At 38.3% G+C, this 72,089-nt stretch overlaps 4 protein-coding genes across 5 annotated transcripts; 2 read left to right on the top strand and 2 right to left on the bottom strand.

Moving 5' to 3' along the window:
- Nucleotides 1-24,342: 24,342 nt before the first annotated feature.
- LOC145464052 (uncharacterized) lies at nt 24,343-34,596 on the top strand. The gene is made up of 2 exons (XM_081447869.1): nt 24,343-24,594; nt 31,251-34,596. The coding sequence occupies exon 2, from the start codon at nt 31,273-31,275 to the stop codon at nt 33,235-33,237; it is 1,965 nt and encodes a 654-aa protein (XP_081303995.1). The 5' UTR covers nt 24,343-24,594; nt 31,251-31,272; the 3' UTR covers nt 33,238-34,596.
- A 3,526-nt stretch (nt 34,597-38,122) lies between these two features.
- LOC145462557 (uncharacterized) lies at nt 38,123-48,730 on the bottom strand. Of its 2 annotated transcripts, none has more exons than XM_081446109.1 (2): nt 48,713-48,730; nt 38,123-40,243 (listed from the first exon to the last, which is right to left on the bottom strand). In XM_081446109.1, exon 2 carries the CDS (start codon nt 39,762-39,764, stop codon nt 38,460-38,462), a length of 1,305 nt encoding a protein of 434 aa, XP_081302235.1. In that variant the 5' UTR covers nt 39,765-40,243; nt 48,713-48,730; the 3' UTR covers nt 38,123-38,459. The 2 variants fall into 2 exon arrangements, with proteins under 2 accessions (XP_081302235.1, XP_081302234.1); XM_081446108.1 differs by lacking the exon at nt 48,713-48,730 and adding an exon at nt 41,440-41,569.
- Nucleotides 48,731-51,652: 2,922 nt separating this feature from the next.
- Nucleotides 51,653-61,848, top strand: LOC145462547 (uncharacterized). Its single transcript, XM_081446087.1, has 2 exons — nt 51,653-55,880; nt 59,031-61,848. Exon 2 carries the CDS (start codon nt 59,053-59,055, stop codon nt 61,015-61,017), a length of 1,965 nt encoding a protein of 654 aa, XP_081302213.1. The 5' UTR covers nt 51,653-55,880; nt 59,031-59,052; the 3' UTR covers nt 61,018-61,848.
- Nucleotides 61,849-63,707: 1,859 nt separating this feature from the next.
- LOC145462543 (uncharacterized) lies at nt 63,708-68,994 on the bottom strand. Its single transcript, XM_081446080.1, has 2 exons — nt 68,931-68,994; nt 63,708-66,571 (listed from the first exon to the last, which is right to left on the bottom strand). Exon 2 carries the CDS (start codon nt 66,533-66,535, stop codon nt 64,511-64,513), a length of 2,025 nt encoding a protein of 674 aa, XP_081302206.1. The 5' UTR covers nt 66,536-66,571; nt 68,931-68,994; the 3' UTR covers nt 63,708-64,510.
- Between the last annotated feature and the right edge of the window lie 3,095 nt (nt 68,995-72,089).

The raw sequence follows: 72,089 nt of genomic DNA, 5'->3' as shown, positions 1-72,089 counted from the left end.
TTTCGTTAGTGTTCTTGAAAATTTAATTATGCAATAATATTTCTAAATCCTCCTCGAAACATTAAAAAAAAAAACTAGCAAATGTTGTCATTATGTGGACGACCTCTACCACTGCACTCTACTGGCTGATAGTATATGAGTAGCTCGAATTTCTCGTTCTCCCAAATTTTCAGTCGAGTTTCTATTAAACAATTAGATTATGAGGTCGAGATTTCTATCGCGTGATAGTTGACGAGGGCGCATAGAAATCGAGAGCGAATAATCTAATTGTTTTAGTATAAATCTACTAGTCGTTCAAAACTTTATCTAAATTCTCTTCACAGACACTTCGAAAACGCCAAGAGGCGGCCTTCATTTTGTTAACAAGGGGACACTGCTACGCTACTCACTATCTATCAGAGAATAGTCAGTGAGTAGCATAGCCAATCAGAGAATGGCATTCGTGATAGAACGCTAGTAGATTTATACTAACACGCGATAGAAACACAGAAAAAATTTCTATTTCCAAACTGATGAGATCCGACATGCCCCCACCACTGCAGAACCTCTGTTTTCATTTGTTCATTATAAATGCTGCCTCTGTTGTTTCTTTTAGCTGGTGTTCATTTTTGTCTGTTTGTTTTCTTTGCTTTTTGTTGTTGTTTTTGTTGTTGTTGTCTCTTGTGGCTGTTGGCATTGTCAACTCTTGTTTATTACTTACTACTAAAGAAGTGCTTCGCTCAAAGAGGCAGTGAGCAACTCGTGACATTTCTCGACAGCACTTTGTACAGAATCGCGTTGGAAATCTTTGTAAATACTACAAAAATCCATTCTGCTGGGCGCTCGGCGCAATAAAAGCATTCAAAATTGCAGTCATTTCTTTCCAAACTGGCTGTGGAGTAGAAGACTGAGTTGCAGAATCTTGAGCTTCTTCCCGGTCGGAGCTGAGCTTCTCAAATTTCTTCTTAAGCTTTGCGAGATATTTTTCAACAGCATCGTAGCTCGTAGCATTCCAGGCAAAATCCGGCGACAGGTACTCCCCGAGCTTTTGACATTCGGAGCACGATGGCCCATGCCCAGGATGAGACGCAAACTTCTCAAAAAGTGACTTTGCTTGGGAAATTAGGCCGTCATTGCTTTTAAAGGTAGAGAAATACTCTCTTAGATCACTCTGAAATTTGGCATTTTCCTGAAGCTTGCTTTTGGTCGAAGGCTCATCTGTTTTCACCTCTGTATTACAAGATTCCATTTCTTCAAACCTTTGCCTCGTCGGAGGTGGTTCCCTCGAGCAAGGAAGGGCAGTGAATATCTTCCGAACCTGACTCCAATTAGAAGGCAAAGCGCTGGTCATGTGCGCGAGAAGGGACTTTGATTTATGGAGCATGAGATTTGCATCCCAGCAAACGAAGTACTTGTTGGCAACAACTTGCTCCTCTGTTGGTAACGGTAAAACGAGGCAGTCTTTGAGGTTGTCATACTCTCCTTTATCGCGGACAAGTTTGAGTACTCGAATACCTGAAGATGTGTAACACGGTAGTGGAATCACAAGGACCTGAACTGCTTTTTCAAACTCTTCTCGTTCTTGAGGATTCAAACAGTCCAAGTTAGGAATAAAAACGCACTCATCTGACTTAAGGGCGTCGTCGTTATCGTCGTAAGGATCCACAATTCCAAAAACCTCTCTTGATTTAGTAACAAGAACTCTGAGGTTAGTGCCATCATGGTCTTGCATCTCTTTGACTTCGTCGCTTTTTATCTTGCAGATCTTTTCCCGTGCCTCAGGCGTCATCCCGTTTTTTATTTTACTTAAAAGTTCTGTTCTTCCATTTAGTCGAAGAAAGTGCTTGGCATGGGTCAAATCGGCTTTTCCAAGGTTTTCCAGCAGTTGATGGTAAAAGCTCTGCAGTGCCAGTAGATAATCACGCTTTACACCCCGTTCGTCCAAAAACATCACAGAGAAAACGTCCAAGTATCCCATCTTGTAAGGTTTGGTGTAGTCAGCAATACCCATTGTTAGGGAGTTACGACAGTTGTCTGCTGCCTCTGGAATTCTTAACAGTGCCTTAATTCCACTCGAAGGAGTAATCTCTTCACTAGCCGCAGACGTTATCTCATCGCAACGCACTAATTTGCCAGAAAATGCTGGGCAGATGACTTGAATGACGCTGGGTGCGTTAGCTAGACTGCATGCTGTCTTGATCGTTTCAGCAAGTTCGGGCGACATCAACCCACTTGGCACATTGGAGCTAGCGCTGCGCTCGCATTCGAACTCGTTTTTCTTTAACTCCAAGCTTCTTTCGAATGGTTCAAACATGTGCTGAATCTTAGCTGCTCTGTCAGCAAATGAGATGTCATTGCTTAAGATGCCAGACTTTCCGCGCCTGTCGCTAACTTGCGTGTCAGTTTCCTTGATCAAAAAGCATGTTTTGGCCCTCAATTGCGACGCAGAAAACCCCAGAAAGCAATATAGCGAACCGTCGTGTTCGATGCCCCTGCTTAATAAGCTATTTATTTCATCTTCAGAATAAGATGAAAACTCAACTATGAGAAGTTTGTCCCACACGTTTCGTTTTCCTCCGGCTTCGGAAAGCAGCTGATTGATCATTAAACAACTTTTCACCTCTCTCGGTTGTGTTGGAGGATTCGGAATGCCTTTTCGAAGAAAGACGTGCTTGACGTAAAGTTTGTCATCGGATGGACATTTCAGTGACTTGTTACACGACACAAGGAAAGGTCCGGCCATGTTGATCTGGTCAGCTTAACCACTTCAGGTAAAATCTAATGAAAGAGCATCAAATGTAACCATCATGACCATTGCTCGAAAAATTATCGCCATATCTTGGTTTGAAAACCTTACCTATAACAGTCTTAATTAAGTTATCAATATCAACTTTCCGTGCTGATTGTCATTAATTTTCATCCATCTCTACCCCAAACAAACACCAGCTAATTTTACATGCCAGAAGTCAGTGAAAAGTCTTATTTTAATTCCTTTTTTTGCAATGTGCAGAACCTTGAACAATTTTTGTTGTCTTATGTAGCTTGAGGATAGTTCCGCTTGAAGCGGCTTTGATATTGCAATGGTAATGGGACTCGAAAATGGTCTACACGTTGTATTCAAGTTCATTTTCGAGTCTCCATACCCTCAGTTTTAAAACGAGACTGGTGCAAACCCATTGGAATTGATAAACCAAATCATTTACGTAAATATGCAAATAAAACAAAGGTTTTTGCACCAAGCCTTATTTTCAAATACAGTAAAATTGCCTGTTCGCAAATTCCTCGTCTTGACTGGATGACTTCTCAAGAATCGCTCATTCGATTTTTTTCTCATCTGTCGAAGAAATGCTAGTTTCAACTTTAAAGTTTATTGTGCCGTTGGGTGCTAGAAGAGAACTTATAGTTGCATCTTGTTAATCCTAACAAAAATACATTTATTGATGCAGACTGATCGTTGTAAAAGCATTTAGAATTTGCTTGAGTTCCGCACTTGACAACTGATACAGGTCACTGTCATTTTCTTAGGAAATGAAATTAGTGTCACATCGTGTCAGCGAGGTATGTGCAGTGCTTTGAATTTAAAGAGAAATCACTAGCATGGATCTAATGTCTGTAGAAAAGAACACAATAGACCACTGATTCCATGGCCTTGATCCAAAGCCAAGAACATTACACCGAAACTAAATATACTTTAAATGACGTCAATGTTGGCATGGCAATTAAACCGCAGCCAATCAAATTGAGGAACTTATCGGTCGGCTATAGTTAGGTAAAACAACTGCTCATCAAAGAAGCAAACAAACACAATGATTGACAGTTGCCGTCGGAAAACTCGTAAGACTATTACGTATTCTTGTTTCAAAGAGGGCTTTAGGGGAATGGAACAAACTCTCGTCTCCTTCCAAAACGATTGTAGTGAAGTCAAGCTTAATCAGAAAAAGATTGTGAAAAGAACTGTTCTTCGAGAAACTTCTTGTAAAACTACGAAATAAAGAAAGGGTGCAACAACGTCCATTCAGTCAATTATATTGTAACTAAAGAGCTAACTTCAGCTACTTCGAACAGAATTGAGTCGGGGACTCGGCGAGTAACTAATTGTCTAAGCGAGAGCTCTTCAGAGATCAAAAATTTTAACTAAGGTAGGGGTAGGCAGAGGGAGCATTCACGAGACTCTGCGAGACTGTCTGCCATCTGGCCATTACGACAGATACCATCGGAATCCCGTTTACAACACCTCAACCTGATTACACGAAGCTCATTCTCCCGCTTATTATTCTTTCCCTCTCCTCTCAATTTACGTCTCTCTACATGACGTCTACAATTATTTCAATCTGCAAGAATTTTTAACTTCTAAATAAACATACATGACATGTTCGACTCATATAAATCAGAGAAAGCGTTCTAGAGAGGTGGCGGGAATCGATTAATTATGTCTGACGATCAATGTGGAGCCAGGAGCGTTCTAATACGTTTAAATGCTGTTGCAGTTTTGAATTCATCGAGTTGACTTTCGACGTAGTTACGCAGGCATTTTGCTTTATTGGAATTTTGGAATTGTGTACCATTAGCAATTTTCAACAGTTCATTTTGGGTAATCAGGAAATGGCAATGGAAAGAGTACTTATCACTGACGAATCACTGACTCTTTGATACCTAGTGATAGAACAGACCAGGCCATGAAGAATAAAAAGAGGGCCCTGATCGGATCGAGACGATCACTTTTAAGTTTGCCGAAACGACTCCAATACCGACACAAGGAAGATGGCGTTGCGGTACATTTAAGTTTCCTCTGGCTTCTAAGGAATATAGAGTTATAATATTGGCAATGATATTTACCTGAAGGCTGACAGCGTTGTCTTTTAGGTATATCGTCCTTTCCAATTATACGAGGGAAACAGCTAGCTTTGGGTTAAAGCAGACAGAAAACTGCCAACAATGCACTTTATTGTGCGGCGTTCAGGAGAGTGCACTAGATTCTGTCACCTTATTTGGATATTTGTAGTTCTGAACTGAAACTGAAATGTGGGGAATCCCCGTATAAAAATAGATTAGAAAGACTGGAAATATGCGAACGAAAATAAAACTCTTTCAATATAGTCGTTCTTTTCACACCTTTCTCCAATACTGCTCTGTCCTTTAGATTGTTGTTAATGCTGTTAGGACAATAGTATGGAAACGTTCTTTCGATAAAGCTATTGATTCTTGCGATTAACACTTCTTTTGAAGCGGAACAAGCAGGAAGTAGGAGTCTTGGTTCCTAGAAAACACTAGCAAGTTTCTAGGAAATTGAGCCTATTGACATTGCATAACATTATAGGATCAGGTTATGTTGTGACACGCTCCCTGTTCTCCTGTTCACTTTGCAATTTGAACAAATGTGCAATATATCATGATTTAACTGTGAAATTGCCAGACTATGGCAATCTTCTGGAATTCCGGAAAAAAGAAGCGCTTTCACTATTTTCTTGTATTCAGAAGAAAAGCAACAAACATCTGACAGTTGCAAGTCCGAGTGATGAGGGGAGAGGGGAGGAGCATGTCACAGTCAAAACAAAGCCTAATAAGATTGCTTCTAAAGAAACTGTTTACTCCGCACTTTCGATTTCCGAAAAGTTCGCTTGAACATCGAAAGCTTTAATTTAGAGAAGACTCAGGCGCCTGTATACCGGTGAAGCTATACGATTTTATGCCCATATGTCAAGCCCAGCGAGGGGTTTTGGATATATTTCCGTTTTATGACCTCGTAAATGAAGTTAGTTTGGGCATCATAACAAAGCCGCACTCAACACACGGGGCTTCCCCAGTCTCTTATACTTTCGTTTATCGTCCCCATCTGTGTTGCCGACCTGGTTGAAGAAGAAAAACGATTCCATCACTTAAGGAAAGATTAATACAGTAAACTGTTTGCTCTTCGAGAAATTAACCGGCAGGTTCTCAATCGATTAATTGTGCATTTGGTATAATAAGCCTTCCTTCCATATTTTTATTACCATATTTTTTTCACATTTGGCTGCGTTTACAAATGAATGTAAAAATTCATTCATTCCCACGTTTCGTTTTAGTTTTAGTCGTCAAAGGCTGCAGCCTGGTAGCCGAAAGCTCAATTTTTAGAAAAACTGTTAAACAGCCAACGATTTTAGTTTTTGGTCGTGGAATGCGCGAAGCGTAATCAAGACTATCGTTAGGGCTCAGAAAATCACTCTCTCAGAAGTAAACAAATCGATGTATAAATGCCGCAACGTAAGACACTCTTTTTTTTCATATAAGCATTTATCTTATTAGAATATCGAGGCTGAGTAAACCGAATTTTAGAATAAACCCGAGTTTGAGATTTTGAAAAGAATATAATTCTTTGTGTTAAAAATTTGTAAATACCATACAATTATTTGTTATTAAGTGATACAATTCAAATAAAATTCTTCCTTTGTTCTCTAAACGACAAAACTAGCCAAAAAAAAAACACTAGGCGTTTGTTCGATCATTATAACATTTCTGCAAGAACAATTGTGTGTCCTGATCTAAGAATATTTACAAAAATATTTTCAGCCAAAAATCGGCAGAGAACTAAGAATATTCAGCCTAGGCCGGAAAAACAATATTCTTGTGTAAAGAGTGAACGTTGAAATATACTTCGCCTTTTCTTCGTTTGATACCACTGTCTTGTCTTTTGAATTAAGTCATCTATTTCACCACTGAAAATCATACACTTGATTTTTTATATTGATTACAGTTGAACATAAGGTGATTTAACACACCTTCCTAAGAACTAGTGCTATCGTCATCAAAATACACTCTTTTTATACTCTCTAAACAGTACTCAATCCGATACTCAAAGATTGATTGGATTAATCAAACGTTGAATATTTAATCAGGTCTTATTTTGCATTTTAAACTTTTCATTTGAAGAGCGAATTACTGAAACAAGTAATGAAGTGAAATTTGCAATAAGAAATTCATAAATTCATCGTTGAGAGGAGCATGCTGGTTATGTATCTTAGTTGCACATTTCATTTTATAAATATTATTTTCTCTTCCTTTTAGAAGTAAATTATGGCCATGTTTTAAATTTTATTTATTTACTTAGTTAGTTATTTATTTATCTCCACAATTATAACAATTACAATTCTTTTTTCAACAATTAAGTTACAGAAGAATGAATAAAGTTTGGTTCACAGAAGTTAACAATGACACCATATTGAATTAATTAAGACAAAAGATTTTGTCAATTCTTATCTAAATACTTATTTAACTTAAGATTTAGCGTTGTCTACTTTAATTATCAGTTAAAAAATTGCTTCTTGAAAAATCTTCCATTTTTCTTTAAACAAATTCGTTTTATTCGATTTGAAATATATGTGTTTTTCAGTTTCATATTGAATTACCAAAATTCTTATGCATGAAGTGGCTCAAGGAAGGTAATGTTTCTCTACATCGAAAAGTGCACAAGAAAGATTTTCCTAAAATTACTATATAATTAAATAGATCCATCCCCTCCTCTTCAAAAAAAAAAATGTGGCAATTTTTTTATTTTAAATCAACACCTTTGCTCTGGTCAGTGTTTTCCTTCAATCAAGGTCGATACATATAAGTTATAGTTGTGTTAACAGAGATACGCTTGTAAGATGATAGGCATCGTTGATTAAAGTCTACTAAAACGCTGCGAAATTTTAACTCTGTAACATAGTTTATTAAGAAGAAATCTTTTTTTAAGAAGATAATTATTATATATGGATGGTCATTCTCGTGTGGAATAGTTGTGTTGACCAAAAAAAGTCTTAGATTTAGCAGTAAAGGTTGTTCCTTATTATAATCATGCGACAATGTGTTTATAAATTGGTGTGCAAAGGGAATTTGTAGGTGCATGTATCAGAAGAAGAGTACATTCTCAGGGGATGTTGGTGCATGTATTCTCACGATGTGGGAATGTTATTTTTTAATAAAACTATCCTTCGTGTAGAGAAATATCCGACAGGGGAATCACGTGTGACAACCGTGAAATATCCGATAGGGGAATCCCATGTGGCACTTTACGAAACCGGAAAATGTAACGAAAAGCAACAATGACTTTGTGCAGATGAGAAGTACAATGCTCAACTTGATCGACTATTTTGCTTTCCTGCGGTGCGTCGTCATTCGTGGCAAATCAGGAAGACACTGGAAAAGTTGAAAATTTACATGGACATGTCAATTTTAATTTACAGCATGTAAATATTGATTTACATTCTTTGTAAATTACAATTTACATGTTAGGGTTTTGTAAAATAAATTTACAGGAAATTTACAGCTTTTAGTACAGCATGTAAATGTTCTGTAAATAGTGATTTACATTGTTTTTGTCGACAATGATCATTTGAAGAACATGTAAAAACCTGTAAAATATTTTACGCACTTTTACAGTATCTGCCTTTGTAAAAAACATGTAAATTGCTTTGCTAAACCATGTAAGAAACGTGTAAATAATTCAAGCGAATGCTGTAAAAAGTCTGGAAATGTTATGTTTGTAACCCTGTAAAAACCATGTAAATGAAAAAAGGGGGCCTGTAAGAAACATGTAAAAACCATGTAAATGAAAAAAGGGGCCTGTAAGAAACATGTAAAAACCATGTAAATGAAAAAAGGGGGCCTGTAAGAAACATTTAAAAACCATGTAAATGAAAAAAGGGGGCCTGTAAGAAACATTTAAAAACCATGTAAATGAAAAAAAGGGGCCTGTAAGAAACATGTAAAAACCATGTAAATGAAAAAAGGGGGCCTGTAAGAAACATGTAAAAACCATGTCAATGAAAAAAGGGGGCCTGTAAGAAACATATAAAAACCATGTCAATGAAAAAAAGGGGGCCTGTAAGAAACATGTAAAAACCATGTAAATGGAAAACCTAGAAGTTGCACGGGTGCAGTGGGGGGCTGTAAATAGCCTGCTAAAAACATGTAAATTAAAAAGAGGGACCTTACAAAGGCTGTGAAAACAATCTGAATGAGATAAAGGGGGCTTTTCGAAAAACTGTTAAGACCACGTTAATGTAAAATGGAGACTCTTAGAACAAAAAGATCTAAATTTAAGAGTAGGCCTGCCTAAACCCTGCAAAAACCATGTAACGGAAAAGTGGGCTTATTTAATATAACTCTGGTGTAACGGTTCAACCAACGGAGACCGTTGAAATGATGTAAATTCCAAGTTACCGACAGGTTCGCTATCCTCTTGGAAACGGTTGGTTGGATTTTGCAAAGAAATAAATGAAAAGTTACCCCGGCCAGGTTAAACTTGGGGGGACGGGGGGGGGGGGGGGAGAGAGAGGAAGAGTTGTCTCGGGTAACCGAGAACATATAAATGGGACCTTTTAAAGGCGCGTAAAGTTAAAATGTAACACCGCCCTAAAGCTCCGTAAACCTACCGTGAAGCCTCCATTAAGGTGCCTTTTACGTTGAAGCATTTGAACTTCTCTAAAATCCAAGTGTGTGCTATAGTTTGCTTTAAATTGAAGTTGGGTTAGAATGTATGCACCAAACTAAATCGCTGCATTGATCGACACCGCACTAAGCTGTCTTCTTGTGAACTTTCCGCGCATCCACAACGACAAAATAAAACTAGAATTGTTACTGCACATGCAGGCGTCCCAAGCTTACGTCTCTAGAAAAGAGAAAAATTAATTCTCGGACACGTACGTATTCATTCATGAAGGACCATGAAAGCGTCACGTGTTGTGTGAACTCAAGACGGAAAGAGCCCCGGTGACCGAGTTTGAACTGACGCGAGTTAGGTTAGGCAGGGAACCATAAGGGACACAGCCGGCCCAACGACCGTTTTCTCTCGAATGCTTTGAAACGCTGTTTTAGGCTATCTGGTGTACTTTCAAAGCTCTGTAGGTTAATTTTAGGTTGCGCAAAAACAATTTATCTGTTCGGTTATTCTAGAGGAGCTTGTGTATCTCGTACTTATTAGGGCTTTTTTGTCCATTTCCCGAAAACGTTAGGACTTATCGCCTTTACGGAAATGATAGCTGACTTTTTTTCGGTACCCAAAATGACATTTTGTTTTTTTGTTTTGTTTTGTGTTTTTTTTTTTTTTTTTTGGTGATTTCTACCGTTCTGTGCTTTCATTGCCGTCACTGTTATCCCAGTCCCTTTGTAAGAGCATACCAGCCTTGTGAGTGCCCGATCCCCAACAAACACGAATCAGCGGTCTTCATGTTAGGTACCAGGTCCTCTCGGTTCTCCCGCCATGTTTGGCAGTTCGTTGGAACCTGCATCGAACTCGAGCTCTGTTTTAGGGTCCAAAATCCACTCTACTATGGCAAGCCGTTTGTAGCAAAATTTAATCCTTGCAACATATGTTTAATCCTTTAAATAACGGTTTTATTTAAAGATAGAAAAAGGCATTCAATCCAATGGTAAATAAAATTTTTGGTTCAATTCAATCTTTTAATTTTCACGATTCAATCCAATACCTAAAATATTGATTCAATCCAATACCTAAAATATTGATTCAATCCAATACCTAAAATATTGATTCAATCCAATACCTAAAATATTTATTCAATCCAATACCTGGAATATTGATTCAATCCAATACCTGGAATATTGATGCAATCCAATACCTGAAATATTGATTCAATCCAATGCCTCAAATATTGATGCAATCTTCCTGGGCCGAGCGCGGCCAAAAGGAACGAGAGTAACTGAGCACTAGAGAGCACTAAAAACATGGCGGGCGAAGGAGAACTAGATTTAGAAGTTGAGTTTCCTAAGTTTCTTGCAGATATCTTGGATAAAACGGAAATAATTTTTGAGAATTTTGACTCAGAAGTTGCAGAAGTGCACGCCGAAGTTCTTGATCAAACCATTAGTCTGCTTAGGTAAATGAGACATTGCTACAACCGAGACACAAGGGACACGGAAAATTTAGATTCCATTACTGCCGCTTTTGTAGATGTAAGTTAACCACTTTTTATGTGACAAACATATTTGTTTATTAAAAACTGTGTGTGCTAGCTTTTTGTGGCAAATAACATAAACTGTGGCAAATTTTGCTACCACATTGGTCTTTGGTATTGTGCATATTTCTGCTGTCCAATCATTACTGGCACACCAAACTTTGAAATGTAAACAAAATTTTTGCTGTGCCGTGTGCACAGTCAAACATGTTTCTCACAAAAACTGCTTGTGTAAACCTGGCCTTAAGTTATTTTTGAAATAAGAACCTTTACATTTCACAAGACAGCAATCATTGAACATTGGAATGTGTTTTAAGTTTTTCAATGTTGTTGTCTCATGTTTTGCATTATTTAACCCACATGTGGTACTTCTTTCCTAAAAACGATGTTTTTCTTGATATTCTATGACAAACATGGCACCAATTTGTTGTGAGTATTATTGGGTACCCAAGGCTCAAGGCTAACACTACTGCCAACTAGCCAAACATTTCAGTTTTGAATAGTAGATTTTGCACTTTCACTAGCCATTGTGACAATCATGATGGAATGGAGTATTGGTCTACTGGATGAAAACAAAATTGAGAATTATCCTGACAAAGTAAAACTGAAGAGAATAGAAACTAATGAAAACAGGGAAACTATGAGTGGATTTCATGGAAATAATTGCCTTAATAAGCATATGATAAATATTTAACTATTAAAGGGAGATAAAAGAAAATGGTAACACTGATAAAAGTACATCAGAGATTGAACATAAGCATATTCAAGAAAAGCAGGATTCGTGTTTGTGGGAGTGAAATTTTCTTAGTGATTATTGTTAACACTTTAGATGCAACAAGAAATGTCCAAGATTGACCACTCTTATAAAAAAGTCAGTGAAGCTGTGTATGAAAAAGGCTGGCTGGTGCAAAGTTAGTTTTGGCTAGTGACATGAGTCCTGTTAGTAGCCATTACGCCAGTGCACCAAGAGGTTAGTCTTGTGTCCTGGGTACTTTTGAAAATAAGATAACAAATTAACCTTGCAACATTTTAACTCAGTTAAATGACCTTGCTCTCCATGAGTTCTCGTAGCTCAGTGGATAGAGCGCCCGCCCGGTGTTTGGGAGGTCATGGGTTCGATTCCTGTCGGGGACTCAGAATTTTTCTTTGTCCCACGCTCGTGTCATGTTGATTAATTCACCTTCACATTTCATTACCGAGCTTAAAATTCACCATCATTATTAACTTATCATTTTAACATCTGTTTTGATAAGCACCTGAAAAATCTACAAGGCAGAGTAGTGCACATGGCAGTTATCAAATGCTCTGATTTCTCTTCAGTTTAGTTGTGTTGCTAGAACAGTTAGGCATTCTGTAATTCAAGCAGTTTCTGAGTTTTGTATATCAATGAAAACGAAGATAAGAAAATAATTTACTTGATACAGGGTGAGATTTTCTGTTGTAAATTGAGTTGCAAAAATACTTTAAGGGCCATAATCTCCTTTACCCAGCCCACACACATGTAGTATTATGCAATTGTCAGTTACCCAAGTTTAACTGTCACTAGTTCTAGAGCCTCTTGGAAGATGTCTACTCCCATTTGACTTGATTATCTTAAGGGATCTAGCCTTTCCAATACAAATGACTGCACTGAATCATGTTGTCCCAGGTCAATTTCTTCAACTAGAACATTGTTATCACTGTCCAATGGAGTTGGACCATCAGGATCATCACCATAGTATTCAAAATCATATGACTTTCCATTTGAAAGGGGGTTTTCAGGCTGCATCATATGATTAAGCCACATTTGGTATGGCAACCAGTTTTTTTTCTGTTCTTACATTTTGGTGGTTAAAAGCTTCAGTGAACTGGCAAAAAGCAAGGTTTATCCTTGGTTGAAAAACTAAGTGTAAGGTGGAAAGATGCACTGAATTATCAGTGTCCAGGATGCCTGACAATTCCATACTACAAAAAGTGTAAAAGTACAAGTGGGAAGCACAACGGAAACATCCCCCCACAATCTTTCAATTCGTTGGTTGTGTTGATGGCCCTGCAGTGAAGCTGCCCCTCTCCTCTCTTCTAACCTGCTCCATTGTATCGCACACACCAACGTTTTCAACACTATGATCTACTCGTACTCTCGAAGGCCAAAATTCTCCGTCTCTCTTAACGGCATCCAGAAACAATTCAAGAACTGTTTCTGCTTTATTGTTGGCACTACATTTCAAAACATTATTCTCCGAGAAAATCCGTCTATACAGCCGAATTAGTATTTTCCATCGGATCAGAGAGTGATGTCCATCCAGATACCAAAGCGAATTTACGCACCCCATCTCAAGACAGTATTTTGGGGATCTAATTTTGCTAACCTTGCTCTTATTCTTCTCCGTTGAACCCGTAACCCAATGGACTTAAAGAAACCTGCAATGAAATTATATCCATACTCTTGAATGATTTCGGTTCCTTATCAGGTAAGCTGTTGAAACCCCTCATATCTTCTCAGCCATACTCTGTCAATCTTCTGTGAATTGTCCATCTCCAAACTCCAATCATCTTTGTTATCGTTGTCCAGATGAATCCTAGTCCTCAAAGTTCCTCGAGCACCTCAACAGGAATTTTAAGAAATGGTCTTCCATGATTCCAACTTCTGAGTCAAAATTCTCAAAAATTATTTCCGTTTTATCCAAGATGTCTGCAAGAAACTTAGGAAACTCAACTTCTAAATCTAGTTCTCCTTCGCCCGCCATGTTTTCAATGCTCTCTAGTGCTCAGTTACTCTCGTTCATGTTGGCCGCGCTCGGCCCAGGAAGATTGCATCAATATTTGAGGCATTGGATTGAATCAATATTTGAGGCATTGGATTGAATCAATATTCCAGGTATTGGATTGCATCAATATTCGAGGTATTGGATTGAATCAATATTCCAGGTATTGGATTGAATCAATATTTTAGGTATTGGATTGAATCAATATTTTAGGTATTGGATTGAATCAATATTTTAGGTATTGGATTGAATCAATATTCTAGGTATTGGATTGAATCGTGAAAATTTAAAGATTGAATTGAACCAAAAGTTTTATTTACATTGGATTGAATCCCTTTTTCTATCTTTAAATAAAACCGTTATTTAAAGGATTAAACATATATTGCAAGGATTTAATTTTGCTACAAACGGCTTGCCATACTCTACCTTCGCTTCGTCATCGTGCACGGTTTCAAGGCAAAGTTTTCCCTTACCCAGAAGCTGAAGATAGCGATCACAGGCAACAACAACAGGTAAGCAAGTTTTGCATAAATTGAACGAGTATAGTAAAGTAACGTCAAGATACGTATACATTTCGTTTTGCCTTTGGTTGTGAATGTGTCATTATCAAGGAGAAGTTACATTGCTTGTGGAATCGACTTTGTTGATGTTTACCTGCTGTGCATAAAGGACTTTATTATCTGTTATTATCTGTTCTCGATAACCGAGTATGAGCATGCGACATTTGTTATTGGCTTATTGGCTGATGCATTCTCTTGTAAGGTTATGTTGCCCTCTGATGTGAATGCTAGTAAGCTAAAATGTAATGTGCCATCTTCAGCAGAGAAATTTTTCTTATGCTAGTGTAAGTATTCTGAAGTTACTCAAGTATCTACAGTTGTACCTACATGCAAGTTACAATATGCTACACAACTGTACATGGACATTGCACCCACTGGTGCTGATAGTAAGCTAAATGTTGTGAATTTTTCTTTCACAAAAAAAAACACCACGATACTTTATAAAGAGGTATACATGTACCTCAAACTGTCATGAAAACTACACAGGACTTGAAAAAAAAAAGGAAGAGTAACTTGCCCAGGCAGGAAAATCTACTTGTCTTGGACGACACAGTATAGTCAATCGATTATTTCATAACAATCAATAGGAATTAGTCAATGATATCAGAAATCAATAAAAGAATTCGTCATGAGTAATCGATTGTGATCAAATTTTCAATAAGCATTATCAATTTTGCTGATACTAGCTTATCTTTTAAGCAACATTTAATAAGGAAGAAATGAACAAAAGATATAAAGTGAAATATGAAATCATGAATACAATTGCATAAAAACATAACATTGTATCTTGTAAACAGAATATTTTGCTGGCATACATGTATCGGGGACTATGTTTTGGGGATCTTTGGTAGTGCCTTTGAAATCTACATAAAAAAGTTACAATCAAACATTTTGTTGAGGGACACAATTTTTCTACAGTTTATGTGAACTAACAAAGAGAGGCCAACTTTCAATTGATTCTCTAATGACTGATAAATTTGGTAAAATCAAATTGATAACTTGAAACTTCTCTAGCATGTGAGTATGAATTTCTTTCCATTGATTGATAGCACTTATAACACTTACATTAATTTCAATTTATTGATTTATATCAATTTATGGATCAATTTCAATCAATTGCCTTACCCTGGGATGACCAGACAGCATTTTAGAGACCTGTTACAGCTGTACATTTTACTTGTACGAAATTGGGCTCTTACCAAATACATGCAGGTTTCATGTGTCATACATCTGTTCATTCATCTGTAGGAGGGCAGGAAAAAAAATTGTAAGTCACTTGCCCACTGGGCCAGTCAATTTCAGTTTTCACTTGCCCCCATTTAAATATTGGTTGCCAGTGTGATGGCCAGTAAGGAAATCAGAGGACAAATGCGAATGAAGTACGCTCGGATTCCTAACTAATTCTTGCTTTCAACCTAATAATTAAGTAATCTTTAGGTCTTAAGTTTTGAAATGGAATGACTGGAAATTATCATTTATCAAGCTGGCATTTTTAGTCAGACTCACAAGACTACTGAGGCTACATGGTAATTTCACTTGCCCACCGGGCCACTGAACTTCTATTTTCACTTGCCCAAGAGCAAAATTTACTTGGCTGAGGAAATCAGACCTGGTTTTTTCCTGCCCTGAGTAGATCACAGATAACACCAAAATGTGGTAAAAACAAAAAATATTCACATAACCCATTACCAGAGTGTGTCACAGAATCTGTGAATTTTTCAGGCCTGTGTTACTGATGTTCTTACCACATTTTGATGTCTTCAGTGAACTATTACTGAACAGATGCGCGACAACGTAGAATCTATCTGCTTTGTAATACATAACAAAGAAACAAAAACAAACATTTATGACATCAGCTGTACCTTTGTCCACCAATAGAGCATAAGTGCGTGTAAGAAACAATCAAATTGTGCCTGCAAATAACTTGACTTATTATTTAAACATTGTTTGATAGGAGTTTGATTTATTGTGCATAAATATTACGATGTAGAAGATAGTGAACATTGAATATTTACTGCCACACATTTTGAGTTTAGTTCTTCTACATCCTCTGACATTCAGTGCCTTCCAATCAGAGATGCAAAGTTTTTGTCACACAGTAGCTACAGATGTAGATGTAAGATCTGTTTGATTGATGAATATTCAGGGCTCAAAATAATGGCCGGTCAACGGGCAATGTCTGGCCAGAATGGTGACTTGAATGGCCAAGAACTTCACTCACCGGTCATGTTGACCAGTCATGTCATGTTGAGACGGTCACGTTGTTCATTCTTGAATAAACAATCAAATCCCCAACTGTAAATCTGAGAGTTTTAAATCTCTTTTTTATTATGACCTCTAATGAAAACATACACCAATGCATACATGTATCTGTTCGAACGGCTAAAGACCATTTGCTTGCTGTTTGTCATGCGTTCAAGATCAATAGGAATGCCATTCAAGTGACTGGGGTTAAATCCGTTCAGAAAAATATTAAGCCAATTTTTAAATGGTCTAGCAGTGACTGGAACAAACAAACTCTATTTGTGGGTTTAATTTGGCTCACATTACATGTACTTGATTTTTGCATAAATATCCTGACCGGTCAGAAACGAGACGTGACAGAGCTAAAATTACTTTGGCCAGTCAACATGACCGGCTACAGTCCAATTTCAAAGGTCACAGTATAAATTGGAATGATAACAAACAAAATAATAACTCCAATGTAAAATTCACTGATTGATATCATACACAGAATTTGCTGATTCATACTCAGACATAACTTATCTTAGTTAACGAAATGTTTTATGTTACTTGTAGGATGAAGTAAAATTGAGAGTGGTCAATACTTGCATACTCCTTGGCATTGATGCTTGATCAGGAAAAAATCAGCCACTGAGAAGTCTACAGTACTTATGACTCTATAAGGGGTCCAAGGCCCATTTCTTGAAGGCCCTGGAAACTTTTCGGGCCCACAAAGCCATCTTTAATTGATCTGTGTCTAAAAACTAAGAGCTGTATATGCCTGAAACTTCTTGTGTGAAGGAAACCTCTGTTCATATTGAGAATAAGCGATTAAAACAGCTCTGTAAGCATAAGATTTCAGATTTTGGTATGGCTTTCTGGGTGCGAAAACTTTTTGGAACCTTCGAGAAATGGGTGCCTGGTGCATTACAGTCTAATGTGGTGACCTTCAACACTTTGATATGCTCTGGCAGCTTTCTGGCATAAATTCAACCACTTTAAACATTATTTTTAATGCTTTGAAGTATCACTTACCTGTGTTAATGAATTAGCATTAAATTTAAATATCTTAGATTGCTAGGTTGATTCTTACTGTTCAATACAGCAGCTATAAGATTTCATCATAAAAAGCAAAGGCTATGTTTACATACATGTAGTACCAGAACAGTAATTTATTAACTTATGTTGTATTACAGGAACTATGGTACTAGATAGGCCTTTCAATTTCAACAGGCCCTTATGAATTGTTGTTGTTGTTGTTGTTGTTGTTGTTCTTTTTTTTTTGTTTACAGTACAGTTTTTTATCACAAAAAAGGAAAATTTTGGATCTTCACCAGTCTGAATATTGTTTACAGTGAATGTTTTGTCAGGGGTCCAAAATGTTTGTACTGTATGGATTCTGTACAGTTTTGGAAAAATAAGGAAACTGTGACTTTGTAAACATAGCCTAAAAGATGTCAGAAGCCTTGTTTTGTGTTATGCAATGTAGTATTCCTTTGGCATGAATGTTTTTATGATGAATTTAAAATGTCAACCTCTATCTTGTGGTAAATGTTTTTTCTCCCTATTTTCTGTTATTTCAAAGGGACAATTCACTCTATGAAAAAAGTTGATCAATACTTCACACTTACATTGCAGTAATTTTCATAATAAGGTAAAGGTAAAGTCTGCATACGAGCCACGTGGCCCAACAGGCTGGAGCTTATCCTGCTTTCTGTAGCAGGAAGCGACTAGGACTATTTCTGCTCCCCCTAGATGAGATGCCAGTCCATTGCAGGGTTACCCCACCATTAAATTCGCTGCTACCCACTTATACACCTGGGTGGAGAGGCACTGAGAGTAAAGTGTGCTGCTCAACAACACAACAGAACATACCTGCCTAGAGCTTGAACCCGGATCGCTCGATCAGGAGTTGAGCGCACTACATGTAACTACGAGGCCAATGCCTCCCCCATTTCTCATTATTAGGGCCAATTTAATCCTACATTAATTACTTAGTAAGAAAAAACAGTTTATTCATTCATTTTATGACAAAGGTATTATCATTATGTTGCATTTGACTTTCTGGATTTAGTATATATTTAAGACAGGTATCCATTCGCAAACAATTTTAATTTAGTAATACACCTAAATTGCAAAATTTTCACTAGTTGTAGCTGACAACAGTATAGTTCTTAATCATTTTATTATTTATGAATTAAATAGGGCTCAATATGACATGGTTTCGCACAATCTTGAAAAGGTCTTGAATTTTAGTAGTCTTCTCGAAAAGTGCTTGAATTCGGTTAAAGGAGCTCAGTCATGGTATTTTAAAATATTTTGGCCATGCACAAAATTACATTTAAGTCGTCTTGTTATGGATAGATAGAAAAGAAAACATGTTTTATTTGTTGCAATGTATACATTGTAAACCTTATTCATGGCATATAAAAACTATTTGAATTTTACTGAGTTTGTTCTGATTGCAATAAATTTCTGATTCTGTATAAATTTGCATATTTTCTACTATTATAATTAAGGTCAACAGATTTGATTACAATAAAACAGTACATTCCATGCATTTTTCTTCAAGTTATTATTTGCAAGTCATTTATCGTACAGGGTTTCTGCCTCCCTTTTTCGATTTCCATGTTATTTACAGGCTCCCTTTTTTCAATTTACAGGTTATTTACAGGCTCCCTTTTTCAATTTACAGGTTATTTACAGGCTCCCCTTTTCAATTTACATGTTATTTACAGGTTCCCTTTTTCGATTTCCATGTTATTTACAGGCTCCCTTTTTCCATTTACATGCTATTTACAGGCTCCCTTTATCGATTTCCATGTTATTTACAGGCCCCCTTTTTCCATTTACATGTTATTTACAGGCTCCCTTTTTCCATTTACCTGTTATTTACAGGCTCCCTTTTTCCATTTACATGTTATTTACAGGCTCCCTTTTTCCATTTACATGTTATTTACAGGCTCCCATCTTCGATTTACATGTTATTTACAGGCGCCCTTTTTCCATTTACATGTTATTTACAGGCGCCCTTTTTCCATTTACATGTTATTTACAGGCTCCCTTTTTTGATTTACATGTTCTTTATGGGCTCCTTTTTTGATTTCCATGTTATTTACAGACTCCCTTTTTCGATTTACACGTTATTTACAGGCTCCCTTTTTCGATTTACATGTCATTTACAGGCTCCCTTCTTCGATTTACATGTTATTTACAGGCTCCTGTTTTCATTTTCCATGTTATTTACAGCCTCCCTTTTTTTATTTACATGTTGTTTACAGCCTCCCCTTTTTTATTTACATGTTTTTTACAGTATTATGGCACCCTCCCTGTATTAAATTTACATGTTATTTACGGGTTTCCAGGTTGAATCACAAGAAATTTACAGGCTATTTACAGTATTTGCAGGAACAGTTTACATGTTATTTACATGATCTTAGCCCTTTGCTTTGAAACATTTACAGTGTTTTCTTCATCATTTACATGTTTCACTTAAAATATTTACATGTTATTTACATGAAACCTCCAAAACATGTAAAAGGGGAAAAATCATGTAAATTATTTTTTACAGTCTTTTTTTGGTTATTTACATGTTAATTACATGTTATTTACATACTCTGTAAATTTTCAACTTTTCCAGTGAGAATGGGAAAATTTCCCTGCCTTGACACCCCGAATCGGGAAAAATACTGTTCCTGGCACGCACTGGACACGTCGCGTTTCCTGGAAAACGGTACTCCTGAATTTGTCGGTATTCTCGAAGAATACGGGTCCGTATCGTGTGATTTCCGGCCACGTCACGCGCTATTTTACGCAGTGATATCCTTTTCGTGCCTAAGTGGCACATAAGACTGCGACCAGATATTTCCACTGCTCTCTATCTGTGGCTGTCTTCTCGAGTTCTCTCTTGTTTCAATTTCTGCCTCAATCGTAATCAGCACATGATATTATATTGCTACGGCAACTGATGATCAGAGAATATGCAACCACACATAGTCATTTGTTATTAGATATACTTTTTTATCATCGGAAAAGGGAGTTATTCTATCAAGGGGTTTGCGGCATTCAGTCTATCAAACAACTCTAAAATACAAAAAAAACACAACTTCCGAAGAGAAGATTTTATCCCTGTGGGGATAAGGACCGAGGTGCTCGTCGGAAATTTTGAAAAGAACCCCTAAGAGATACCAAGATCCTGTTTTGTGGGCGTGGCTTGAAATTTTAATTCACCTTAAGAGGTACCAATTCTGAAACAACACATATTATCTCCTGCCTCTCCTGTCATATTTTTTTCAGCTCAATACCCTAAAAGGTACCGCAAAAGCTCCTGCTGTGGACCTTTCGAGGCTAAACACTCTAAGAGTGATGATCCAAATGCGCGTTTCTCGTTTAAAAAAAATAAATGTCTGTAAAAAAAACCGAAATAAATGTTTATATTTTCTTGATTTGTATGAATTGCTTATTTCATCATCAGGATGTCATTGAAGAATATGTAAACTGTGTGGGGTGCTTGTGGGGGGTAAGACACACCTCCAAATTTACACAGTTGGTTCCTTAAGTATTTAAGCCACAATTCCAGGTTCCACAATTAGGTTCTAAAGTATTCACGAAACATTTCTACATTTTTACACTTCCACGGTTGGTAACTAAAGTATTGGAGACATTTCCACAATTTCACCACATTTCCACACTTCCATATTTGGTTCCTTATGTCGTCAAGAAACATTTTCAGATTTCCACGCTTTCACAGTTAGTTACTTAAGTATTCAAGAAACATTTCCAGATTTCCATACTTCCACAGTTAGTTCACTTCCATGATTGGTACCTTAAATATTCAAGACACATTTCCAGATTTCCAGATTTCCTCAGTTAGTTGCTTAAGTATTCAACAGCCATTTCTACATTTTTATACTTCCACAGCTGGTAACTTAAGTATTCAAGACACATTTCCAAATTTTCACTCTTCCACAGTTGGTAACTTAAGAATAAAGACATATTTCCACTTTTTCCAAAAAAGCACAGTGCACAGTTCTAGAAGGGTGTCTGACGATCAATGTGGAGCCAGAAGCGTTCTAATACGTTTTAATGCTGTGCCTGGTCTGTCCCGTAAATAGGTCTCAAAGGGTCAGCGATTCGTCAGTGAAAAGTATTCTTTCTATTACGATTTCCTGATTACCCAAAATGAAGTGCTGAAATATCGCTTATGGTGCACAGTTCCAAAATTCCAGTGAAGCGAAATGCTCGCGTAGCCAAGTCGAAAGTCAACCCGATGAATTCAAACCTGCAATGAAGAATAACAGAGGGCCCTGATCGAGACAATCACTTTTAAGTCTGCCGAAACGACTCCAATTCCGACACAAGGAAGATGGCGTCGTACATTTAGGTGTCTTCCGGCGGCTTCTAAGGAATATAAAGTTCTAATATTGGCCGTGATATTTATCTGAGGGCTCTCGCCCTTGTCGTTTATGTATATCCTCCTTTGTAAATAGACGAGGGAAACAGTTAGCGTTGGGTTAATAACACAGGCAGAAGAATGCCAGGAATGCACTTCACTGTGTGTTTTCAAGACAGTGCACTAGATTCTGACACCTTCTTTGAATATTTGTAGCTCTGAACTGAAACTGAAATGTGGAGAATCCCCGTATAAAAATAAATTTGAAAGACTGGAAATCTTGAAACGAAAATTAAACTCTTGCAATGTAAGCGTTCTTTTCACGCCTTTCTCCAATACTGCTTTGTCCTTTAGCTTGTTGTTACTGTTGTTAGGATATTATGCTAGAAATGTTTTTTCGATAAAGCTATCGATTCCCCCCGAAGAGGAACAAGTAGGAAGTAGCAGTCTCGATTCCTAGAAAATACGAGCAAGTTTCTAGGAAATAGTCTTTTGATATTGCATCTGATATTATGAGGTCAGGTTATGACATGCTTCTTGTTCTGTCTGTTCTCCTGTTCACTTTGCAATTGAACACATGTAAAAGATATCATAATTTAACTGAGAAATACCCAGCAGTCTCGATTTCTAGGAATCGAGACTGCTACTGCAAGAGTAAACCAACAAACATCTGACAGTTGCAAGTCAAGTACGTTGGCTATGATGGGGGAAGGAGCATGTGTCTGCAGGGTCACAGCCGAAAAGAAAGCCTATAATTATAAGATTACTTTTATAAAGAAACTGTTTACTCCGCACTTTCGATTTCCGAGAATTTCGCTTGAACATCGAAAGCTTAATATTTAGAGAAGAGATGCAGACGCCTGTATACCGGTGAAGCTATACGAGTTTATGCCCATTTGTCAATTTGTAGATCCTACGTTGGCAGCGTTTATCGGATGCGGTCCCTTGCAGTTTCTGGTTTCCCATTTGTCAAGCCTAGCCGGCGGTTTTGGATATATTTCCCTTTTATGACTAGTTTTGGCATCAAAACAAAACTGCATTCAACACACAGGGCTTCTCCAGTCTCTAATACTTTCGTTTACCGGTTAAGTCCTAATCTGTGTTGCCGACTTGGTTGAAGAAGGAGGAGGAGGAGAAGGAGGAGGAGGAGGAGGAGGAGGAGGATTTCATCACTTAAGGTAAGATAAACACCGTAAACTGATTGCTATTCGAGAAATAAACAGGCAGTTTCCCAGTCGATTGATTATTCCTTCCTTTCTTCCACTTTAGGTTATTTTTTTACACTTGTCTGCGTTTACAAATGAATCCGGTCCTGGGCCCGTTTCTCGAAAGCCCCGGAAACTTTTCGGGCCCGTAAAGCCATTTTTAGTTCGTCTGTATCTAAAAACGGAGAAGTTTATACTTCTGAAACTTCTTGTATGCACTAAACCTCTAGTCATATTAAGAATTTGTGAATAAAACAGCTCTGTAATCGTAAGGTTCGAGATTTTGTTATGGCTTTCCGGGTGCGAAAACTTTTCGGGACCTTTCGAGAAACGGGCCCCTGGGATAATTTGCGGTACAATTTGGGGATCATCTGCAGTAACGGGATCATTTGCGGGCCTGTACAGCTCTGTCCTTTGGCTTGTTGTTACTGCTGTTAGGATATTATGCTGGAAAGTGTTCTTTCGATTTAACAAATTGACGTCAGTTTTTTATGCGTCTGTCATCGCATTGGCAGGTGATAAATTGCGTCATAACATTGTCAAAGTGGCTGTGGAACCACGAGCCGCGAGTGGTTCCGCAGTAAACTTTGACAATGTTATGACGAAATTTATCATCAATAAGAGGACAGACGCACAAAAAAAACTGACGTTAATTTGTTTTTTACAATAACAAGACCCCAAAATGGTCAAATGCCAGGAATAAATGAGGGGAAAAGACGCCGTAAACTTGCCGTAAACAAAGATAAGCGAATTTTATTCAAAATGACGGGAGCATTGTCAATAGCTTTTCTCGCTTTTTGATTGCCTTATTAAAAAAAGTCCATAAAATCTCATTGGCTAAAAAGTTGACAGTTTGACAGCTGAAAGTTGAACTTGAAAGCTTGCATAAATTAAAATTTTATCCGTCTGTACTCTTATTGATGATAAAAATGAGCCAATCAGCGCGCGAGACATTAGACAGTTATTGTGAAAAAAGCTATCGATTCTTGCGATTAAAGTTTTTTTTCGACGAGGAACAAGTAGGAAGTAGCAGTCTCGATTCCTAGAAAACACGAGCAAGTTTCTAGGAAATAGAGTCTATTTACATTGCATCTGCTATTATGAGGTCAGGTTATGACATGCTGTCTGTTGTCCTATTCACTTTGCAACTGAACACATGTGCAAGAAATCATAATTTAACTGAGAAAGGCCAGACCATGGCGGTCTTCTTGAATTAAAAAAAAAAAGCGCTTTCGCAATTTTTTGCAAAAGAGAAAAACAACAAACATCTGCCAGCTGCAAGTCAAGTACGTTGGCTATGATGGGGGGGAGGAGCATGTGTCTACAGGATCACCTATAAGGTAGCCTATAAGGTAACTTCTATAAAGAAACTGTTTACTACGCACTTTCGATTTCCGAGAATTTCGCTTGAACATCGAAAGCTTAAGATTTAGAGAAAAAACTCAGACATCTCTATACCGGGCATCAAAACAAAACTGCACTCAACAGACGGGCTTCCCTAGTCTCTAATACTTTCGTTGCCGACTTGATTGAAGAAGAGGAGCGATTTCATCACTTAAGGTAAGATTAATACAGTAAACTGTTTCCTATTCGAAAAATAAACCGGCAGGTTCTCAATCGATTGATTGTACATCGGAAATAAGTCTTTCTTCCACATTTGTATTCCGTTTGGGTTATTTTTTCACACCTGGCTGTGTTAACAAATGAATGTAAATATTCATTCATTCGCAGGTTTCGGTTTAGTTTTACTCGTCAAAGGCTGCATCCTGGTAGCCGAAAGCTCAGTCGTTAAATAGACAACGATTTTAGTTTTTAGTCGTGGATACGCGAAGCATAATCAAGACTATCGTTAGGGAGTCAGAAAATGCAACTTTGTCACTCTCTCAGAGGTAAACAAATCGACGTAATGGCGCAACGTAATACAGATCAATACACTCTTTTTCGTTCGACAGAATGCAGTTCTAACCGCGTAATGCATAAAAAGTTCGAGATCTGTGAATCTATCTATCTATCCACCCACCTACCTACCTACCTACCTACCTACCTATCTATCTAACAAATTCTTCAGGTACGAATGATGTCATGTCCATGTTTGTCCATGTGCTTTCTTGCGAGTGTTGGGCAATATTGCGGACCGGTTTCGAGTGTCGAGGAAGCTTATTGTGGACTGTAGCGGATACTGAAGTTGTTTATTTAAAGTTCGAAGTCAGTGTTAATGTCATTTAAAAATCTTTTAGACATGTCTTCACGAAATGTGTACGACTTTTCGTACGAACAGAAAGCTGTAGTTTGGCTGCGTGTTGTGTACTCTGTTCTCTTCGACCGAAACCAACGCTGCTTTCTGCTGAAAAAATCAAAGGAGGAAATGAGTTTCACTTCGCTGCCTAGGTTTCTGTGCGAAAACTATGTAACGTAAACCCAACGAAAGTACTTACATAGGATATGAGTTCAACTCCCACAGGGTTGCTTTGGTACACGAACATGTCCTCCGTTTCATTGTTTCGGAAGTGAAAATGCCCTGTAGTTGTTACCCCAAAGCCAAGGCGATTCAAAGTCGTGTTCGTAAACAAAATAACTGTCCTAGTTTTGGTACTAAAAGCACGTCGTCTCGCATACCCACGGAACAAACATGGTTGGTGTCGATTTACACGGTCAGTATAAAACACACACTGTGGACTGCGGACTGCTGACTGCGGACTGCAGACTACGCACTACGGACTGGGTATAAAACACAGATTTATGTATAATATTACACGATACATGTATAAACGAGAACAAACCCTCTCGTATGCACGTGCTTTGCGATCAATTCATTTGTTTTGGCTCCTGCTGAAGGGAGACCAATTTCACGCCTACCTAACAGTTCAGGCACAAAATGCTTTCCCTAGAATTTTTGTTTTGTTTTTTTTAACATACCAAGCCTACCAAAACTCGAACGCACTCTTTAATCTACGATTACTACTAGTTTATAAGAATTTATCAGAATTTCAGAATAAACGCGAGGCTGAGATTTTGAAAAGAATATAATAATAAATAAATAATAAAAAATAAATTTGTAAATGCCGTACAATTATTATATGTTATTAGCTAAATCAGATAAAATTCTTCCTTTCTCTGAACGACGAAACTAGCCAAAAACAACACTAGCCGTATGCTCGATTATAATAACATTTCTGCAATAACAATACACCGATTCCAGAAAAAACCGGAAGTTGCACGCAAGCGAGGCTTAATAGCCCTCGAGCTTTCAAAATGGCGGACGAAATGCTGGGGAAGAACGAAAAAATTCGAATGTATGTAGGTTAGAGCTACTTGTCTGGAGCAAATGTGGTAAAGAAAAGGAAAAGAGTTGGACACAAGTGTTGTGCGGCTGCAAACTCTAATAATCGAAGCAAAAACCGACCTCATTTATCATTTCCACGACTGAGTTTCCTTCGGACAAGCTAACCAGATAAACAAAGAAGAAAAAAGTGGGAAATACTTATGCAAAGGGGAGATGTCTATTTTACCTCGGTAGGAAATAATTTTTGTTTTTCCGAGCACTTCTTGCCAAGTGATTTTAAACTGAGTACACTTTTTGAAACTGGGAGCCGTACCCTCGGCTTTCCCTTGGGCAAAAGTTGATGAGGAATCTCTGTGTAGAGCAAAATATATGATGCATCTGAGTCTGGCATATGAATACCCATCAGCTTCAATCAACTTAGGAATTAATCAGTTTTCATGCCTCTGAGGTAAACAAAAAAATTTTCCCAAAAACAATGTTGAATGTGGAAGGACATTAGTGATTTAAATACAGCCATTGATGAATTTTGAATATTTTTTACTCGCTTAATATTTCAGCAAGATCTGGCTTTTAGGTTTAATGTTTCAGAACTAGCAGTGTCAGATAAATTATTGCATGGGCCAATTTCCTGTATTTGATGTTGGGGAGCCAGCCCATGAATTATTTACCTGAAGTTTTCCTAGGCTGAATTTGAAAGCATAAGGTACAGAATAGACTGCAGAGAGATAACAGGTCAGACACCCAAGACCTGGACATCCAAAAGTGAACTTTACTCTGAATAAGTCTGACAACACATTTTAAGGCCTAGTAGGAATTTTCCTTAATGTCGTAGATTTGATAGACAGCTTGTACTGGCAAGCAGGAAGGTTATAATCTTCATCCATTCTATGCAACCAAGTAAATCAGAACTGACTATAATTTTAATGCCAATTTTCTAAGGAAGACTGTTTTCCAACCATGAACCAGAACTGCAAATGTAAGAATACAAGCTGAAATGGCTATTAGGAAAATAAATGGATGGCATGTATTTGATGGTGTAACTCCACTAAGGTTGTGTAGAGTTGTTAATCAACCCTGGATAGTGAGCTATTTGCTTGTAAACTGGCAGAAAAAAGTTATCTGATGTTTATTTGTCATTTGGTAGTGACTTTAAACAGAGTACATGATATTGTTCATCAGTGGTAATTAAATATTTGGTGATTTCCACCATACTGAAATTGTGCATTATGTGGCTTCATGTTCTATTTTCTGGCACAGGGTGTAACATAGAAGGACACATGGTAGAGCTGGTGTATAATTTTGCTAATAACATAAAAGTGCAATTGAATTTGACCTCATTGAGAATTTTCTACGCTGTATGATCTTATAGATTCCCAATTGTTTTGAACTATTTTGAAATATTTATTCAAATATTCATCACCAGAGAAAAACTGGAAGTAGCTGAATTTTCTAATATTAGATGCTGGACAAAATTTTTGGACCTTTGATATACATTGTTTATTCTGGCTTTAGCAATAATCACATCGTGTAAGGCCATCTCTAAGCATTAGCCAATTCATATGTAATATATTTATCATAAATTGTTCAATATTCTTTAGCATCTCCTTCCACCATTCTATGTCCAAGGCATTTTGCTCATTAAAAATTTGCAGTTACTTTCAATTTATAGCCGGGACATTCCAAAGTCTGTTCACAACAAAGAGTAGTTGTTGTACATTGTACATCATAAACTGAAGTTCATATGACTCTTGTTTACTTTTAAACCAGTGTCAAACATTTTGCATATTGATTTTGTAAGGCAATCTTTCAGGGTCTCACTATCCATAACAATGACATTCCTAGCTTAAATTATTTCATGGAGATTGCCCTTACTTGGGTCTGTAACCTCAGTCCAGCCGGGGGACCCTGGGGAGGCCCCCAAAATTTCCCTTTTCTCTTGAACAAAAAAAAAAAGCATTTTTTTACTTGCACCTTCGTCGATCCCTGTTGATGCATTATTTCAGTGTACTTGTTCATCACTAGTTGCTAGTTTTCTAGGCCATCTTTCATGGCATGTGACTGATAGTCTTTGTTACACTGTAGTACACGTCACTGATAATTTTATTGCTGATTTGACTGATGAATCAGCTTTGTGATTGCGTCCTACCCTGTAACGCAATGATGCTGTCACTGTACCGAACCCTTGCTTATACCATTCTTGGCGAGTAGATCGTGGTCTTGTTTGATACTCTGATTAGCATCTTTTGAACTTTTAAAAGGATTTCCCTTTATTCTCTAACACCGATTGTTAATTTATGAAGAGAGATTGGATGTTCTCAAACTTGAGAAGACTGAAGTGGTCAGTGAAAAATGAATCAGCCGTAGGAAATCTTTTAAAGTGTTTTGTTGCAATATTCCCGATATCCGACACAATTTTAAAATTTACTTCAGTATGTTCTTTCGATCTCTTGCTGTAGCTTTAGTAAAGCATTCTTCGGGTCAGGGTCGTAAACTTTTACAATTTTCATTTCATTCAGATTCTTTTTCCTAAACCGACCATGAACAAAGTTCTTTTAGGCAATAAAAATGGTGAGAACAGGTTGTTTTTGCGCATATTAGAGATCGAGACAATCGAAGGATGGAAAACATACCCGTCTAAAAGTTCCTTTATTTTGCCCCTTTGATTTATACGGCGACTTTTAAGCCAGAATTTCGATTGGCTGAGTGTCAAGTTTTCAATGTTCTTCGCTCACACTGACGCCGGGAATATCATCAGAAGAGAGATTTGCCTTTCTTCTTCGTTCGCCATGTTGCTTTAATTACCGCGAGGGCTATTAAGCCTCGTTTCGGTGCAACTTCCGTTTTTTTCTGGAATCGGTGTATTGTCTATCTTAATCTAAGAATACTCACAAAAATATTTTCAGCAAAAAATCGGCAGAGATATAAGAATATTCAGCCTAGGCCGGAAAAACAATATTCTTGTGTAAAGAGTGAGCGTTGAAATATACTTCGACTTTCCTTCCTTTGATACCACTGTCTTGTCTTTTGAATTAAGTCATATATTTCACCTCTGAAAATCACTCACTTGATTTTATATAGAATACAGTTGAACATAAGGTGATTTAACACACCTTTCTAAGAACTAGTGCTATCATAATCAAAATACACTCTTTTTATACTCTCTAAATGGCACTCAATCCAATACTCAAAGCCGTGATTGGATTAATCAAACGTTGAGTATTTAATCAGGTCTTGTTTTGCATTTTAAACTTTTCATTTGAAGAGCGAATTACTGAAACAAGTAATGAAGTAAAATTTTCAAGAAGAAATTCATAAATTCATCGTTGAGAGGAGCGTGCTGAGTATCTGTATTTCAGTTGCACATTTTATTTTATAAATACTTTTTTTCTCTTACCTTTGGAAGCAAATTATGGCTATTTTTTAATTCAAGTTTTTTTTTTTATTCAGCCAGTTATTTATTGATTTATTTATTTATCTCCACAATTACAGCAATTACGATTCTTTTTTCAACAGTTAAGTTACAGAAGAATGAATAACGTTTGGTTTACAATAATTAACGATGACACCATATTGAATTAATTAAGAAAAAAGATTTTGTCAATTCTTATCTACATTCATATTTAACTTAACGATTTTCCTTAACGATTTTCCTTAATAATAGCGTTGTCTTATAATTATTTGAAATATATGTGTTTTTCAGTTTCATATTTAATTACCAAAATTCTTGTGAAGTGGCTCAAGGAAGGCAATGTTTCTCTACATCGACAAGTCCACAAGAAGGATTTTCCTAAAATTACTATATAACTAAATAGATCCATCTCCTCCTCAAAAAAAAAAAAAAATTATGACTATTTTTTTTTATTTTTAATCAAGGCCTTTGCTCCGATCAGTTTTTTCCTTCAATCAAGGTTGATACATATAAGTTATATATTTGTGTTAACGGAGATACGCTTGTAAGATGATAGGTATCGTTAGTTACAGTCTACTAAAATGTTGCGAAATTTTAACTCCGTAAAATAGTTTATTAAGACAAAATCTTTTTTTTTAAGAAGATAATTATTATATATGGGTGGTCATTCTCGTGTGCAATAGTTGTTTTGTCAAATAAAAGTCTTACATTTAGCAGTAAAGGTTGTTCCTTGTTATAATCATGCGACAACGTGTTTATAAATTGGTCTGCGAAGGAAATTGTGTGACACTTCACGAGACCGAAAAATATAACGAAAGGCAATAATGACTCCAAATTTACACAGTTGGTACCTTAAGTATTTAAGCCACATTTCCAGGCTCCACAATTAGGTACTAAAGTATTCAAGAAACATTTCTACATTTTCACACTTCCACGGTTGGTGACTTAAGTATTGGAGACATTTCCACAATTTCACCACATTTTTACACTTCTTTATTAGGTACCTTAAGTATTCAAGAAACATTTCCAGATTTCCACACTTCCACAGTTAGTTACTTAAGTATCAAAGACACATTTCCAGATTTCCACACTTCCACAGTTAGTTCCTTAACTATTCAAGGAACATTTCTACATTATTACACTTCCATGGTTGGTACCTTAAATGTTCAAGACACATTTCCAGATTTCCAGATTTCCACAGTTAGTTACTTAAGTATTCAACAGCCATTTCTAGATTTTTACACTTCCACACTTGGTAACTTAAGTATTCAAGACACATTTCCAAATTTCCACACTTCCACAGTTGTTAACTTAAGAATAAAGACATATTTCCACTTTTTCCAAAAGAAAAGCAAAGAGAACTTTTTTTAATATTTGCATGCATGAATTTGCTCGTCAATACCTTAATTATGAATAATTTTGGTGACTGTGCATTCCATTCCGAGGACGCATTGTGCTCTTCTACCCGAAGTAAAAGCCTTACTTGCGAACCCTAAATCTGATTCTAAATCTCTTTTCCTACAGGAGATAAAGTCTACGATTTCCAATGTCCTGGCATTTCCGCATAGACCTATCAGACGACACGATCCCACGAAAGACCGAAGAAGGTGAAACCTGCATATTAAATGTGCAGTATCATGGCACTGGTCGAAATGACTACAAAGTGGATCAGGAAAAGCTCGAAAGCACTTTACTGACAGAGTACCTGAGAAAAAGTGAGGTGCCAGACCTCAGCCAGAAGCTAATGAAGTTGACGTTTGATATCACGCCAGCCGACAAAGCGAACAGCTTCTGCAAAAGTGTTCTAGAAAGAGGGGTATTTTGTCGTCAACATACGTACCTCTTCCTTGGCCACTCGAATGAACAACTGAAGACAAAATCCTGCTACTTGATGAGAGCCACCCAGGACGAAATTTACAAGCATTTGGCGAAGTTTGGCGACTTTCTTGAAGAGAAAAACCTAGGAAAGCGGGCAAGAAATATTGCAATGCTTTTCACGCCGCTAAACAAAGTCGTGCCATTGACTACAAAGGAGTACAAAATGCAAGCAGACATTACGGGCGGTATTACCAGAACGTACTCTTTCACTGATGGATGTGGCTTTATGTCTCCTGAATTCTCTTCCGAAGTACAGCGAGTCTTCGAGCTTGATTATCAGCCCAGCGCTGTCCACGTCCGCTATCGAGGCATCGAGGGTATGCTGGTACTCAAAGAAGATTTGGCAGACGTTAAAGTGCTGTTCCATAACTCAATGCAGAAGTTTGTTACCCCAGATGAGAACATGCCTGAAGGGTTCAGCTTCGCTGATGTTGTGGATTATTCCCGCCCTTACGTCAACGGATACCTCGACACTCGAATGGTCATGCTTCTTGCTGATAGAGGAGTATCAGCTAAGAATCTACACGACTTGCAGACAGGCTACTATGAATTGTTAGAAGACATGTGCAGGAAGACTGCCGAGGCCGAGTATTTCCTGAGTTGCAAAGGAGAATTCCGTCTTCTGCAAGATATTCAACACAAAGGCATTGATAGCACCACAAAAAAGCACTTGAAAGGTCTGAGAAAACAAGAACTGGATGAGATGGAAAAAGCTGCATACACGAGAATTCTGGTTCCCAAGTCTCGACTGGTGTTTGCTGTTTCCGATCCTTACCAGAAACTGGGGTACGAAGAGTGCTACTTCTACCCCACGATGTTAGAGGACGAAACGGAAGGTTTTATCCCTGGCCAGGAGTTTGTGGTGATGCGAGACCCATGTTACCATCCTGGAGACGTGCGTGTGCTGAGAATGACCAAGGAAAAGCAAGGGTACGAGAACCTGAGGGATTGTCTAGTTCTGCCCGTCAAAGGCCCACGCCCTCACGCGTTTGAATGTTCCGGTGGAGACTTGAGTGGAAACAAGTTCTTTGTCAGCTGGGATGAGGAACTCATTCCAAATAAAATAACAAGCCCCTGTGCTTATCCCCCAAAGAGGACGCCTGGATGTCGCAAAGCCGCGACATTTGTACCCTGTTGTCAACTACCCAAGACCAAACTGAGCCCTGATTGGCGAAATAGAGAAGGCCGACAAGAAATACGCGAATACTTTGCCTCCTACGAAGATGATTTAACAGACAAGATTGACGCGACCTACATGAAGTATGCAGCTGCCTTTGGCCCATCATCAAACGAGTGCCGAGAGCTCAGTAAGATGCTTTACCAAGCAAATGATTTGACCCAAGATAGAATTGCACTGGAAAAGAAGTGGCTGAAGTGGAAGAAAGCGGAACCTCGCGCAAAATGTGAAGTGCCTCCTCGTGATACATTTATGCTTAGTGAAACATCTCCTCTTATTAACGACAAAAGAAACGAAAATGAAGATGATCAAGTTCCACTCATCAGACAGCGCCGCCTTTTCTGGCGTCGAGACAGGCCACAGTGTTGTCATGGAGACAAGGTACATGAAATTATTAACAAGGAGGCTGAAAAATTTGTTAAAACATTTGCTGGTGAAAGGAAAAAGATAGTTTAGAAAATGATTATATGAAATGACTTTTTACCGTACAGAAACATTTCCTGCTCCATAGAAGAAAAAAGAGACACTTGGTTTAACATTCAGACGCCATATTAGTACTCGGCGAGTTACTGACTGTATCATTAATGGATAACCTACAGTGATGGATGATTACCTTGATTAACAGTTACTATCAAAAGATTACGTTACTTTAGTATGCTCGTTTACATACAATCTGTCACTGATTAGAGACGAAAATCCCTAAACGGAATGCAAATGTACAAGGTTTATTCCCAATGAACCATCAATCGATCGAGAACCTACCGTTTTCTTCTCGAACAGCAAACTTTTTATTTATCTTACCTTAAGTGATGACTTCTTTCTTCTTCTTCAACCAACGTGTGGCACTTCAGATGAGTACTTAAAAGCAAACGAAACTACTATGGAGTAGAGAAGCCCCTTAAGAAATTAACTTCATCCGCTATGAGGTCATAAAAGAAAAATTTCCTGTTTGTTCACGTGACCTGGGGCAGTGGTCAACAACATAAAATGGAAATTCCGCCAACAGTTTATCGACGCAGGCTAGAGATTTCCGTTCCAATTGAGTTAATATGCCTGAAACTCTAATTTTAATTTTTTTTTCTTTGTTACTATTTGAAATTGATCTCTTTTTATCAAACATTGTAAAATAGAAATGAGACATGAGGGAACTTTGATCTTTGGACCCACGGGCTGAAATTAGTCCCAGAGTGGGCTGAAATAGTCCTTTAACACGGCTGTTTTGGTCTGCATTGTACTCAAATGGCTCCCGGCCACACAATGCTGAATCAGGTCTTGAGTCTCTAGGGTTATATTTTCACTTTGGGGCTGGAACAGATTTGGTTAGTTTACGGTGTTGTGGGATAAATTTTACACCTCAAAAAGACGGAGTTACAGACTTTTCAACACGATGCTTAAACGACTTTCGTTTCTTATTTCTCTGTGGGTCTGGATGGGGTTAACTGACAACTGACAAATGGCAAAAAAAATAACTGACAACTACCCAAACATTTAACTGGCAACTGACATTTGTAGTCAGATCTGCTAACACCAGACCAAAGGTTTTTAGCCCTTGATATTCGTTTGAAATTCATTAAAATACTATTACTTTATAAGTCTGTTATTGTAAATCATTTTTAATTTGACCCTCATACTATCTGATACATGATCATCGATTGAAGGCCATGCGCTTCAGGCCTCAGGGAGAATAGAAATGTCTGCGGTTATTTTGTACTCCCGGAATTCCGTTTAATGGTTCGCTTTTCAAAATTTCAACAATTTCCGGATTTTCTGCAAACTGTCCCCCGAAATTTCCTTACCCGGTATTTATTTGTCACCGTTTCGAGATTTTCGGAATTTTTGGTTGAATTAAAAGTGCCCCAGGAGAGGGTTTAGGACTTCAGTTAATTATTAATTTACAGCCACTCAACTGATCATGACAACTGACAAATGGCCCAAAATTCCACTGACAACTGACAATTGGACAAAATGTTAACTGTTAACTGACATTTGCACCCCGTCTCCATCCAGGCCATCTTCTATGGCACAAATTGTAAAGGGCTTGCAATCAAGCGCGATCCCGTTTTCACTGTCTTCCGCACCGGGCAGGACATCACCAGGTGGGCACTCAAATTTGAATCGGCACAGTAATCGAGCAGCCGTACGTGAAAACGGTTTTCAGGATTTTCCTGGGCACGAACGCTTTTCTAACAACAAACTCGTTCCCAGGGCTTTTCCAAATCTCTAAGGTAAAAGCCCTGGAGAAGAGTTTGTTCTAATGAGTACCAACCCTACTGGTACAAGAACCGCTCTGGTCGGAGAGAAGGAAGATTGCGTGGCAAGACCAAAAACCGTCTGCATAGGAGGCTAACACAGATGCTCTTTGGAGTCGTCGTACTCGTACGCATCTCTTGTAGCTTTGAAAGAAATCTTTCTTACAATAACTGTCTAATTTCTCGCGCGCTGATTGGCTCATTTTTATCATCAATAAGAGTACAGACGAATAAAATTTTGATCTGAAAATACGGCCAACGCAGCCAACACATTCAGTGCAACTTACGCGCGGGGCATGATGGTCTGCTAAGTGGTTTGGTTATATAATGATCAATCTAACTGTATGGGAGAATCTTTGCTGACGTCATTGTTTACATTTGTTCTCATTAACAGACGATTTTGCGCAGAGAAGGCATCACACTAGACACTGATTGACTACAAACATTTAAAGAGCTTCTGAAACTTTATTACAGGTGGAAATTTTGGCTCTTTGCGTGTAATATTCGAGGAGAAACTGGCTTACAAAACTGCACAATTTCTGGGCGGCAAAAGCGCCTAATGAGTTATATATTCTTTGTAAAATTTTAAGTTTTTAAACCCGCGTCGCACAAAAAGTGTTCAATACAACGGGCTCAAATTCCTTGAGACAGATAATCTGCTGTGCCCTTTCAATATTCACAACTAATGCTTTTGTACTTCCACAAGAAACTGCATTGATTATGCTAATGAGGCAAATATTGTAAATAGTTAGGTGTTTTGCATTGGACTGTTGTACGATTGTAAACAGCCATGATGTCACATAGCATTTCTTGTATGATATTATACATTTGTAAGAGATATATAATTGTCCCCGAGTTTGGAGACATACAAAGCACACCGTGATGGAAATTTCAGTTTCTTCTAGCTTGTCTGTCTCCATTTTCAGATTAGTTTTCGTTTTTTAAATGAATACATTTTAATCGAAAGAATTGTTCTATTACATCAGGAGCCATAATCAGGGACGGAGACCGTAAGCGCGCGCCATTTCTAGTATTGGGGTTGTCCCCATGATATGGGACAATAATTCTATTTTTAGAACAAATTGCGCCATCACCTGCGGCACACGCGCGTACATGCTGCGAGGATTTTTGCGGATGTCGCGCGGGGGAAGTGGCGTCCGAAATTCCCGAAATGTTTCATGTTTTTGCCCCACAACTCAACGCGTTTACGTCTGTTGGAATTTTGCTTAAGTATTTTCGTCGTAAGCTGCTCCAGTTTGAGTGAAGTAAGACAGTGTCGAATTTAGGTATGTTCCGCTGTAAGCTTATATATATCGCTGACCAAGTTGTGTTCCGACTGATGCTTCTTTTACATGAGTTGTACATTACTCCACTTTAAATTTCACTTATGTTGAAGATTAACAGCTTTTCCATTACACAGCAAAAAACTAGGTGGATATATTTAGATATAGCAGAGCTTCAGGATTTCATAGTTTCATAGCTCCTCTTGCCACACGCTTGCGAGGAATTTGTCAGTCTCTCGCGACCGAAAAGTAAAACACAATAATTGCTAGTTTGAGTTTCGCTTGAATTGTAAGCAACGCTTGATGTTTCATCGAGGCTTAATAACTGTACGTCCGTAGATAGTGCTCAGTTTTATTCGTGTAAAAATCCAGTAAATTCTCTGTTGTCGATGAATGAGAGCGCCCGCCGATGCGTGTTTTGTACAGTCACTAAACATGACAAATTGTACTTCCGCCGCACTTTCGTGTGAAAGCGTACATCGAACTCAAACAATAGCTCTATGGTTTTTAAATACGTTTAAGATTGATAAATGTTTCAGAACATATTAAAAGCTAAGCTGAAAATCTGTGAATAAAGCAGAAACAATCAGCAAAGTTACGATGACGCTTTCTTTAATCAACTTGGAATAACGATTTCGATTTTGTTGATCGAGTTATCAAAACTCCTTGTCTATTTTCATTTTCGCAGTGTAAAACTTCACTATGCTTATGTTGAAGAAACACACATGATGTTAGTAGCCTTTTTTGCATTCGTGAAATTTGTTGCAGCATCTCAGCGCAAAAGATAACGAAAGAAATCTTTGTCAAGATTTGTTGACAATTGAAAACACCGACTCGGACTTGAAAGTGCACGAGCTGCACTATGCAAATGAGCTAATTGTACGCGTCAGACTTTCCTTTCAAAAACTTTTGCAAACTCACCAAACAAGCAGAGACAATAAGAAACCATCAAAACAGGTTTTGGTTATGATTAAACATTGTCTGAGAAACTCACAAATTAACTCGATACCAGAGTAGAGAGTTTTCTTGCTATATTCTTAAGCATACGCGTAAGCTTACAACTAGCGAGAGCAGATCTTATTATTCATTCCCAGCGCGAGATTGAAGTCTTGTTTTCGACCTTGAAAAACCCACCTTTTCCGTTAGCTCAGAGCATAAAACTACATATAAGCGCCCTGGTTCGTATTCCCTGCCTTATTCCCTGCCATCGCTGTGAAAAATACGCAAGAGAATCTCTCAACTCTCACCATTTGATCACGCAACGTGACAACATCCACGCGAGAGCCCCTGACATGTGCGTGAATCCGCGCGGATATATGACGTCAGGATGGCGCAATTTGTTCTAAAAATAGAAAAATTGTCCCATATCATAGGTGCGCGCGAATCCCGAGACTTACGGTCTCCGTCCCTGATTATGGCTCCTGATTACATAACATATTCCTAAAAATGACCTCTCTTCTACTGGCAAAATTCATAAAGTTAAAAAAAGAGCAACCCTCTTTCCTGTAAGCTAAGGTTATTGTCGGTAACAGCATTAATTATTTCAGACCTTCGAGACCTATCTCGGTTCTTCATATAAACGAAAAGAATAAATACATGTACGCATGGTGAACCTCTTTGTTAACTACAGTTAAATAACACCTTGTAAGAAAAATCGCGCTAAAAACAGTGCCTCTATCACTCAATAGGAAAACAGCGCCAGTCAAAGGCTGTTAACGTAATGAGGGCGCCAGCAAAAATATAAAAATATTTACATTTTCAGAATCAAAATAAACGAGTGATTTTCCGTTCGTTTTCTTACATTGGCTTCCAAAAGAAATAAAAAGCATTTTCTCCGTGTTTCTTGCAAGTTATAAAGACCATCGCGAAAGTTTGGGAGAATTCAAAAAAGCGGTAGAAACATTCGCCTGTGGCTTGTGTTTCTGCAGCATTTCTTGTTCTTCCAAATTTCCACTCCAGTTCCTATTTAACAATTAGACTACGAGCCCAGGTTCTATGAGCGAATCGTCAACGAGGCGTGGCCGAGATTGTGTGCTCCCTGTGTTCACAACAGAAAACTAAAACGATCTATTGAGAAATTTTGATTTTGCAGCACGCTACAGCTTAATTAGCCTGCAAGCTTATTCGTACGGATAAAGTCCCACATTTATTCCTGTAATGCTTCTTCGACAAACTTTTTTGCTCGTTCTTCAAGTTTCCGCACCTCGTGACGCATTTGAGGCGTTTTACGACGTGCGCCGCGAAAAAATCGCACTGCTCCTGTTCCATCACAATTTGTCATCTCCACACTTGTTTCATCTTCGTCTTCATTTCTATCTCCTGGCTCTTCTTCTCCTTCTTCTTCTGTTCTAAGAAGAGGTGACCCCTCTGACGATGAGGCTTCTGCAGAGCTCGTGGTCCTCGTGGTCTCATTCTTTTCAAACATTGCTAACTTCTGCGACAAAACGTCTCTATCGACCGTTTGGTTGGCGGCTTGGTAAGACATCTTGCTAAGCTGTTTGCATTGAGCACAAGATGGGCCATGGGTTGCTGCAAGCTTCATATAAGTCTTGTCAATCCTTTGAGGCTGGTCGTCCGTAAAGTTGGCAAAATACTCGATCAGTTCCTCTCGACATCTCTTCTTTCTCTCTCGGTTCCGCTTGAATAGCCATTTAACATTAGCGCGCAGTTTAGCACAGGCCTCGGATGTATATTCCTTTATGGTCGGTGAATAACTGCACGGGTTTATGGCTTTTTTCGGTACGAGTTGTTGATCCCAGCTGACAAAGAACTTACTGCCGCCCAGATCTCCTCCGCAGCGCTCGAACGCGTGGTTCTTTCCTGGTAGCACCAGACAGTCCTTCAAGTTCTCGTATCCAAGCTTCCCGTGGGACAACTTCAAAATTTGTATGTCTCCAGGATGGTAGCATGGGTAGCGGGCGACCACGATCTGTTCTTCAGAGGAAAATTCTCCGGCTTCGTCATCTAGCAGTGTAGGTTTGAAGTAGCACTGACCCTTCTCTAGTCTGTCGTGAGGATCACAAACACCAAACACTACTCTAGCTTTGGGGACCAAAATTCTGACACGTACCATGGGACTTCTTGGTGGCTCGTCGTCTTCGGCAGGAAGAACATAGCTACGATCGATCATCTCTTCTATCTCATTACGCTTTATGGTCGTCAAAACTTCTCTCGTAAGTCTATCAATTCCACTTCTGATATTTCCTGCATCTCTCCCAGTCAGGCGTAAGAGATATTGAGCGGACGCGTAGTCATCGGGTATTTTCCTCAACAAGTCTAGATAACCCTCATGCAGGGCTTGGAGATAACTGATTGGCACCCCTCTGGACTGAAGAAGTATGATCAATCGAGTATCAAGGTACCCATTTATGTGAGGCTTGGAATAATCCAAGATTCCTATGAAAGGAATATGTTGACGCACCTCGTTGTTCGGAATGTTGAATTTCTGCATGGACTGGCGGAGCTGCACCTGAGGGGCGTTTGTGGGGACATCTTTCAGCACCAACGTACCCTGAAAACCTTGGTAATTTACTTGGACGGCGCTAGGTTCGGGATAGCTAAGGCCAAGTTGGCGTCGCACCTCAGTAGTAAACCTCAGTAGTGCCGTCCTTCGCAAAATATGTTCCTCTTCAAAATGCCTACACAAAAGTTGTTACTCCCGTTTTGCACAATTGGTTCACTGAAAGAGACAGACATCAGGTTACCGGGGAAAGAACCATTCCCATTAGTACGTCTTAAGTACTCGAACAACAGACTTCTTTCCAGTTTCCTGTACTCGAATCGGTAATCGTTATCGTTTTCCCCCAAATAATCCACATGTTTTATGTAGTCGGCTTCGCAATCGGTGGGCGGAGCAGCGTTTTCAGGAACAGTGATACAAACAGGATAAGCCATAAGACCTTTGTTACTGTTACAATCGACTCTTGGTGGCTGCAGAGAGACAAAAAGCCACTCAGTATAGTAAATCAAGTTGTGTGATTGTGAGGTTTTGGTTAGTCAACCTTGGAAACTGCTTTTAATTCTGATCACACTCCTTCTGGGTGCCGGGGCTTAAGGAGCTTCCTTGGTTAATGCGCACACGTTCTGCGCATTACAAGATGGTCCCACAGGAATCTCGGATTCTAATTTATTCGCCTTGGCAGATTACTGTTAGAACATTCCATGAAAGAGCGTATTAAATGGTGGTGATATGTTTGTATGAAAGCGAATAAAAACAAGCAAAGTCGATCAGACGAATTACTCCACCGGGGCGAGAAATTCTCGATGCTCAGAGTGTGTAGCGTAAAGGAAGTTTGCGTCTGGAGACGTTTAGGTAGATATAAGAATACCGAACTACCGAACTGAAAAACTCACTTACGTTCGGCGTAGAAGAGGTATTAATAAAATATGAGAGGATAGGGTATTCTTAAGAGAAAGATTTGTTTGTTTTTTTTTTCAGTGTGCACGTTCACTGTATATTATGGCATCAGAACCTCCCTATGTAATTCGATACCATATTTTCGTCTTTAGCTTTTTTCCAAGCTGTTTTCGCATGATATATCTGTTCCGACACCAGGTATCGCACAAGAGACTTGTAACGCTTTGGCATCAGTAACAGTAGTCTTTCTTATTAGCTAGTCGATATAAAGCGCTATTGAAGTCTCGCTATCAAACTTAGTGTACGTAAAGGTGCATCATAACAATATGATGCGACGCTCATGTCGTCAGCAAAGTTAAATTTGCTTCGCCATTTTCATTGGCAATATTATAAAACAATTGATTCATGCTTTTAGCTGTGCATTGTCAAGTTCTGATGCACTTGGGAAGTTTGGAGTGGCCTCGACCAACTCTTACGCTTCTCTTCGTCCTCACTCGGAAGCTCATAAGAACCATAAGAGTTACAGTGCCTTGTAAACAATGGAAATTTTGAAATGCCTGCGTAGTTCTGTTCGCAGTCAAATCGAAAGGAGAGCTAAAGAACGCTTATAATGAAACGACCTCTTGTTCATTACTTCTATCATTTGTTCTAGAATGACTTGAAAGTTCGATTTTAAAGTTTTTCTTCTTGGTGTTCAGAGTTCATTAGCTATGACGTCGATAATCCGACTTGACTGACAGATAGTGCATTATTTTTCATATCAACCTACTGTTATCTGTGGCCTGTGTCTTCGTTTTCTCCACATGCCTTCTTCTCTCAGTACTTCATATAAACACAGATAATGACAGCAGCTGACGGCTTCCTAGAATGCAGCAAACTATGAGCGTTGACAGCGTTCACGGCACGGCGGCGCGCAAGATTCTTTCAACTCACTTGCATAGTTCGTGAGCCGTATCCAGGAATGCATGAGCTACAATTAGGGGAATCCCCGAACTAGATTTAGAAATTCCTTGATCTATTATTTTCGTCCTTTTCATAACCAATATCGTTCCTTCCTTTGGCTATTTGGTACTGTTGTTAGGAGGGCATAGTTTGGAACATATTCCTGTATAAATCGTTTCAATCCCGCGATTGAAGCTTCTTACAAAATAACACATTGTTATGACGTGTAACAGACTGGATTCCTAGAAAACGTGAGCACATTTCTAGGAAAGAAAGTAACCTCCCACGCAGACGCTCTTTGTATTCGTTGTGCGTTGCTTTCCCCACCCCTCCCCGTCACCCTCCCTCTCAGACACTCATAGAGGAAGGAGAGATTGCGTGACGACTCAATGCATAACTAGCACCATAGCAACAGAGCTGTTGCATAAACATACGTTGTAAGTTTGCTAGGTCACTACAGAGAGGAAATGTCTTAGATCCAGTCTCGAGTCCCTATACTCGCGAGGGTTTTTGAGATTGGTAAGAAATGTGAAAAAGTCTTTATTGGACGACGGCTGGAACAAACAATGCAATTGACACATGTATATTTTCGCAGGATCAAACTAGCGATCGCTTGATTTGGTTTGAAGTTCGAGTAACCCAGCTTGGATATTATTTGGCAAGTGCCGAAGTTGTAGGCGCCTCCAGAAGAATGAAAACAACTCTGAAGAGATTTGGCGCGCTTCAAGCAAGACCTAAACATTGTGAACATTCGCTCCTCCTACACATACTGTAGAGGGAAATGAGGTAAGGAAGTTAAACCATAACAAAACTTTAGAAAGATCTTTCGTCCTTTTTACAAATGAAATACTTTTAATAAACAGTTTTGTTGATTATGACTTTAATAGAAATCTTCTAATAACATATACAATGGTATATTGGTAAAGGTTATAGTTTCAAGCGCAAGTACAACTTTAATTTGTACTCGAGATTTACACTGAGTCTTAACAGCCAGCTTCCTCAGAAGCTGGTGCTGTACTCGTAACTGTAAGATAAACTGGCAAAAAAGCAAATATTGTTGCTAACTAAAATCGGATTGTTTTTCTTTAAGCAAATCAACACTTCAAATAAACAGCTTTGCTGCTTGTAGCTTAGCGTATTGTTTCAGCGTATAATTTCAAGGGCCACTCTAGATATACACTAGTCTTAAAAAAGCTACCTTCAGTTCTACAAATAGTATTTGAAAAAATAAGGTTATGACTGTTCTTGTGCCTATAAGATTTACTGGATTTTTTTGTACATTTAATTACGGGGAAAAATAGGCAAATATGACCGTTAACCATGGCCAGACTTACTTAAGCTTAAGGTAGTATGTCTATTGTGAACGTTCGACTAAGAGTCACCAAAAACATTCCTTTTGAGGACTGCCCTCAACCAGACGATCACTCTATTTGCTGTAATACAACTTAGTTGATTGGATGGCCAAGTGATTTGATTATATAACGAGCAATCTAATTGGTCGGCTAAGTGCTTTGGTTACATAATGAACTGTATAGCTAAGTGTTTTGTATTAAATTGTGGTTTGACTGTAAACATAGTCATGACGTCACATTCGGTTTCTTAAGGGATATTATACGTTTGTAAAAGATATATAATTGCCACTGAGTTTGGAGACATACAAAGCACGTCATGATGGAAATTTCAGTTTCTTCTAGCTCTTCTATCTCCATTTTCAGTTACGTTTTCTCTTTTTTTTTAACTGAATACATTTTGATCGAATGAATTGTTCTACTGCATAACAAATTCCTAAAAATGGCTTCTCTTCATTCAACTGGCATATTTCATAATGTTTGAAAAAGAGCAACCCTCTTTCTTGTAAGCTAAGATTATTGTTGATAACAGCATCAATTATTTAAGTCTGTCACATAAACGAAAAGAGTTAATGCGTGTACGCATACTCAGCCTATTTTTTAAACTACTGTTAGATAACACTCTGAAAAAAATGCGCCCAAAAACGACACTTAAATAGATTATGAGCTCGAGATTTCTATGAGGTGATAGTTGATGAGGCCGAAAGTAGATTTAACTATGACCTCAGAGAAACCGAGGGGGAATAATCTAATTGTTTTAGTGAAATCCTCACTAAATTTCCTTCAAAACAAGATCTCCAATCATTTCCCGAAGTTATAGCTCATTATTTAGCAAAATTGCGCGAATTAAATTGTTATTTGGAGCCTGTGCAAATGCGCTCATCGGTTGAGTATTGGCAAATTGTGAGGTTTTAAGTTGGATAACGGTCAGTTTCCTTTCGTTAGTGTTCTTGAGAATTTAATTATGCAATAATATTTCTAAATCCTCCTCGAAACATTAAAAAAAAATACTAGCAAATGTTGTCATTATGTGGACGACCTCTACCACTGCACTCTACTGTCTGATAGTATATGAGTAGCTCGAATTTCTCGTTCTCCCAAATTTCCACTCGAGTTTCTATTAAACAATTAGATTATGAGGTCGAGATTTCTATCGCGTGATAGTTGACAAGGGCGCATAGAAATCGAGAGCGAATAATCTAATTGTTTTAGTATAAATCTACTAGTCGTTCAAAACTTTATCTAAATTCTCTTCACAGACACTTCGAAAACGCCAAGAGGCGGCCTTCATTTTGTTAACAAGGGGACACTGCTACGCTACTCACTATCTATCAGAGAATAGTCAGTGAGTAGCATAGCCAATCAGAGAATGGCATTCGTGATAGAACGCTAGTAGATTTATACTAACACGCGATAGAAACACAGAAAAAATTTCTATTTCCAAACTGATGAGATCCGACATGCCCCCACCACTGCAGAACCTCTGTTTTCATTTGTTCATTATAAATGCTGCCTCTGTTGTTTCTTTTAGCTGGTGTTCATTTTTGTCTGTTTGTTTTCTTTGCTTTTTGTTGTTGTTTTTGTTGTTGTTGTCTCTTGTGGCTGTTGGCATTGTCAACTCTTGTTTATTACTTACTACTAAAGAAGTGCTTCGCTCAAAGAGGCAGTGAGCAACTCGTGACATTTCTCGACAGCACTTTGTACAGAACCGCGTTGGAAATCTTTGTAAATACTACAAAAATCCATTCTGCTGGGCGCACGGCGCAATAAAAGCATTCAAAATTGCAGTCATTTCTTTCCAAACTGGCTGTGGAGTAGAAGACTGAGTTGCAGAATCTTGAGCTTCTTCCAGGTAGGAGCTGAGCTTCTCTAATTTCTTGTTAAGCTTTGCGAGATATTTTTCAACAACATCGTAGCTCGTAGCATTCCAGGCAAAATCCGGCGACAGGTACTCCCCGAGCTTTTGACATTCGGAGCACGATGGCCCATGCCCAGGATGAGACACAAACTTCTCAAAAAGTGACTTTGCTTGGGAAACTAGGCCGTCATTGCTTTTGAAGGTAGAGAAATACTCTCTTAGATCACTCTGAAATTTGGCATTTTCCTGAAGCTTGCTTTTGGTCGAAGGCTCATCTGTTTTCACCTCTGTATTACAAGATTCCATTTCTTCAAACCTTTGCCTCGTCGGAGGTGGTTCCCTCGAGCAAGGAAGGGCAGTGAATATCTTCCGAACCTGACTCCAATTAGAACGCAAAGCGCTGGTCATGTGCTCGCGAACGGACTTTGATTTATGGAGCATGAGATTTGCATCCCAGCAAACGAAGTACTTGTTGGCAACAACTTGCTCCTCTGTTGGTAACGGTAAAACGAGGCAGTCTTTGAGGTTGTCATACTCTCCTTTATCGCGGACAAGTTTGAGTACTCGAATACCTGAAGATGTGTAACACGGTAGTGGAATCACAAGGACCTGAACTGCTTTTTCAAACTCTTCTCGTTCTTGAGGATTCAAACAGTCCAAGTTAGGAATAAAAACGCACTCATCTGACTTAAGGGCGTCGTCTTTATCGTCGTAAGGATCCACAATTCCAAAAACCTCTCTTGATTTAGTAACAAGAACTCTGAGGTTAGTGCCATCATGGTCTTGCATCTCTTTGACTTCGTCGCTTTTTATCTTGCAGATCTTTTCCCGTGCCTCAGGCGTCATCCCGTTTTTTATTTTACTTAAAAGTTCCGTTTTTCCATTTAGTCGAAGAAAGTGCTTGGCATGGGTCAAATCGGCTTTTCCAAGGTTTTCCAGCAGTTGATGGTAAAAGCTCTGCAGTGCCAGTAGATAATCACGCTTTACACCCCGTTCGTCCAAAAACATCACAGAGAAAACGTCCAAGTATCCCATCTTGTAAGGTTTGGTGTAGTCAGCAATACCTATTGTTAGGGAGTTACGACAGTTGTCTGCTGCATCTGGAATTCTTAACAGTGCCTTAATTCCACTCGAAGGAGTAATCTCTTCACTAGCCGCAGACGTTATCTCATCGCAACGCACTAATTTGCCAGAAAATGCTGGGCAGATGACTTGAATGACGCTGGGTGCGTTAGCTAGACTGCATGCTGTCTTGATCGTTTCAGCAAGTTCGGGCGACATCAACCCACTTGGCACATTGGAGCTAGCGCTGCGCTCGCATTCGAACTCGTTTTTCTTTAACTCCAAGCTTCTTTCGAATGGTTCAAACATGTGCTGAATCTTAGCTGCTCTGTCAGCAAATGAGATGTCATTGCTTAAGATGCCAGACTTTCCGCGCCTGTCGCTAACTTGCGTGTCAGTTTCCTTGATCAAAAAGCATGTTTTGGCCCTCAATTGAGACGCAGAAAACCCCAGAAAGCAATATAGCGAACCGTCGTGTTCGATGCCCCTGCTTAATAAGCTATTTATTTCATCTTCAGAATAAGATGAAAACTCAACTATGAGAAGTTTGTCCCACACGTTTCGTTTTCCTCCGGCTTCGGAAAGCAGCTGATTGATCATTAAACAGCTTTTCACCTCTCTCGGTTGTGTTGGAGGATTCGGAATGCCTTTTCGAAGAACGATGTGCTTGACGTAAAGTTTGTCATCGGATGGACATTTCAGTGGCTTGTTACACGACACAAGGAAAGGTCCGGCCATGTCGATCTGGTCAGCTTAACCACTTCAGGTAAAATCTAATGAAAGAGCATCAAATGTAACCATCATGACCATTGCTCGAAAAATTATCGCCATATCTTGGTTTGAAAACCTTACCTATAACAGTCTTAATTAAGTTATCAATATCAACTTTCCGTGCTGATTGTCATTAATTTTCATCCATCTCTACCCCAAACAAACACCAGCTAATTTTACATGCCAGAAGTCAGTGAAAAGTCTTATTTTAAGTACTTTTTTTGTAATGTGCAGAACCTTGAACAATTTTTGTTGTCTTATGTAGCTTGAGGATAGTTCCGCTTGAAGCGGCTTTGATATTGCAATGGTAATGGGACTCGAAAATGGTCTACACGTTGTATTCAAGTTCATTTTCGAGTCCCCATACCCTCAGTTTTAAAACGAGACTGGTGCAAACCCATTGGAATTAATAAACCAAATCATTTACGTAAATATGCAAATAAAACAAAGGTTTTTGCACCAAGCCTTATTTTCAAATACAGTAAAATTGCCTGTTCGCAAATTCCTCGTCTTGACTGGATGACTTCTCAAGAATCGCTCATTCGATTTTTTTCTCATCTGTCGAAGAAATGCTAGTTTCAACTTTAAAGTTTATTGTGCCGTTGGGTGCTAGAAGAGAACTTATAGTTGCATCTTGTTAATCCTAACAAAAATACATTTATTGATGCAGACTGATCGTTGTAAAAGCATTTAGAATTTGCTTGAGTTCCGCACTTGACAACTGATACAGGTCACTGTCATTTTCTTAGGAAATGAAATTAGTGTCACATCGTGTCAGCGAGGTATGTGCAGTGCTTTGAATTTAAAGAGAAATCACTAGCATGGATCTAATGTCTGTAGAAAAGAACACAATAGACCACTGATTCCATGGCCTTGATCCAAAGCCAAGAACATTACACCGAAACTAAATATACTTTAAATGACGTCAATGTTGGCATGGCAATTAAACCGCAGCCAATCAAATTGAGGAACTTATCGGTCGGCTATAGTTAGGTAAAACAACTGCTCTTCAAAGAAGCAAACAAACACAATGATTGACAGTTGCCGTCGGAAAACTCGTAAGACTATTACGTATTCTTGTTTCAAAGAGGGCTTTAGGGGAATGAAACAAACTCTCGTCTCCTTCCAAAACGATTGTAGTGAAGTCAAGCTTAATCAGAAAAAGATTGTGAAAAGAACTGTTCTTCGAGAAACTTCTTGTAAAATTACGAAATAAAGAAAGGGTGCAACAACGTCCATTCAGTCAATTATATTGTAACTAAAGAGCTAACTTCAGCTACTTCGAACAGAATCGAGTCGGGGACTCGGCAAGTAACTAATTGTCTAAGCGAGAGCTCTTCAGAGATCAAAAATTTTAACTAAGGTAGGGGTAGGCAGAGGGAGCATTCATGAGACTCTGCGAGACTGTCTGCCATCTGGCCATTACGACAGATACCATCGGAATCCCGTTTACAACACCCCAACCTGATTACACGAAGCTCATTCTCCCGCTTATTATTCTTTCCCTCTCCTCTCAATTTACGTCTCCCTACATGACGTCTACAATTATTTCAATCTGCAAGAATTTTTAACTTCTAAATAAACATACATGACATGTTCGACTCATATAAATCAGAGAAAGCGTTCTAGAGAGGTGGCGGGAATCGATTAATTATGTCTGACGATCAATGTGGAGCCAGGAGCGTTCTAATACGTTTTAATGCTGCTGCAGTTTTGAATTCATCGAGTTGACTTTCGACGTAGTTACGCAGGCATTTTGCTTTATTGGAATTTTGGAATTGTGTACCATTAGCAATTTTCAACAGTTCATTTTGGGTAATCAGGAAATGGCAATGGAAAGAGTACTTATCACTGACGAATCACTGACTCTTTGATACCTATTGATAGAACAGACCAGGCCATGAAGAATAAAAAGAGGGCCCTGATCGGATCGAGACGATCACTTTTAAGTTTGCCGAAACGACTCCAATACCGACACAAGGAAGATGGCGTTGCGGTACATTTAAGTTTCCTCTGGCTTCTAAGGAATATAGAGTTATAATATTGGCAATGATATTTACCTGAAGGCTGACAGCGTTGTCTGTTAGGTATATCGTCCTTTCCAATTATACGAGGGAAACAGCTAGCTTTGGGTTAAAGCAGACAGAAAACTGCCAACAATGCACTTTATTGTGCGGCTTTCAGGAGAGTGCACTAGATTCTGTCACCTTATTTGGATATTTGTAGTTCTGAACTGAAACTGAAATGTGGGGAATCCCCGTATAAAAATAGATTAGAAAGGCTGGAAATATGCGAACGAAAATAAAACTCTTTCAATATAGTCGTTCTTTTCACACCTTTCTCCAATACTGCTCTGTCCTTTAGATTGTTGTTAATGCTGTTAGGACAATAGTATGGAAACGTTCTTTCGATAAAGCTATTGATTCTTGCGATTAACACTTCTTTTGAAGCGGAACAAGCAGGAAGTAGGGGTCTTGATTCCTAGAAAACACTAGCAAGTTTCTAGGAAATTGAGCCTATTGACATTGCATGACATTATAGGATCAGGTTATGTTGTGACACGCTCCCTGTTCTCCTGTTCACTTTGCAATTTGAACAAATGTGCAATATATCATGATTTAACTGTGAAATTGCCAGACTATGGCAGTCTTCTGGAATTCCGGAAAAAAGAAGCGCTTTCACTATTTTCTTGTATTCAGAAGAAAAGCAACAAACATCTGACAGTTGCAAGTCCGAGTGATGAGGGGAGAGGGGAGGAGCATGTCACAGTCAAAACAAAGCCTAATAAGATTGCTTCTAAAGAAACTGTTTACTCCGCACTTTCGATTTCCGAAAAGTTCGCTTGAACATCGAAAACTTTAATTTAGAGAAGACTCAGGCGCCTGTATACCGGTGAAGCTATACGATTTTATGCCCATATGTCAAGCCCAGCAAGGGGTTTTGGATATATTTCCGTTTTATGACCTCGTAAATGAAGTTAGTTTGGGCATCATAACAAAGCCGCACTCAACACACGGGGCTTCCCCAGTCTCTTATACTTTCGTTTACCGTCCCCATCTGTGTCGCCGACCTGGTTGAAGAAGAAAAACGATTCCATCACTTAAGGAAAGATTAATACAATAAACTGTTTGCTCTTCGAGAAATTAACCGGCAGGTTCTCAATCGATTAATTGTGCATTTGGTATAATAAGCCTTCCTTCCATATTTTTATTACCATATTTTTTTCACATTTGGCTGCGTTTACAAATGAATGTAAAAATTCATTCATTCCCATGTTTCGTTTTAGTTTTAGTCGTCAAAGGCTGCAGCCTGGTAGCCGAAAGCTCAATTTTTAGAAAAACTGTTAAACAGACAACGATTTTAGTTTTTGGTCGTGGAATGCGCGAAGCGTAATCAAGACTATCGTTAGGGCTCAGAAAATCACTCTCTCAGAAGTAAACAAATCGATGTATAAAAGCCGCAACGTAAGACACTCTTTTTTTTCATATAAGCATTTATCTTATTAGAATATCGAGGCTGAATAAACCAGAATTTTAGAATAAACCCGAGTTTGAGATTTTGAAAAGAATATAATTCTTTGTGTCAAAAATTTGTAAATACCATACAATTATTTGTTATTAAGTGAACCAATTCAAATAAAATTCTTCCTTTGTTCTCTAAACGACAAAACTAGCCAAAAAAAAACACTAGCCGTTTGTTCGATCATTATAACATTTCTGCAAGAACAATTGTGTGTCCTGATCTAAGAATATTTACAAAAATATTTTCAGCCAAAAATCGGCAGAGAACTAAGAATATTCAGCCTAGGCCGGAAAAACAATATTCTTGTGTAAAGAGTGAACGTTGAAATATACTTCGCCTTTGATACTATTGTCTTGTCTTTTGAATTAAGTCATCTATTTCACCACTGAAAATCATACACTTGATTTTATATTGATTACAGTTGAACATAAGGTGATTTAACACACCTTCCTAAGAACTAGTGCTATCATCATCAAAATACACTCTTTTTATACTCTCTAAACAGTACTCAATCCGATACTCAAAGATTGATTGGATTAATCAAACGTTGAATATTTAATCAGGTCTTATTTTGCATTTTACACTTTTCATTTGAAGAGCGAATTACTGAAACAAGTAATGAAGTGAAATTTGCAATAAGAAATTCATAAATTCATCGTTGAGAGGAGCATGCTGGTTATGTATCTTAGTTGCACATTTCATTTTATAAATATTATTTTCTCTTCCTTTTAGAAGTAAATTATGGCCATGTTTTAAATTTTATTTATTTACTTAGTTAGTTATTTATTTATCTCCACAATTATAACAATTACAATTCTTTTTTCAACAATTAAGTTACAGAAGAATGAATAAAGTTTGGTTCACAGAAGTTAACAATGACACCATATTGAATTAATTAAGACAAAAGATTTTGTCAATTCTTATCTACATACTTATTTAACTTAAGATTTAGCGTTGTCTACTTTAATTATCAGTTAAAAAATTGCTTCTTGAAAAATCTTCCATTTTTCTTTAAACAAATTCGTTTTATTCGATTTGAAATATATGTGTTTTTCAGTTTCATATTGAATTACCAAAATTCTTATGCATGAAGTGGCTCAAGGAAGGTAATGTTTCTCTACATCGAAAAGTGCACAAGAAAGATTTTCCTAAAATTACTATATAATTAAATAGATCCATCTCCTCCTCTTCCAAAAAAAAAAAACTGTGGCAATTTTTTTATTTGTAATCAAGACCTTTGCTCTGGTCAGTGTTTTCCTTCAATCAAGGTTGATACATATAAGTTATAGTTGTTAACAGAGATACGCTTGTAAGATGATAGGCATCGTTGGTTAAAGTCTACTAAAACGCTGCGAAATTTTAACTCTGTAACATAGTTTATTAAGAAGAAATCTTTTTTTAAGAAGATAATTATTATATGTGGATGGTCATTCTCGTGTGCAATAGTTGTGTTGACCAAAAAAAGTCTTAGATTTAGCAGTAAAGGTTGTTCCTTATTATAATCATGCGACAATGTGTTTATAAATTGGTGCGCAAAGGGAATTTGTAGATGCATGCATCAGAAGAAGAGTACATTCTCAGGGGATGTTGGTGCATGTATTCTCACGATGTGGGAATGTTATTTGTTAATAAAACTATCCTTCGTCTAGAGAAATATCCGACAGGGGAATCACGTGTGACAACCGTGAAATATCCGATAGGGGAATCCCATGTGGCACTTTACGAAACCGGAAAATGTAACGAAAAGCAACAATGACTTTGTAAAGATGAGAAGTACAATGCTCAACTTGATCGACTATTTTGCTTTCCTGCGGTGCGCCGTTATTTGTGACAAATCAGGAAGAATAGGAAAATTTCCGTGCCTTGACACCCCGAATCGGGAAAAATACTGTTCCTGGCACGCACTGGACACGTCGCGTTTCCTGGAAAACGGTACTCCTGGATTTGTCGGTATTCTCGAAGAATACGGGTCCGTATCGTGTGATTTCCGGCCACGACACCCGCTATTTTACGCAGTGATATCCTTTTCGTGCCTAAGTGGCACATAAGACTGCGACCAGATATTTCCACTGCTCTCTATCTGTGGCTGTCTTCTCGAGTTCTCTCGTTGTTTCAATTTCTGCCTCAATCGTAATCAGCACATGATATTATATTGCTACGGCAACTGATGATCAGAGAATATGCAACTACACATAGTCATTTATTATTGGATATACTTTTTTATCATCGGTTTGCGGCATTCAGTCTGTCAAACACCTCTAAAATACAAAAAAACACAACTTTTGAAGAGAAGATTTTGTCCCTGTGGGGATAAGGACCGAGGTGCTCGTCGGAAATTTTGAAAAGAACCCCTAAGAGGTACCAAGATCCTGTTTTGTGGGCGTGGCTTTAAATTTTGATTCACCTTAAGAGGCCGGTACCAATTCTGAAACAACACATTTTATCATCTGTCATATTTTTTCCGGCTCAATACCCTAAAAGGTACCGCAAAAGCTCCTGCTGTGGACCTTTCGAGGCTGAACACCTTAAGAGTGATGATCCAAATGCGCGTTTCTCGTTTAAAAAAAATAAATGTCTGTAAAAAACAAAATAAATGTTTATATTTTCTTGATTTGTATGAATTGCTTATTTCATCATCAGGATGTGATTGAAGAATATGTAAAAATGTGTGGGGTGCTTGTGGGGGGTAAGACACATCTCCAAATTTACAAAGTTGGTACCTTAAGTATTTAAGCCACAATTCCAGATTCCACAATTAGGTTCTTAAGTATTCAAGAAACATTTCTACATTTTTACACTTCCACGGTTGGTAACTAAAGTATTGGAGACATTTCCACAATTTCACCACATTTCCACACTTCCATATTTGGTACCTTATGTAGTCAAGAAACATTTTCAGATTTTCACGCTTCCACAGTTAGTTACTTAAGTATTCAAGAAACATTTCCAGATTTCTATACTTCCACAGTTAGTTCACTTCCATGATTGGTACCTTAAATATTCAAGACACATTTCCAGCTTTCCACAGTTCCACAGTTAGTTGCTGAAGTATTCAAGAACCATTTCTACATTTTTATACTTCCACAGCTGGTCACTTAAGTATTCAAGACACATTTCCAAATTTTCACTCTTCCACAGTTGGTAACTTAAGAATAAAGACATATTTCCACTTTTTCCAAAAAAGCACAGTGCACAGTTCTAGAAGGGTGGCGGAAATCAATAAACTATGTCTGACGATCAATGTGGAGCCAGAAGCGTTCTAATACGTTTTAATGCTGTGCCTGGTCTGTCATGTAAATAGGTCTCAAAGGGTCAGCGATTCGTCAGTGAAAAGTATTCTTTCCATTACGATTTCCTGATTACCCAAAATGAAGTGCTAAAATATCGCTTATGGTGCGCAATTCCAAAATTCCAGTGAAGCGAAATGCTCGCGTAGCCAAGTCGAAAGTCAAACCGATGAATTCAAGACTGCAGTGAAGAATAAAAGAGGGCCCTGATCGAGACGATCACTTTTAAGTCTGCCGAAACGACTCCAATTCCGACACAAGAAAGATGGCGTCGTACGTTTAGGTGTCTTCCGGCGGCTTCTAAGGAATATAGAGTTCTAATATTGGCCGTGATATTTATCTGAGGGCTCTCGCCCTTGTCGTTTATGTATATCCTCCTTTGTAATTAGACGAGGGAAACAGCTAGCTTTGGGTTAATAACACAGGCAGAAGAATGCCGGGAATGCACTTCATTGTGCGGCGTTCAGGAGAGTGCACTAGATTCTGACACCTTATTTGGATATTTGTAGTTCTGAACTGAAACTGAAATGTGGGGAATCCCCGTATAAAAATAAATTAGAAAGACTGGAAATCTTGAAATGAAAATTAAACTCTTGCAATGTAATCGTTCTTTTCACGCCTTTCTCCAATACTGCTTTGTCCTTTAGCTTGTTGTTACTGCTGTTAGGATATTACGCTAGAAATGTTTTTTTCGATAAAGCTATCGATTCCCCCCGAGGAACAAGTAGGAAGTAGCAGTCTCGATTCCTAGAAAATACGAGCAAGTTTCTAGGAAATAGTCTTTTGACATTGCATCTGATATTATGAGGTCAGGTTATGACATGCTTCCTGTTCTGTCTGTTCTCCTGTTCACTTTGCAATTGAACGCATGTGCAAGATATCATAATTTAACTGAGAAATACGCAGCAGTCTCGATTTCTAGGAATCGAGACTGCTACTGCAAGAGTAAACCAACAAACATCTGACAGTTGCAAGTCAAGTACGTTGGCTATGATGGGGGGAGGAGCCCGTAAAGCCATTTTTAGTTCGTCTGTATCTAAAAACGGAGAAGTTTATACTTCTGAAACTTCTTGTATGCACCGAACCTCTAGTCACATTAAGAATTTCTGAATAAAACAGCTCTGTAATCATAAGGTTCGAGATTTTGTTATGGCTTTTCGGGTGCGAAAACTCTTCGGGACCTTCGAGAAACGGGCCCCTGGGATAATTTGCGGTACAATTTGGGGATCATCTGCAGTAAGGGGATCATTTGCGGGCCTGTACAGCTCTGTCCTTTAGCTTGTTGTTACTGCTGTTAGGATATTATGCTGGAAAGTGTTCTTTCGATTTAACAAATTGACGTCAGTTTTTTATGCGTCTGTCATCTCATTGGCAGGTGATAAATTGCGTCATAACATTGTCAAAGTGGCTGTGGAACCACGAGCCGCAAGTGAGCGGTTCCGCAGTAAACTTTGACAATGTTATGACGAAATTTATCATCAATAAGAGGACAGACGCACAAAAAAAAACTGACGTTAATTTGTTTTTTACAATAACAAGACCCCAAAATGGTCAAATGCCAGGAATAAATGAGGGGAAAAGACGCCGTAAACTTGCCGTAAACAAAGATAAGCGAATTTTATTCAAAATGACGGGAGCATTGTCAATAGCTTTTCTCGCTTTTTGATTGCCTACTTAAAAAAGTCCATAAAATCTCATTGGTTAAAAAGTTGACAGTTTGACAGCTGAAAGTTGAACTTGAAAGCTTGCATAAATTAAAATTTTATCCGTCTGTACTCTTATTGATGATAAAAATGAGCCAATCAGCGCGCGAGACATTAGACAGTTATTGTGAAAAAAGCTATCGATTCTTGCGATTAAAGTTTTTTTTCGACGAGGAACAAGTAGGAAGTAGCAGTCTCGATTCCTAGAAAACACGAGCAAGTTTCTAGGAAAGAGAGTCTATTGACATTGCATCTGCTATTATGAGGTCAGGTTATGACATGCTGTCTGTTGTCCTGTTCACTTTGCAACTGAACACATGTGCAAGAAATCATAATTTAACTGAGAAAGGCCAGACCATGGCGGTCTTCTTGAATTTAAAAAAAGCGCTTTCACAATTTTTTGCAAGAGAAAAACAACAAACATCTGCCAGCTGTAAGTCAAGTACTTTGGCTATGATGGGGGGGAGGAGCATGTGTCTACAGGATCACCTATAAGGTAGCCTATAAGGTAACTTCTATAAAGAAACTGTTTACTACGCACTTTCGATTTCCGAGAATTTCGCTTGAACATCGAAAGCTTAAGATTTAGCGAAAAAACTCAGACATCTCTATACCGGGCATCAAAACAAAACTGCACTGAACAGACGGGCTTCCCTAGTCTCTAATACTTTCGTTGCCGACTTGATTGAAGAAGAGGAGCGATTTCATCACTTAAGGTAAGATTAATACAGTAAACTGTTTCCTATTCGAAAAATAAACCGGCAGGTTCTCAATCGATTGATTGTACATCGGAAATAAGTCTTTCTTCCACATTTGTATTCCGTTTGGGTTATTTTTTCACACTTGGCTGTGTTAACAAATGAATGTAAATATTCATTCATTCGCAGGTTTCGATTTAGTTTTACTCGTCAAAGGCTGCATCCTGGTAGCCGAAAGCTCAGTTGTTAAATAGACAACGATTTTAGTTTTTAGTCGTGGATACGCGAAGCATAATCAAGACTATCGTTAGGGAGTCAGAAAATGCGACTTTGTCACTCTCTCAGAAATAAACAAATCGACGTAATGGCGCAACATAATACAGATCAATACACTCTTTTTCGTTCGACAGAATGCAGTTCTAACCGCGTAATGCATAAAAAGTTCGAGATTTGTGAATCTATCTATCTATCCACCCACCCACCCACCCACCAGAATAAGAATAATTGTCCTAGTTTTGGTACTAAAAGCACGTCGTCTCGCATACCCACGGAACAAACATGGTTGGTGTCGATTTACACAGTCAGTATAAAACACACACTGTGGACTGCGGACTGCTGACTGCGGACTGCAGACTACGCACTAGGGACTGGGTATAAAACACAGATTTATGCATAATATTACACAATACATGTATAAACGAGAACAAACCCTCTCGTATGCACGTGCTTTGCGATCAATTCATTTGTTTTGGCTCCTGCTGAAGGGAGACCAATTTCACGCCTACCTAACAGCTCAGGCACAAAATGCTTTCCCTAGAATTCTTGTTTTTTTTTTTTAACATACCAAGCCTACCAAAACTCGAACGCACTCTTTAATCTACGATTACTACTAGTTTATAAGAATTTATCAGAATTTCAGAATAAATGCGAGGATGAGATTTTGAAAAGAATATAATTTTTTGTGTCAAAAATTTGTAAATGCCATACAATTATTATATGTTATTAGCTAAACCAGATAAAATTCTTCTTTTCTCTAAACGACAAAACTAGCCAAAAACAACACTAGCCGTATGCTCGATTATAATAACATCTCAGCAATAACAATTGTGTATCTTAATCTAAGAATATTCCCAAAAATATTTTCAGCAAAAAATCGGCAGAGATATAAGAATATTCAGCCTAGGCCGGAAAAACAATATCCTTGTGTAAAGAGTGAGCGTTGAAATATACTTCGACTTTCCTTCCTTTGATACTACTGTCTTGTCTTTTGAATTAAGTCATATATTTCACCTCTGAAAATCATACACTTGATTTTATATAGATTAAAGCTGAACATAAGGTGATTTAACACACCTTTCTAAGAACTAGTGCTATCATCATCAAAATACACTCTTTTTACACTCTCTAAACAGTATATATACTCAATCCAATACTCAAAGATTCATTGGATTAATCAAAAGTTGAGTATTTAATCAGGTCTTAATTTGTATTTTAAACTTTTCATTTGAAGAGCGAATTACTGAAAGAAGTAATGAAGTGAAATTTTCAGTAAGAAATTCATAAATTCATCGTTGAAAGGAGCATGCTGAGTACCTGTATTTCAGTTGCACATTTTATTTTATAAATATTTTTTTTCTCTTACCTTAAGAAGTAAATTATGGCTATTTTTAATTTTTTTTTTTTATTTAGTTAGTTATTTATTGATTTATTTATTTATCTCCACAATTACAACGATTACGATTCTTTTTTCAACAATTAAGTTACAGAAGAATGAATAAAGTTTGGTTTACAGTAGTTAACGATGACACCATATTGAATTAATTAAGAAAAAGATTTTGTCAATTCTTATCTACATTCTTATTTAACTTAACGATTTTCCTTAACGATTTTCCTTAATAATAGCGTTGTCTTATAATTCGTTTTATTCAATTTGAAATATATGTGTTTTTCAGTTTCATATTTAATTACCAAAATTCTTATGAAGTGGCTCAAGGAAGGCAGTGTTTCTCTACGTCGACAAGTCCACAAGAAAGATTTTCCTAAAATTACTGTATAACTAAATAGATCCATCCCCTCCTCAAAAAAAAAAAATTATGACTATTTTTTTTTATTTTTAATCAAGGTCTTTGCTCCGATCAGTGTTTCCCTTCAATCAAGGTTGATACGTATAAGTTATAGTTGCGTTAACAGAGATACGCTTGTAAGATGATAGGCATCGTTAGTTATAGTCTACTAAAATGCTGCGAAATTTCAACTCTGTAAAATAGTTTATTAAGAAGAAATCTTTTTTTAAGAAGATAGTTATTATATGGTCATTCTGGTCATTCTCGTGTGCAATAGTTGTTTTGTCAAATAAAAGTCTTACATTCAGCAGTAAAGGTTGTTCCTTGTTATAATCACGCGACAACGTGTTTATAAATTGGCGTGCGAAGGAAATTGTGTGACACTTCACGAGACCGAAAAATATAACGAAAGGCAATAATGACAGTTGGTACCTTAAGTATTTAAGCCACATTTCCAGATTCCACAATTAGGAACGAAAGTATTCAAGAAACATTTCTACATTTTTACACTTCCACGGTTGGTGACTTAAGTATTGGAGACATTTCCACAATTTCACCACATTTCCACACTTCTTTATTAGGTACCTTAAGTATTCAAGAAACATTTCCAGATTTCCACACTTCCACAGTTAGTTACTTAAGTATCAAAGACACATTTCCAGATTTCCACACTTCCACAGTTAGTTCCTTAAGTATTCAAGAAACATTTCTACATTATTACACTTCCATGGTTGGTACCTTAAATATTCAAGACACATTTCCAGATTTCCAGATTTCCACAGTTAGTTACTTAAGTATTCAACAGCCATTTCTAGATTTTTACACTTCCACACTTGGTAACTTAAGTATTCAAGACACATTTCCAAATTTCCACACTTCCACAGTTGTTAACTTAAGAATAAAGACATATTTCCACTTTTTCCAAAAGAAAAGCAAAGAGAACTTTTTTTAATATTTGCATGCATGAATTTGCTCGTCAATACCTTAATTATGAATAATTTTGGTGACTGTGCGTTCCATTCCGACGACGCACAGTGCTCTTCTACCCGAAGTAAAAGCCTTACTTGCGAACCCTAAATCTGATTCTAAATCTCTTTTCTTACAGGAGATAAAGTCTACGATTTCCAATGTCCTGGCATTTGCGCATAGACCTATTAGCCGCCACGATCCCACCAAAGACCGAAGAAGGTGAAACCTACATAATAAATGTGCAGTGTCATGGCACTGGTCGAAATGACTACAAAGTGGATCATGAAAAGCTCGAAAGCACTTTACTGACAGAGTACCTGAGAAAAAGTGAGGTGCCAGACCTCAACCAGAAGCTAATGAAGTTGACGTTTGATATCACGCCAGCTGACAAAGCGAACAGCTTCTGCAAAAGTGTTCTAGAAAGAGGGGTATTTTGTCGTCAACATACGTACCTCTTCCTTGGCCACTCGAATGAACAACTGAAGACAAAATCCTGCTACTTGATGAGAGCCACCCAGGACGAAATTCACAAGCATTTGGCGAAGTTTGGCGACTTTCTTGAAGAGAAAAACCTAGGAAAGCGGGCAAGAAATATTGCAATGCTTTTCACGCCGCTAAACAAAGTCGTGCCATTGACTACAAAGGAGTACAAAATGCAAGCAGACATTACGGGCGGTATTACCAGAACGTACTCTTTCACTGATGGATGTGGATTTATGTCTCCTGAATTCTCTTCCGAAGTACAGCGAATCTTCGAGCTTGATTATCAGCCCAGCGCTGTCCACGTCCGCTATCGAGGCATCCAGGGTATGCTGGTACTCAAAGAAGATTTGGCAGACGTTAAAGTGCTGTTCCATAACTCAATGCAGAAGTTTGTTACCCCAGATGAGAACATGCCTGAAGGGTTCAGCTTCGCTGATGTTGTGGATTATTCCCGCCCTTACGTCAACGGATACCTCGACACTCGAATGGTCATGCTTCTTGCTGATAGAGGAGTATCAGCTAAGAATCTACACGACTTGCAGACAGGCTACTATGAATTGTTAGAAGACATGTGCAGGAAGACTGCCGAGGCCGAGTATTTCCTGCGTTGCAAAGGAGAATTCCGTCTTCTGCAAGATATTCAACACAAAGGCATTGATAGCACCACAAAAAAGCACTTGAAAGGTCTGAGAAAACAAGAACTGGATGAGACGGAAAAAGCTGCATACACGAGAATTCTGGTTCCCAAGTCTCGACTGGTGTTTGCTGTTTCCGATCCTTACCAGAAACTGGGGTACGGAGAGTGCTACTTCTACCCCACGATGTTAGAGGACGAAACGGAAGGTTTTATCCCTGGCCAGGAGTTTGTGGTGATGCGAGACCCATGTTACCATCCTGGAGACGTGCGTGTGCTGAGAATGACCAAGGAAAAGCAAGGGTACGAGAACCTGAGGGATTGTCTAGTTCTGCCCGTCAAAGGCCCACGCCCTCACGCGTTTGAATGTTCCGGTGGAGACTTGAGTGGAAACAAGTTCTTTGTCAGCTGGGATGAGAAACTCATTCCAAATAAAATAACAAGCCCCTGTGCTTATCCCCCAAAGAGGACGCCTGGATGTCGCAAAGCCGCGGCATTTGTACCCTGTTGTCAACTACCCAAGACCAAACTGAGCCCTGCTTGGCGAAATAGAGAAGGCCGACAAGAAATACGCGAATACTTTGCCTCCTACGAAGATGATTTAACAGACAAGATTGACGCGACCTACATGAAGTATGCAGCTGCCTTTGGCCCATCATCAAACGAGTGCCGAGAGCTCAGTAAGATGCTTTACCAAGCAAATGATTTGACCCAAGATAGAATTGCACTGGAAAAGAAGTGGCTGAAGTGGAAGAAAGCGGAACCTCGCGCAAAATGTGAAGTGCCTCCTCGTGATACATTTATGCTTAGTGAAACATCTCCTCTTATTAACGACAAAAGAAACGAAAATGAAGATGATCAAGTTCCACTCATCAGACAGCGCCGCCTTTTCTGGCGTCGAGACAGGCCACAGTGTTGTCATGGAGACAAGGTACATGAAATTATTAACAAGGAGGCTGAAAAATTTGTTAAAACATTTGCTGGTGAAAGGAAAAAGATAGTTTAGAAAATGATTATATGAAATGACTTTTTACCGTACAGAAACATTTCCTGCTCCATAGAAGAAAAAAGAGACACTTGGTTTAACATTCAGACGCCATATTAGTACTCGGCGAGTTACTGACTGTATCATTAATGGATAACCTACAGTGATGGATGATTACCTTGATTAACAGTTACTATCAAAAGATTACGTTACTTAAGTATGCTCGTTTACATACAATCTGTCACTGATTAGAGACGAAAATCCCTAAACGGAATGCAAATGTACAAGGTTTATTCCCAATGAACCATCAATCGATCGAGAACCTACCGTTTTCTTCTCGAACAGCAAACTTTTTATTTATCTTACCTTAAGTGATGACTTCTTTCTTCTTCTTTAACCAACGTGTGGCACTTCAGATGAGTACTTAAAAGCAAACGAAACTACTATGGAGTAGAGAAGCCCCTTAAGAAATTAACTTCATCCGCTATGAGGTCATAAAAGAAAAATTTCCTGTTTGTTCACGTGACCTGGGGCAGTGGTCAACAACATAAAATGGAAATTCCGCCAACAGTTTATCGACGCAGGCTAGAGATTTCCGTTCCAATTGAGTTAATATGCCTGAAACTCTAATTTTAATTTTTTTTTTTCTTTGTTACTATTTGAAATTGATCTCTTTTTATCAAACATTGTAAAATAGAAATGAGACATGAGAGAACTTTGATCTTTGGACCCACGGGCTGAAATTAGTCCCAGAGTGGGCTGAAATAGTCCTTTAACACGGCTGTTTTGGTCTGCATTGTACTCAAATGGCTCCCGGCCACACAATGCTGAATCAGGTCTTGAGTCTCTAGGGTTATATTTTCACTTTGGGGCTGGAACAGATTTGGTTAGTTTACGGTGTTGTGGGATAAATTTTGCACCTCAAAAAGACGGAGTTACAGACTTTTCAACACGATGCTTAAACGACTTTCGTTTCTTATTTCTCTGTGGGTCTGGATGGGGTTAACTGACAAGTGACAAATGGCAAAAAAAATAACTGACAACTACCCAAACATTTAACTGGCAACTGACATTTGTAGTCAGATTTGCTAACACCAGACCAAAGGTTTTTAGCCCTTGATATTCGTTTGAAATTCATTAAAATACTATTACTTTATAAGTCTGTTATTGTAAATCATTTTTAATTTGACCCTCATACTATCTGATACATGATCATCGATTGAAGGCCATGCGCTTCAGGCCTCAGGGAGAATAGAAATGTCTGCGGTTATTTTGTACTCCCGGAATTCCGTTTAATGGTTCGCTTTTCAAAATTTCAACAATTTCCGGATTTTCTGCAAACTGTCCCCCGAAATTTCCTTACCCGGTATTTATTTGTCACCGTTTCGAGATTTTCGGAATTTTTGGTTGAATTAAAAGTGCCCCAGGAGAGGTTTTAGGACTTCAGTTAATTATTAATTAACAGCCACTCAACTGATCATGACAACTGACAAATGGCCCAAAATTCCACTGACAACTGACAATTGGACAAAATGTTAACTGTTAACTGACATTTGCACCCCGTCTCCATCCAGGCCATCTTCTATGGCACAAATTGTAAAGGGCTTGCAATCAAGCGCGATCCCGTTTTCACTGTCTTCCGCACCGGACAGGACATCACCAGGTGGGCACTCAAATTTGAATCGGCACAGTAATCGAGTAGCCGTACGTGAAAACGGTTTTCAGGATTTTCCTGGGCACGAACGCTTTTCTAACAACAAACTCATTCCCAGGGCTTTTCCAAATCTCTAAGGTAAAAGCCCTGGAGAAGAGTTTGTTCTAATGAGTACCAACCCTACTGGTACAAGAACCGCTCTGGTCGGAGAGAAAGAAGATTGCGTGGCAAGACCAAAAACCGTCTGCATAGGAGGCTAACACAGACGCTCTTTGGAGTCGTCGTACTCGTACGCATCTCTTGTAGCTTTGAGAGAAATCTTTCTTACAATAACTGTCTAATTTCTCGCGCGCTGATTGGCTCATTTTTATCATCAATAAGAGTACAGACGAATAAAATTTTGATCTGAAAATACGGCCAACGCAGCCAACACATTCAGTGCAACTTACGCGCGGGGCATGATGGTCTGCTAAGTGGTTTGGTTATATAATGATCAATCTAACTGTATGTGAGAATCTTTGCTGACGTCATTGTTTACATTTGTTCTCATTAACAGACGATTTTGCGCAGAGAAGGCATCACACTAGACACTAATTGACTACAAACATTTAAAGAGCTTCTGAAACTTTATTACAGGTGGAAATTTTGGCTCTTTGCGTGTGATATTCGAGGAGAAACTGGCTTAAAAAACTGCACAATTTCTGGGCGGCAAAAGCGCCTAATGAGTTATATATTCTTTGTAAAATTTTAAGTTTTTAAACCCGCGTCGCACAAAAAGTGTTCAATACAACGGGCTCAAATTCCTTGAGACAGATAATCTGCTGTGCCCTTTCAATATTCAGAACTAATGCTTTTGTACTTCCACAAGAAACTGCATTGATTATGCTAATGAGGCAAATATTGTAAATAGTTAGGTGTTTTGCATTGGACTGTTGTACGATTGTAAACAGCCATGATGTCACATAGCATTTCTTGTATGATATTATACATTTGTAAGAGATATATAATTGTCCCCGAGTTTGGAGACATACAAAGCACACCGTGATGGAAATTTCAGTTTCTTCTAGATTGTCTGTCTCCATTTTCAGATTAGTTTTCGTTTTTTAAATGAATACATTTTAATCGAAAGAATTGTTCTATTACATAACATATTCCTAAAAATGACCTCTCTTCTACTGGCAAAATTCATAAAGTTAAAAAAAGAGCAACCCTCTTTCCTGTAAGCTAAGGTTATTGTCGGTAACAGCATTAATTATTTCAGACCTTCGAGACCTATCTCGGTTCTTCATATAAACGAAAAGAATAAATACATGTACGCATGGTGAACCTCTTTGTTAACTACAGTTAAATAACACCTTGTAAGAAAAATCGCGCTAAAAACAGTGCCTCTATCACTCAATAGGAAAACAGCGCCAGTCAAAGGCTGTTAACGTAATGAGGGCGCCAGCAAAAATATAAAAAAATTTACATTTTCAGAATCAAAATAAACGAGTGATTTTCCGTTCGTTTTCTTACATTGGCTTCCAAAAGAAATAAAAAGCATTTTCTCCGTGTTTCTTGCAAGTTATAAAGACCATCGCGAAAGTTTGGGAGAATTCAAAAAAGCGGTAGAAACATTCGCCTGTGGCTTGTGTTTCTGCAGCATTTCTTGTTCTTCCAAATTTCCACTCCAGTTCCTATTTAACAATTAGACTACGAGCCCAGGTTCTATGAGCGAATCGTCAACGAGGCGTGGCCGAGATTGTGTGCTCCCTGTGTTCACAACAGAAAACTAAAACGATCTATTGAGAAATTTTGATTTTGCAGCACGCTACAGCTTAATTAGCCTGCAAGCTTATTCGTACGGATAAAGTCCCACATTTATTCCTGTAATGCTTCTTCGACAAACTTTTTTGCTCGTTCTTCAAATTTCCGCACCTCGTGACGCATTTGAGGCGTTTTACGACGTGCGCCGCGAAAAAATCGCACTGCTCCTGTTCCATCACAATTTGTCATCTCCACACTTGTTTCATCTTCGTCTTCATTTCTATCTCCTGGCTCTTCTTCTCCTTCTTCTTCTGTTCTAAGAAGAGGTGACCCCTCTGACGATGAGGCTTCTGCAGAGCTCGTGGTCCTCGTGGTCTCATTCTTTTCAAACATTGCTAACTTCTGCGACAAAACGTCTCTATCGACCGTTTGGTTGGCGGCTTGGTAAGACATCTTGCTAAGCTGTTTGCATTGTTTGGAAGATGGGCCATGGGTTGCTGCAAGCTTCATATAAGTCTTCTCAATCCTTTGAGGCAGGTCATCCGTAAAGTTGGCAAAATACTCGATCAGTTCCTCTCGACATCTCTTCTTTCTCTCTCGGTTCCGCTTGAATAGCCATTTAACATTAGTGCGCAGTTTAGCCCAGGCCTCGGATGTATATTCCTTTATGGTCGGTGAATAACTGCACGGGTTTATGGCTTTTTTTGGTACGAGTTGTTGATCCCAGCTGACAAAGAACTTACTTCCACCCAGATCTCCTCCGCAGCTCTCGAACGCGTGGTCCTTTCCTGGTAACACCAGACAGTCCTTCAAGTTCTCGTATCCAAGCTTCCCGTGAGTCAAATTCAAAACTTGTATGTCTCCAGGATGGTAGCATGGGTAGCGGGCAACCACGATCTGTTCTTCAGAGGAAAATTCTCCGGCTTCGTCATCTAGCAGTGTAGGTTTGAAGTAGCACTGACCCTTTTGCAGTCTGTCGTGAGGATCACAAACACCAAACACTACTCTAGCTTTGGGAACCAAAATCCTGACACGTACCACAGGACTTCTTGGCGGTTCGTCGTCTTCGGCAGGGAGAACATAGCTACGATCGATCATCTCTTTTATCTCGTTACGCTTTATGGTCGTCAAAACTTCTCTCGTAGGTCTATCAATTCCACTTCTGATATTTCCTGCATCTCTCCCAGTCAGGCGTAAGAAATATTGAGCGGACGCGGAGTCATCGGGTATTTTCCTCAACAAATCTAGATAGCTCTCATACAGGGCTTGGAGATAACTGATTGGCACCCCTCTGGACTGAAGAAGTATGATCAATCGAGTATCAAGGTACCCGTTTATGTAAGGCTTGGAATAATCCAAGATTCCTATGAAAGGAATATGTTGACGCACCTCGTTGTTCGGAATGTTGAATTTCTGCATGGACTGGCGGAGCTGCACCTGAGGGGCGTTTGTGGGGTCATCTTTCAGCACCAACGTACCTTGAAAACCTTGGTAATTTACTAGGACGGCGCTAGGTTCGGGATAGCTAAGGCCAAGCTGGCGTCGCACCTCAGTAGTAAACCCATTTGACATAAAACCACAGCTATTAGTAAAAGCGTGCGGTTTTGTTCCAAAAAGTCCACTCTTGACGTCTGGCTCGACTTTGTAATCCTCTCTAGCAAGTTTTAGCATATGGTCAAATCCAACGAATAACAAGCTGATTCTTTTGGCCCGCTTTCTCACATCTGTTATCTTAACGAAGTTATCAAACCGTGCCAACAGATCATGAATTTCATCTTCCGACGCGTTCATTAAGTAGCACTTTTTCTCCCTGAACTGACTGTCGGAATGACCAAGGTAACGATAGTGCCGTCCTTCGCAAAATATGTTCCTCTTCAAAATGCCTACACAAAAGTTGTTACTCCCGTTTTGCACAATTGGTTCACTGAAAGAGACAGACATCAGGTTACCGGGGAAAGAACCATTCCCATTAGTACGTCTTAAGTACTCGAACAACAGACTTCTTTCCAGTTTCCTGTACTCGAATCGGTAATCGTTATCGTTTTCCCCCAAATAATCCACATGTTTTATGTAGTCGGCTTCGCAATCGGTGGGCGGAGCAGCGTTTTCAGGAACAGTGATACAAACAGGATAAGCCATAAGACCTTTGTTACTGTTACAATCGACTCTTGGTGGCTGCAGAGAGACAAAAAGCCACTCAGTATAGTAAATCAAGTTGTGTGATTGTGAGGTTTTGGTTAGTCAACCTTGGAAACTGCTTTTAATTCTGATCACACTCCTTCTGGGTGCCGGGGCTTAAGGAGCTTCCTTGGTTAATGCGCACACGTTCTGCGCATTACAAGATGGTCCCACAGGAATCTCGGATTCTAATTTATTCGCCTTGGCAGATTACTGTTAGAACATTCCATGAAAGAGCGTATTAAATGGTGGTGATATGTTTGTATGAAAGCGAATAAAAACAAGCAGAGTCGATCCTGAAAGAGCATCAAATGTAACCATCATGACCATTGTTCGAAAAATTATCGCCATATCTTGGGTTGAAAACCTTACCTATAACAGTCTTAATTAAGTTATCAATATCAACTTTCCGTGCTGATTGTCATTAATTTTCATCCATCTCTACCCCAAACAAACACCAGCTAATTTTACATGCCAGAAGTCAGTGAAAAGTCTTATTTTAAGTACTTTTCTTGCAATGTGCAGAACCTTGAACAATTTTTGTTGTCTTATGTAGCTTGAGGATAGTTCCGCTTGAAGCGGCTTTGATATTGCAATGGTAATGGGACTCGAAAATGATCTACACGTTGTATTCAAGTAGTTCATTTTCGAGTCCCCATACCCTCAGTTTTAAAACGAGACTGGTGCAAACCCATTGGAATTAATAAACCAAATCATTTACGTAAATATGCAAATAAAACAAAGGTTTTTGCACCAAGCCTTATTTTCAAATACAGTAAAATTGCCTGTTCGCAAATTCCTCGTCTTGACTGGATAACTTCTCAAGAATCGCTCATTCGATTTTTTTCTCATCTGTCGAAGAAATGCTAGTTTCAACTTTAAAGTTTATTGTGCCGTTGGGTGCTAGAAGAGAACTTATAGTTGCATCTTGTTAATCCTAACAAAAATACATTTATTGATGTAGACTGATCGTTGTAAAAGCATTTAGAATTTGCTTGAGTTCCTTACTTGACAACTGATACAGGTCACTGTCATTTTCTTAGGAAATGAAATTAGTGTCACATCGTGTCAGCGAGGTATGTGCAGTGCTTTGAATTTTAAAGAGAAAATCACTAGCATGGATCTAATGTCTGTAGAAAAGAACACGATAGACCACTGATTCCATGGCCTTGATCCAAAGCCAAGAACATTACACCGAAACTAAATATACTTTAAATGACGTCAATGTTGGCATGGCAATTAAACCGCAGCCAATCAAATTGAGGAACTTATCGGTCGGCTATAGTTAGGTAAAACAACTGCTCTTCAAAGAAGCAAACAAACACAATGATTGACAGTTGCCGTCGGAAAACTCGTAAGACTATTACGTATTCTTGTTTCAAAGAGGGCTTTAGGGGAATGAAACAAACTCTCGTCTCCTTCCAAAACGATTGTAGTGAAGTCAAGCTTAATCAGAAAAAGATTGTGAAAAGAACTGTTCTTCGAGAAACTTCTTGTAAAATTACGAAATAAAGAAAGGGTGCAACAACGTCCATTCAGTCAATTATATTGTAACTAAAGAGCTAACTTCAGCTACTTCGAACAGAATCGAGTCGGGGACTCGGCAAGTAACTAATTGTCTAAGCGAGAGCTCTTCAGAGATCAAAAATTTTAACTAAGGTAGGGGTAGGCAGAGGGAGCATTCACGAGACTCTGCGAGACTGTCTGCCATCTGGCCATTACGACAGATACCATCGGAATCCCGTTTACAACACCCCAACCTGATTACACGAAGCTCATTCTCCCGCTTATTATTCTTTCCCTCTCCTCTCAATTTACGTCTCTCTACATGACGTCTACTATTATTTCAATCTGCAAGAATTTTTAACTTCTAAATAAATATACATGACATGTTCGACTCATATAAATCAGAGAAAGCGTTCTAGAGAGGTGGCGGGAATCGATCAATTATGTCTGACGATCAATGTGGAGCCAGGAGCGTTCTAATACGTTTTAATGCTGCTGCAGTTTTGAATTCATCGAGTTGACTTTCGACGTAGTTACGCAGGCATTTTGCTTTATTGGAATTTTGGAATTGTGTACCATTAGCAATTTTCAACAGTTCATTTTGGGTAATCAGGAAATGGCAATGGAAAGAGTACTTATCACTGACGAATCACTTACTCTTTGATACCTATTGATAGAACAGACCAGGCCATGAAGAATAAAAAGAGGGCCCTGATCGGATCGAGACGATCACTTTTAAGTTTGGAGAAACGACTCCAATACCGACACAAGGAAGATGGCGTCGCGGTACATTTAAGTTTCCTCTGGCTTCTAAGGAATATAGAGTTATCACATTGGCAATGATATTTACCTGAAGGCTGACAGCGTTGTCTTTTAGGTATATCGTCCTTTCCAATTAGACGAGGGAAACAGCTAGCTTTGGGTTAATAGCAGACAGAAAACTGCCAACAATGCACTTTATTGTGCGGCTTTCAGGAGAGTGCACTAGATTCTGTCCCCTTATTTGGATATTTGTAGTTCTGAACTGAAACTGAAATGTGGGGAATCCCCGTATAAAAATAGATTAGAAAGACTGGAAATATGAAAACAAAAATAAAACTCTTTCAATATAGTCGTTCTTTTCACACCTTTCCCCAATACTGCTCTGTCCTTTAGATTGTTGTTAATGCTGTTAGGATAATAGTATGGAAATGTTCTTTCGATAAAGCTATTGATTCTTGCGATTAACGCTTCTTTTGAAGCGGAACAAGCAGGAAGTAGCAGTCTCGATTCCTAGAAAACACTAGCAAGGTTCTAGGAAATTGAGCCTATTGACATTGCATAACATTATAGGATCAGGTTATGTTGTGACACGCTCCCTGTTCTCCTGTTCACTTTGCAAATTGAACAAATGTGCAATATATCATGATTTAACTGTGAAATTGCCAGACTATGGCAGTCTTCTGGAATTCAAAAAAAAAGAAGCGCTTTCACTATTTTCTTGTATTAAAGAAAAGCAACAAACATCTGACAGTTGTAAGTCCGAGTGATGAGGGGAGAGGAGAGGAGCATGTCACAGTCAAAACAAAGCCTAATAAGATTACTTCTAAAGAAACTGTTTACTCCGCACTTTCGATTTCCGAAAAGTTCGCTTGAACATCGAAAGCTTTAATTTAGAGAAGACTCAGGCGCCTGTATACCGGTGAAGCTATACGATTTTATGCCCATATGTCAAGCCCAGCGAGGGGTTTTGGATATATTTCCGTTTTATGACCTCGTAAATGAAGTTAGTTTGGGCATCATAACAAAGCCGCACTCAACACACGGGGCTTCCCCAGTCTCTTATACTTTCGTTTACCGTCCTCATCTGTGTTGCCGACCTGGTTGAAGAAGAAGAACGATTCCATCACTTAAGGAAAGATTAATACAGTAAACTGTTTGCTCTTCGAGAAATTAACCGGCAGGTTCTCAATCGATTAATTGTGCATTTGGGATAATAAGCCTTCCTTCCATATTTTTATTACCATATTTTTTTCACATTTGGCTGCGTTTACAAATGAATGCAAAAATTCATTCATTCCCACGTTTCGTTTTAGTTTTAGTCGTCAAAGGCTGCAGCCTGGTAGCCGAAAGCTCAATTTTTAGAAAAACTGTTAAACAGACAACGATTTTAGTTTTTGGTCGTGGAATGTGCGAAGCGTAATCAAGACTATCGTTAGGGCTCAGAAAATCACTCTCTCAGAAGTAAACAAATCGATGTATAAATGCCGCAACGTAAGACACTCTTTTTTTTCATATAAGCATTTATCTTATTAGAATATCGAGGCTGAATAAACCAGAATTTTAGAATAAACCCGAGTTTGAGATTTTGAAAAGAATATAATTCTTTGTGTTAAAAATTTGTAAATACCATACAATTATTTGTTATTAAGTGAACCAATTCAAATAAAATTCTCCCTTTGTTCTCTAAACGACAAAACTAGCCAAAAAAAAAACACTAGCCGTTTGTTCGATCATTATAACATTTCTGCAAGAACAATTGTGTGTCCTAATCTAAGAATATTTACAAAAATATTTTCAGCCAAAAATCGGCAGAGAACTAAGAATATTCAGCCTAGGCCGGAAAAACAATATTCTTGTGTAAAGAGTGAACGTTGAAATATACTTCGCCTTTTCTTCGTTTGATACTACTGTCTTGTCTTTTGAATTAAGTCATCTATTTCACCACTGAAAATCATACACTTGATTTTATATTGGTTACAGTTGAACATAAGGTGATTTAACACACCTTCCTAAGAACTAGTGCTATCATCATCAAAATACACTCTTTTTATACTCTCTAAACAGTACTCAATCCAATACTCAAAGATTGATTGGATTAATCAAACGTTAAATATTTAATCAGGTCTTATTTTGCATTTTAAACTTTTCATTTGAAGAGCGAATTATTGAAACAAGTAATGAAGTGAAATTTGCAATAAGAAATTCATAAATTCATCGTTGAGAGGAGCATGCTGGTTATGTATCTTAGTTGCACATTTCATTTTATAAATATTATTTTCTCTTCCTTTTAGAAGTAAATTATGGCCATGTTTTAAATTTTATTTATTTACTTAGTTATTTATTTATTTATCTCCACAATTATAACAATTACAATTCTTTTTTCAACAATTAAGTTACAGAAGAATGAATAAAGTTTGGTTCACAGAAGTTAACAATGACACCATATTGAATTAATTAAGACAAAAGATTTTGTCAATTCTTATCTACATACTTATTTAACTTAAGATTTAGCGTTGTCTACTTTAATTATCAGTTAAAAAATTGCTTCTTGAAAAATCTTCCATTTTTCTTTAAACAAATTCGTTTTATTCGATTTGAAATATATGTGTTTTTCAGTTTCATATTGAATTACCAAAATTCTTATGCATGAAGTGGCTCAAGGAAGGTAATGTTTCTCTACATCGAAAAGTGCACAAGAAAGATTTTCCTAAAATTACTATATAATTAAATAGATCCATCTCCTCCTCTTCCAAAAAAAAAAAACTGTGGCAATTTTTTTATTTGTAATCAAGACCTTTGCTCTGGTCAGTGTTTTCCTTCAATCAAGGTTGATACATATAAGTTATAGTTGTTAACAGAGATACGCTTGTAAGATGATAGGCATCGTTGGTTAAAGTCTACTAAAACGCTGCGAAATTTTAACTCTGTAACATAGTTTATTAAGAAGAAATCTTTTTTTAAGAAGATAATTATTATATATGGATGGTCATTCTCGTGTGCAATAGTTGTGTTGACCAAAAAAAGTCTTAGATTTAGCAGTAAAGGTTGTTCCTTATTATAATCATGCGACAATGTGTTTATAAATTGGTGTGCAAAGGGAATTTGTAGGTGCATGCATCAGAAGAAGAGTACATTCTCAGGGGATGTTGGTGCATGTATTCTCACGATGTGGGAATGTTATTTTTTAATAAAACTATCCTTCGTGTAGAGAAATATCCGACAGGGGAATCACGTGTGACAACCGTGA

Source organism: Orbicella franksi, chromosome 12 (genome assembly GCF_964199315.1).
Source record: "Orbicella franksi chromosome 12, jaOrbFran1.1, whole genome shotgun sequence".
Classification (NCBI taxonomy): domain Eukaryota; kingdom Metazoa; phylum Cnidaria; class Anthozoa; order Scleractinia; family Merulinidae; genus Orbicella; species Orbicella franksi.
This window is presented reverse-complemented; position numbering and strand designations above follow the sequence as displayed.

Bases quoted from the DNA above. Each gene is read 5' to 3' on its own strand.
- LOC145464052 (XM_081447869.1), top strand. From the start codon at position 31,273: ATGTCCTGGCATTTCCGCATAGACCTATCAGACGACACGATCCCACGA.
- LOC145462557 (XM_081446109.1), bottom strand. From the start codon at position 39,764: ATGCAGAAATTCAACATTCCGAACAACGAGGTGCGTCAACATATTCCT.
- LOC145462547 (XM_081446087.1), top strand. From the start codon at position 59,053: ATGTCCTGGCATTTGCGCATAGACCTATTAGCCGCCACGATCCCACCA.
- LOC145462543 (XM_081446080.1), bottom strand. From the start codon at position 66,535: ATGGCTTATCCTGTTTGTATCACTGTTCCTGAAAACGCTGCTCCGCCC.